This window comes from Lygodium microphyllum, chromosome 15, assembly GCF_053477565.2.
Source record: "Lygodium microphyllum isolate KBCC chromosome 15, Lygodium_microphyllum_v1.1.10, whole genome shotgun sequence".
NCBI classification, from domain to species: Eukaryota; Viridiplantae; Streptophyta; class Polypodiopsida; order Schizaeales; family Lygodiaceae; genus Lygodium; species Lygodium microphyllum.
In genome coordinates this window covers 89,232,387-89,304,475 of record NC_141149.1, presented here as the reverse complement: position 1 = coordinate 89,304,475, position 72,089 = coordinate 89,232,387, and the positions used below count along the sequence as shown (strand labels likewise).

The window sequence follows — 72,089 nt, the reverse complement described above, 5'->3', positions numbered from 1 at the left end:
ACTTGGTTCAAGGAGAATGGGAAACGAGAGGGATGCAAGGCTCAACCTCTCTGCCATAAGGCATAGTCCCATTCCGTTCCCCTAAAACAGTGTAAATTGGGTAAGACGTAACTCTAGGTCATCGCTCTCGTTATTCGTTTTGATGATGATGATCATCCCGTTGTTCTTCGAGATTTTTGAGAAAAGTTCCTAGCTAACTGGGACCACCCAACCGTAGGACAGACCCATGGCCCATCCTCCGCACTTTCCTCGGTTTGTTTTAATTATGTAATTATCTAACACATTAATTTGACATATAACAATCAGATTCTTTAATTAATCCTGTTACGCATTGGTTCCTTCACGTAATCTTATCACGTGACATAGAAAAACAATATCAAGCAAGTTCTTTTTTAACATTTCATCATTTTATCTTTGAAATACAAGGAGTTCCGCCCGTAGGCTCCATAATCCGCCCGAAGGCTATCCAGTAATCCGCAGGGATCACTATTCCAATCTTTCGCCCATAAACTAGTATGCGGGCCTCGAGATCCAATCCCGAGTCACATTAGCCTCTTGTGCAGGACCCGAAAGGCGAGGGATCTACGGCTAGAGCCCCCCTGGTACCCAAACGTCCTCCTGCTCCAAGTAGAGCTCAACGGAAAGACCTCTCGCGGCAGGTTCCGGCGCGATCAACAACCCCCTTGGTTAGGGTTAGGCAGGCAGTCGGGGGTAACTGAAATTGCCACTGCCTTCAACCCTTCATCCTGAATTATAGGTATTCATTTAATTTGTAATTCATAAATCAAACAGTGCTCTAAAATCTCTAGCAAGCACAAACATTTCCATTAATCGACCCTGTTGTTTGGCAAACTGCTAAGGAATTATTCTTTCCTTTTGAATATATCAACACTCGTTCCAAGGTGTCTTGCAACTTTGGCAAGATCCCTTATGTTCCGGGTTAGGGCGTACCTTATTAACCCAACTTGGTCAACCCTAAAGCTCATTGGATACTTTAGTTTTCGATTTGTAACTTTCCTTAGTTAAAAGGAAATCCAAGAATACATCCTTTTGCAAGATAACTTGCGTAAGGATCTGCCATCCTTATTGAGGTTTTTTACCATTTCTTCTTGTGAATCAATCACAAGACTACATGACTTCGTACTTGCTGTGCAAGTCCAGTGATAAAATAATCTGTTTTAGTTTCTTTAAGCTGAAGTTTGTCAGACCTAGGGTCTCTTTTTAAGAACCTCAGGGCCAAACCCTAGTTCTTTTACATTTTCGAATTTATTGACCCTACAATCAGGGAAGGTATTCAAGTGCTTAAGGCATAAACGTTTCTTTGGTCTTTAAATAATTTCCAAGGCATATTTGTGCAGCATGGTATTTCTAAGTTTATATTGGTTTGGTTATCTTTTGGAAGGTAATATTGATCACCTCGTCACGGTTTTTTTAAAACATTTTTTAAGATCCTTGTGACAATTGATTTTTCAGTCGGTAAAACTCAATTTAATCTTCCTTTTTCCTTGCAAACGAAACTCATGCCAAATAACAATCTTTTCCTTGCTAAGATATGCAATTAGCAATGATAACTTCCTAGTAATTTGAGCAATGAAAGAAACCTTCCATGAATTTAATCTTCTACAATGATTCGTTGCAAAAAGGAATAGGACTAATGGTGCAAGCTACGGTTTTTGTACCTTGAAGATTTAGTTGAAATATACTACTACAGTAGGCAAATAATCTTGCTTGTAATTTGTTTTAATGCATGATGCTATTCGAAGGAAACTATGTTCTATACATTATCATTTGTTCGATTTAAGTTAAACTCATTCATTGAAAATAACTTGGAAAAACATATCCTATCCCTAACAATTTATCTTTGCATGATTGGCTTAAAATCGATTCTAAAACCAAGAAGAAAAAAAACCTGGTTTTGGGGTGAGATATCCACATGGATACTAGGAGATGACCCTCCCGCAGCTACTCCTTGGACTTTCTTAGGCGGCATCGCAGTTGGAATGTGAAGACAGCTTTTATTCTTTCTTCTGGATTTCAGAAAAAAAAAACTCTAAATGGGGGGGATGACGACAATCGACAGGGAGTCAGGGGGAGATAAGGATGGCAGCAGCTCTGGCAGCTAGCCTGGCGACTGGTGTGGCGGCAGCTGGCAGCAGTTGGCGGCTTCGACCACACATGGCGCAGCGTCATCATTCCCTCCCTCACACACGGCGTGGCTGCCCCTGTGTGGAATGCCTCCACCAGCGATTGCCCTCTAGATTGTCATTGCGACCCTCCCGATTATCACCACAACCCTTCAGATTATCACCACGACCCTCTAGACTATCACCACGATCCTCTAGATTATTTCCACGACCCTTCCTCCTCTCACCCCTTAGAGAGGGTATTTATAGGAAGGGATAAGGCCTTCCCTTTCCCCCACTTGTTAGGTCGCATGTAGACTCTCCCCTCCACCTCATTCACTCTTCCATATTAGTACCATCCCCTTCCCTCAGCCAGGCTTTGGCTGGGGGAAAGAAAAAAAATTGCATTAATTCAATATTTATCCCTTATCCTCTTCCCAAGAGGAGGTTCCCATGAGAAATACGGTTTTTTTTTCTTTTGCTAAGCCATGTCTCGATTGGATTCGGTGGCGAGTGTATTAGATTAACCCGTCCCAATGTAACATTGTCACTTCCTTGAGTCTTCACCTGGCCTTTATAATATATATATTTTTAAAGCAAGAATATTACAAATATCGACGGCTAGTTCGAGTGGTCATAAAGTTAGTATCTATGATAGCTTCAGGCTCAATTATTTTAGTCTCTTCATCTAACAAAGGTGGGTTTTCATAGACAGAGTGTATAGGTAATTGGCCTCTAAAGGGTCGTAGTAAACTAATATGAAAGGTGTTGTGAATTTTCTAATGTGGTGGTAGTTCTAGTTTAAATTCATTGTCATTGATTTTGTGAATGATCTTGAATGGTCCATAGAATCTAGGTGTTAATTTCACAACTGGGTGTTTATCTACACTTTGTAATCTACGTTTTTCTATTCCTAACCAAACATAGTCATCAACTTTAAAATTCATAGCTTGTCTTTTCTTATTATCTTGTTTGTTTATGATTGCTCGGCTTTGGCAATCATATCTTTAACTTCATCAAAAATAGTAGCGTGCATGTTAGCAATATCATCAGTAGTCTAAATTTTATTTGATAATGATGCAACAGGTGTAGACAATCTATAACCATAAATAACTTCAAATGGTGCTTTCTTTATAGCTATGTTGTGTAGTGTATTGTTATATGCAAATTGAAGTAAATGTAGATATGTATCCCATGTGTGTGGTTTTGAAATAGTGTAAGCACGTAAAAGATCTAAAATAGTATTGTTAGTAGCTTCTGTTTGACCATTAGTTTTAGGAAGAAATGGAGATGAAAAAATCAATCTTTGTTCCTAAGTTAGCAAACAAAGTAATCCAAAAATTATTACAGAATCTAGAATCATGATCAAAATTTATAACTTTTGGTAAACCATGATTAGTAAACACAGTTTTCAAAAACAATTGAGCTGCTTGAGATGCAGTTAAAGTTTTCTTGCATGGAATGAAATATGCTTGTTTGCTAAACTTGTTTACAACAATCCAAATCATATCATAGTTAGCTTTAGTGTTAGGTAAACCAGTAATAAAGTCCATAGAAATTTGTTCCCATGGTCGTGATAGAATAAATAAGGACATCAATAAACCATACTGTTTACCATGATGTCTTTTAACTCGTTGACAAACTAAACATTCAGAAACAAAGTTAGATACATCAGTGTCCATATGTGGCCAATAAAAATCTTCAGTCAATGTACGCAAAGTAGATATAATACCTCTATGACCTTGATATGGAGGACAATGAATCTCATCCAAAACAAAAGATCTAAATGGAACTGTCACACAAAATCTCTTTTCATAAAACATGAATCCATTATTGTAAGACAATGAATCAATAGGAATCCAATTATTTGCAACTAATTTATTCCAATCAGCATGAAAAGTAGGATATTGATGATAAGTATCTTTCATAGGGATAAGGGAATCAAATGATATCACAGAAATATTATGAATTGTCGGTCTTCTACTTAAAGCATCGGCTACAACATTCTCTTTCCCTGGTTGATATTGTATAAGGGGATGAAAACTTTGAATGAAAGCTGCCCATATAATATGTCGATTAGATATTTGGGGTTGACTAAGGAGATGTCTAATGCTTTTTTGGTCAGTTTTAATCATAAATTCAGAACCCATTAAGTATTGTTTCCATTGACATAAGGCTTGTACTACAGCTAGCAATTCTTTATCATATGTAGAATATTTAAGTTTGGATGGTTTCAGTTTACAACTAGAGTAGGCTATGGGATGATTATCTTGCATAAGTATGGCTCCTATTCCACATCCACTAGCATCAGTAACTACTAAAAAGAATGGTCTATTGAAATCGGGTAGTTGTAATATAGGAGCATGGATTAATGCATGTTTCAATAAATCAAAAGGTTTTTTTTGGTTATCAGACAACTTACAAACAATACATTTCTTTAAAAGTTTAGTCAAATGTAATGTAAGTAATGAGAAATTTTGCACAAACTTTCTGTAAAAACTAGCAATATGACAAGGCATTTCTAAAATAATATCACTAGACTACAAAGGTACAACTAGAAAATTTCTTCGTTCAGTGTATTCACCAATTTTAATTTCTAAGTTATGCACCTCTTGTGTTCCATTATATCTTGTGCCTAGAAATGGTGCTTTAATGCGATAATGTGTAGAAACAGTTTGTAAATTCAATTCTTTCACTAACTTTGTAGAAATAAAATCATGTGTGTTATCATCATCATGTAAAATAATCTTTTCTTTACCATGCACTAAACATTTCATTGTCAACAAAGAATGTGGAGTTGGCATACCTAGCAAAATATCCGAAGGAGTGTTAATGTCGTCATCATCTTCCGTAAAGTCAGGCATTTCCTCACGTTCTTCTTCTTCCATTGCTCCAAGATAATTAATATTAATAGGTGGCTTTTTTGATTGGCAATTGGCTGCTAGATGTCCAAGATAATGGCATTTGTAATAAACTATTGGTTTGGCTTTAGATACATTGTTGGTAATGGCAGGAAGTCTAGGAATATTGGGATTTGGTTGTGATGATGGCTTAGGGTTTTGATTAGTATTTGATGGCAAAGCAGGTGGTTATGTCCAAGACTTATGGAATGAAGATGGAAAAAAACGACTTTGATTGAATCTTCCAAAATTTGAATTGAATTACTTGGAACCATAGTTACCATTAGCTTGAAATTGTTGTGGACGCTTGTCTCTTCCTTGAATCTTGTCTTCAGTGTCATGAGCCAAGGAAATTGCATCTTCAAGGGTTGTTGGCTTGAACATATTGACTTCCGCATAGTAATGTCCAAGTAAGCCAGACATAAACTTGCGTTTGTGAGTCACTTCAAGTACATCTTTGAGCATGTGTAATTGCAAGAGGGCATTCCAAAAACATTCAGTCTATTAGGAAATAGGTTCGCGATCTCTTTGCTGTAGAAGATCCCATTGCTTTATGGCTTTTTCATGGAACTATGGACGAAGGAAATTCTGCAAAAACTTCTTTTGGAAACTCTCCTAGGTAGTGGGACAATCAATGCTCTTGCGAACCACAATCCACCATAGAGATGCTCGATCGACTAAATGGTTAGTGACACATTTAATTTTGTCTTTTCTAGCATATGTCTCTCGATGAAAGTAATCATCAAATTGACTGATAAATGCAAGTACAGTCTTTCCATCTCGAGATCAATTGAAAGTACGAAATTTGAAGTTTCTTTTACTTATCTTTGTTTCTTTGCGGATGGATTGAGCTTCGAGCGTCGCATCGATGGTACGTTGAATAAAATCTTCGGTTTGCAGTCCATCTTTGTCCAATTGAACTTGCAAAGCTTGTCGGGCTCTTTGTTCTTCATCAAGTTGCATCATGCTATTAGCATCGCTATCCCCCTCCTCGCTATGCTCCACATCCGGGTTCGCCTACACACACAAAAGATCAAGGATGCTTACATAGACATGGTAAAGAAAAAGTTATAATTGGCTATACTTTTAATAGAAAAGTAAGAAAAACATACCTCCTTTGGCTATCGAGTCCTCATGGCCCGGTTGTATTGGTCCTCAGTGATGAGACCCTCCTCATAGAAGTGAAGCCATGTGGCTACGCGGTTATGGCCTCGATGGTAACCTACCTCTCTAGGAGTAGGTATCCTACCAACGATAGTAGTCTGCAAAACAATTATGATATATACAAACAATTATGAGTCACAATATATTAGAATAAATTATATAAAGAATTGAAAGAAATATAAATGTTAAAAAACTAGAAATCAAAATATACTTACAAACTCTGCCTTCCACGACTCTCTGCCGCCCGATCCGTAATGTGACGATCCCATGGTTTCCATTTGGATCCGTCGCGCCTCTGCATACTGGCGACTCTTCACTTTCTCTGCTGCTTTCTTCTTGGCTTTCTTCCACTCTATGCGGTTGCATATAGATGGTTGGCTATAGGCTCCACACCCCTCCTCCTGCCTCCGCAGTGAGTCCCTGGCCCGTGTCATGAGGTGGGATCTTTTGTTGTGAAGCATATCCCTCACTTTTGTGCATCCCCAATCATCCGAGAATCGCTGACCCTCAAGATTTGGGTACCTCCTATGGACTGCCCTCAACACCTCCTGCCACAAGCTCCTTTTCTGATTTTTGAAGGCAATGAAACAATCTTTATACGTCGCATGCACGGCGCTCCTCATGTACGCCATTACGTCCCTTCCTTCATCATCATGAAAGATGCCACCAGCATCTGTAACTCTATAGTTATGGCGTACAACCTCCTCTACGTGATCTACTGGTGAGGGTGATCGCTCGGCACCTCCTAGGCAACCCCCACACAAGCCTCGTCCTCCCCCTCGACTCTCCCTCCTCCCTCTCTGTCGACTACCCTCTGCCTCGTTGGATGCATGAGCTTCTGCAGATGCTTATGCTTCAGTCGATGCACGTACTGGTGCTGCACCTGGAATACCTGCATATGGAGTACCTACATATGGAGTACTTGCATGTGGAGTTTGGGAAGTAGTGCCAGGCAAAGACGTCAGAGGCGTTCCAGACATGATACTAAACACCTCGTCCACTGTGGGAGAGTAGCCAAGGTGTCTAGTCATCTCTCCGATGAAGTCTTCCCTATTAGGAAAACCTCCAAAAAATGCATTGATCCCCCTGCCAAATGAGATGAATGTATCATTCATGCGATCCAAATTCGGGTCATTGCTAGATGAACCAGGATACGACATCTGCAAAAAAAACACAGGAAAAAGATAAATTTATTTGCATACAAAAAATCATATATTACCTACATTTTCAAAGAGCTTTCTTTAGACATTGAGTATAAAACTTAAGTGCTAATGCTTCTCATAAACAAGAAAACTGATAAACACAAACATAGGATTGGTCACATTCATCATTGCAAAAATATATTGTTTACTATCAGAGCTGGGAGACCTGGCGCGTGTATCCCCGCGTCTAAATTGCAGGTTAGACGCACCCTTAGACGCACTCCCAAAGTCAACCTTCTGTCCTGTGCATCTATTTTTGCATCTAAGATGCAACACAAACACGCTGTCACACACAAATTCTAGGTCAATCTGCGTGTGCGTGTATCCTCGCGTGTAGATTGACCTGCACACGTGCTCTAAGATGCGCCCTTAGACACTATGAGAGGAAACATTTCTTGTGTCTATATTTGTGTCTACACTGAAATGTAGACGCGCTGTCAGACGCGCTCGGTCGGCTGATTTAAGCCCGATGACCGCCATTGATGATTTACAAAATGCAATACATAATGAGATCACAAAATCCTAAATACACAGACAGAGCAGAGAGAGAAAGAGAGAAACAAAGAGAGAGAGAGAGAGAGAGAGAGAGAGAGAGAGAGAGAGAGAGACACCTTGGGTGTTTGGTGTGGCGGGTGGTGGCGCTTCTTCCTTCTCCTTTTTCCTCTCCTTGGTAAGTTGCCCTCCCTTGATGCTTGCTTGCTTGCTTGCTGCTTCTTCTTGTTCTCCTCTCTCTTGTTCTCTTTTTCTTCCTCTCCTTGGCTTTCCTGTTTCTCTTCTTGTGTGTTTAAAATGAAAGAAGAGGTGAGTTATGAGGAGGTGAGGCATGAAGAGACTGCATGTCGGCTAAACTCAAGCTTCAAAACCGCAAAAAACGCAGGAAAGGAAAGGCGCAGTTTGAAAAGAAATGATTTAAGTATGGTTTGAATTTTGACGTGTGCGTCTATTTTTGCGTGTATATGCGCGTCTATTGTTCAGGTAGATGCGAGTATAGATGCGAACATAGACGCGAAAATAGACGCCAATATAGACGCGCATGTATTCACGGATATAGACACGCATTTAGGATTTATCATAATTTTTTGTTTTTAAGATAAGTTTTGATAGTGAATTCTTATCATAAGTTTTAATGTATTTATGATGATTTTTGTGTATTTAAAATTGAGATCTTAGAATAATTAATATGCTAGCTTTAAGTTTTTATGTAAACATATGAATGACAAATATTTTGATGTTGTCATGAATTAGGTTTAATCATGTCGTCATCATCACCTAGTGCGGTGTATGCTGATGAGTCAATGAACACATCCTCAAGTGAGGATGAAACATTGCGTCTTCATAATCGAGATGTAGGGCTACAACGAAAAATTAAATGCATGTGTGATCGTTGTCGAGGGTGTATTTTTTGAGCACGTCAAATTGCAATGTCACACCTCAGCTTGTATGGAGAATGGGACCGAGAAAAATCACCGGTATTCATTGTTTTTTCTTACCACTAAGATTACTAGTCTATGTTACGGGAATTATATATCAACGTACATGAAACTCCCTTTTGTGGTTGAGCAGGATGTTGTGCCACATCCTCAGATGCTCCCTCCCAGGCGTTGAGAGGCTGCAAAACATGGACGCGAGGAGGCAGAGTCTTCAAGAAGAGTAGAGACTGACGACCATGATAGTAGCCCTCATGAAATGCTCCATCAAGTCGTAGAGGATGAGATTTTGGAAAACATGGTACACCATGTATTTTCGCAACTGGTTCAGGGAGAAGGTCACTTTATGAAGCCAGATGATCCACTATATGTAGCATCATCTACTCCGTTGTATGAAGGTTGTACATACTCTATTCTTCGTGCGTCCCTCGAGATACTTAACTTGCAAACAATTTATGGATGGAGTAATGTCAGTTTGGATGCGTTATTGAAGTAGGTATCAATTCAGTTTGGCTTATGAATCATAATATTAATTGTTCTATTTTGAAATCAGACAGAAACATATGACGTTGATGGTTTTTTAACTCACTTTTAAAAATATATATAGGTTATTATCACAAATGCTTCCAAAAGGAAACAAATTGCCAACTAAGAGAGAGCAAGCAAGACATTACTTGACATCTCTAGGAGGCCTCGATTATGTCAAGATCCATGTATGTGTCAATGATTGTGTCTTATTTCATGGGATTCATGAGTTCGCATGAGAGTGTCCTGTTTGTGGCGAATCAACTATGTGTAAACTTTGAGGTATGATGACTTTTTCCTCAACTAATCATTTGATCTATGAATATTGTTTACATTCAGTGCGTACTTCCTGCTAGCATATCCCATTGTGTATCCAAAGATGTACGTGATATCATTATAATATGGGAGAGCTTGTGAGGTGTGTATACATTGTATTTTTTTCATTATATATCTTTGAATTTCTACACAAAAATAAACAATTCTCAAATACATCTTGACAGATATGTGAGCTTGAAGGAAATTGATCCAAACACATTGCAAGATGCTCGAGTATTATCTATTGAGGTGGTTTGTTTGGTGGAGGAAAATTTTCCTTGATCCATTTTGACTACTCAATTACATTTACTCATACATTTGATTGATGAGATCACACTTTTTGGGGCGGTTCATGTAAGGTGGATGTTTTTTCTCGAGCGCTTCATGAAAACCTTGAAAGATTTTGTGAGGCAAAAAGCACGGCTTGAGGGAAGCATGGCTGAGGGTTGGTTAGTGCAATCATCCCTTGTTTATATCTCTGAATATCTTGCTAAAGTGGATCCCTCTCAACCACGACTATGGAAAGATAATGAAGACTTGAGGATGACCTCTATAGTACCTCAAGGAAAAGGAATGAGTAAAGTGCTAATAAAAGAAGAACTTCATAAGTTAAATAGTTTTTGTGTGCTCAATAGTGATGTAATGAGCAAATGGGTGACACTATATAATGAAGCAAGGGCAAGAAGAAAAAGCAAAAGACAAGAATTTTGCACTAGATATGGACGCAATGTCTCATTTCGAGATCATCTAAATGTGCTCCCACATCATATCGATATAGATTGGTTACATGAGAAAATGGAGAGAATGGAAAAAGAGGAGAAAATTAATATATCTCAAGAAGAGTGGGAATACGCACGAGATCACTTATCAAAGGTGAGACATACTATCAATTAATTTGTTTCTATAAGTTTTATTTTATATAAATAATTGACATGTTTGATCTTTTATCTTTTACTACTAGTGCACATTATTCAATGCACTTTGGTGTGAGGGTAAACATCTTCGAACTCAACGTATAGATGAAAAGAGAAATACCCAAGATTATGGTGTCCTTGCTCACTTTGAGAATGCCAATGGTACCATGGAAGGTTATTGTGGCTTGATCCAAGATATTCTGAAGCTTGACTTCAGACGATTCTTTATATATGTACTGGATGTGAAGTGTTTCAAAGAAGTGGTAACAAATGGTGAGCATTGCACAATCAGACGTCATCTAAGTGGTTTTGTAATCATTGACTCTACAAAATTTCACCAAAACAAGAATGAGACATTAGTACTACCTCAACAATGCAAGCAGGTATATATGCAAAGGCTAATTTTTATATATGTATACATGTGATACACAATATAATAAGTACTTACGTTTCTTACTTTTATTTTTCAAATACAGGTTGTGTATCATTCAATGGTAAACAATAACCGATGGTGGTATATCATCCCTATATCCAATCGTGCAAAACCAATATATGGTAATATTACCGACATGGAGATAGCAGATGACAATCCAACAATTAATGATGATGTGCATGATGGCACCATAATGGATTATATGCGTGATATAGTACAAGATGAACCTCGCGAGGATGTTCAAGGAAACACAGAAGAAGACAATAATGTGATTTCCGATGATATTGATGAAGTTATTGAGCAATATAGCAACACATCTGATAGTGGGATAGACTTATTTGTTTCGTTACCTCTTGGTAACATAGACCTAGAAGTAGATAGTTTAGCAAGGGCTGATCTCATTGAAGATGAGATGGATCATTCACTGTAATATACTTAATTTGCTAAATGATTCAATGTATATTCCTAATTCTATAGTTTTTATCATACACACACGTACATACTCAAGAATCAATAGTCAAGTTTAAAGCTAAATTGAATTTTTCATAATAAAAGGGAAGTATTTTTTATCATCTTCAAGTAGAGAAATTACGAGATACATATTGCAATGCTTGCTACTAATTGTAAGGTTTTTGTCACTTGCCGCTAATTACTTATATCAGGCTTGTCAACTGGAGGAACTGCCATTCATTAGAGAGCAATGAAAAAGTAATTATTAACTCTATTTTTTTAATTGAATGATTCAATGTGTATTCTTAATTCTATGGTTTTTATCATGCGCACACGTGCATGCTCAAGAATCAATTTCAGGTGGTTAAATAATTATTAACTTTGGTTTTTTAATTATGTGAATTGCAATTTTAGGTGGTTAAATAATTGTGTGTCTGCTAGCACGTCTATTTGTGTGGATATATAGACGCAAAATTCGCGTCTATTTACACGCACGTTTACACGCACTTATAAACGCAATGATAGACGCGCCCGACTTTGTGCATCTATGCCTCATTTCTGTTCTAGTGCCCGAGAAGAAAGAAAGGGATATGGTTTGCCAATGAAGCAAGAAAATTTTAGGGTAAGCAGTTATGAGGATAGCACTAGCAATTATGTAATTGTTGTTCAAAGAAAGCTTATCTTTTCCAAGAAAATGTGGGAGATATGGTTTCTTTTTTTATGAAAAATGTAGCAAGATTTTTCAAAAATTAAAGGCGTTTTTACATCTTCAGGCATTTTTTCACACTTCTACAAGTTGCAAATATCACGTCATCTTTGCATAAGACACATACTGCAGTCATGTTGTTTGAAGGAGGACATTTTGAAGTTCTTATTATTGACGAATTTGATCTCTTCAAAAGTTTTCAATGTTGTGGATTCAAGGCAGATCGTTGAGGTTTCATCTTCCAATTTAAAGTTATTGCTTCTAATTCAAGTTGAAATTTTCAAATCTGTTATCATTTTGAGAGTTTCAAGATGAAACCATCATATCAGGATTTTAGGATGGCATATTCATAAAGAAAGGTGGTCATGAAGTTCAAAGACAAGCAATATCTAATCTGCAAATTTTAGGACAGCATATTGTTGTGAACAATTGTGTTGTGTACTATATGTCTATATGTCATTCCTGAAATTCAAGTGTTGTTTGTGGCTGATCTTAATTTAAGAAATAAAGGGGCTCTAATATTCAGGATAATGTGTTTTTTCCAATCAATTATGTTGTCTATAGCAAGTCTATATGGTATTCCTAAAAATTATATGCAATCTATGGTTGTTCTTTAATTCTAGAAGAAGTAGTATGATGTATTATGGGCATTTTAAGAGCTCCTCAAACTCAAAATTGCTAGTTCAAGAATAGAGAAATCTCCAACTTGAGTGGGCAAGGAAAATGTCATGCAAATGACCTGGAAATAATCTCTAACTTGAGTGGGCAGGGAAAATATCATGCAAATGACCTGGCAATAATCTCTCTATCCTCATTCTCTTCATGAATTACCATCCTTTGAAGAAGATGATAAAGAAGGATAAGGTCAATGTTCACTTGGACAAGGAATGAAAGGCAAGATGCAAAAATAAATGGTAACTTGAACTGCATGAAGTTTAAGAAATAGCGTGAATTGAAGGAATTTGAGGCAGTTACCTGAACTGCAGGGATTCCATGCTAGTTACTTTAATTGTAGGATGGAAATTACAGGTATAACTTGAATTGTAGGAAAGATGGGAGTAAACTTGATCAAACTGAGAGGTCTAGGCAACAAAGGATTTTTCATGCATAACTTGAATATCATAGACTTAAGATCTACTACTCCATCATTGTAGAAGTTAGAAGGTTGGCTCAAAGAAAAATAGGTTTTTTTCAAACTTTAGATATGCTTCATTGTAGGTAAATCCAAGAAGAAGGAAAAGAGATTCAAAGTATGCTTCGAGCATGGACATACTTCAAATTTTTGTCCATATGTTCATGAGTCCTATGAAAGAGGGAAGTCTTGTAAGTTTTTTTGCATGGTTGATCTACTTAAGAAGTTTATTAGTATCTGCAAGAAGTTCTCCTCAACAACAAAGAAAGGTTCAGGTTCAAGACTTGATAGAGTATGGGAAAAGATTACTTCTTTTGAGATTATACTTGATGATGCTTATGAATGGAATTATGATCATGAAGGCCAGAAGGTTAAGTCTTGCTCAAGTTTGAAGCAGGTTCAGAGATTGCTTAAAGCAGTTGAGAAGCTCAAGGAGAAGTATTATGATGTTTTGGATTCGGATTAAGATTCAAGTTCAAGTGATGATAATGATTTTTACCTTTACCTATGGTTTTGCCAAAGATTGAGGTTGAGGGAGTGAGAGAGGACCAGAGCCAAAGCAGGCAAGAATCCTTGAGTACCCCAAACCCAACACAGAAGCTTACCAATGAGAGACTGGAGCATCACACACTTTATATTGACATTCTGAATATTTTTTCCATACTTTCGAGTCTTGCCAACTATTATAATCAATCTCAAATCCGTTTTAATGAAGAAGAAATAAGTGATGCAATTATCATCAAGGAAGTTGATCAGTTCGGTGATGAGTCTAGTGATCAAGAAGATCAATTGCATATTCAAGAAGACGATGTTGTCATGGACGACAAGCATGAGGATTGTGGTTTTGTTAATGAAGATACTGTTATGGATGATTTTCTTAGTTCTCTTATTGGTTTTGAGGAAGATTATACAGCAAGGGAGTCGAATTTCACTAAAGAGTACTTGAAATGCCATTAACTATAGTGCGAAAGAAAATACATGTTTTATCAGTTTGGATTGATGCAAAGCAATATTTTTCATGTGATATAGTGCAGATTGAAGCTATGGATGATTATGATGTAGATGTATATGCAAATTTTTAGTGTTTTCTTTTACAGGTTCTCTTGGATTATCTCGCATATTTCTTTGGAGATGTAGTTTCATATTTGAGATTTAAGTGGTATGGTATATTGCCATATATATCTTATTATGTAGATGCTGGAGTGTCATCCACATATTTCCTTATCAAGGTTTCTACTCCTTGAGGGCTACTCCTTGGAGTAGTGATTTATTGATTCGGTCATGGTTCTATATATTTGTTCTCTAGGATATAGTATGGATGTCATTGTACTTGATCGGTTTCTAGTACTGGCGTGTTTCCTTGAAATGGTTGTAGTGTATTTCACTTTGCATTAAGGGATCAATTACTATTTTCACTTTACTAACACTTAATGCCGCTAGTTATGCAATTGCAGTAGAGAGATTTGAGTATCTTAGAGGGACTCTACTCACTACTACTCAGTGTGGGTTGTCAAGAGGTGCAAGTCCTCTAGCAATATATAAATATGTTCTTTGGGTTAGTTTACATATCATTTAGTTGCATGTGTGTGGGTTTGAGTCATGACTATCCCAATCATCCACCAGACTATGCGAGGTGTTAGGGCTTGGATTCTGTCATCTATTTAGTACTATTTTATACCTTAGTACTTGTATGAATTTAGGTTTATGGGATTAGCATGTGTGAAGTGACATTCGCTTTCATATGATGTTTCACCTAAAAGACAGGTGCAAGTCAAAAACATGAGGAAGTTCTAATCGTTGAGATCATGTATATCATGAATGAGAGATTCTTCATGCAAATCGGTGAATATGATATGTGTTTCATGTTTGAGTATCTTTCCCAAATATTATGTGCGTATAATGACTGTAAATTCATTCAAGAAGTTTCTTGTAGTATTAGGGCTATTTCATGCAGACCGGTGTGTCCTATGTTTTTGTTGTGGACTTGAGAGGCCAAAACATTGATCAAAATTTTTTTATAGGCATAATGTCATGTAGCCTTACAAATTCATTATGGATAATGAAATGCAAATAGCTAAGATGAGCAAGTGAGCTGAGGGGATGAGCATAGTGATGATGGTCGGTGGTGTATCTAGTGGGTGAGTGTGTCTACTCCAAGATCACGGCATCACCAGAGTCACCATGGAATACAAATATCTAATCGCCATCATGCCCCAAGAGTGGCAGAAAAGGAGAGAGAGTGTGTGTGTTTTTGCAAGCACAATGGTCAAATACTATGATCAAGCAAAAATCAACAAGAAATCATTAATGCAAATCATAGACAATCTACTTCCCATGGAGCTTGATGCTACACACAATCACGAAGAATAACACCCACGAAAGGACACTGGAAATATGATAGCAAACTGAGGTGCTTGTCTCGTACTCATGATGAATATCTTATATCCCAATATGAGTAAGAAATACAATAGAGCATAAGAAATGACGAATATGTTTAAAACAAAAAAATCATAACTGAAGAGAAGTTGGAACGTCGATCACCACCAAAGTTGTAAAAATACTGCATTTCCAATTACTATGGACTTGTGCCTTTCAAAGATCCTTCATTAACCAATATATGTTTTAGACATTCTATTCATCGAATGAATCATGAGATACATATCATGTGTTTCTTTCTTTCTATTACACTTTTTAACCATTATAAGAGACATTATGACTGCATCCACCATAACCCCTCCATGGAGCACATGAAGCTTTGGACTCTTTTGAAATTGTAGAATATTTCATACCTAAGGGGACACATCTTATGGTCAAGGCATGGTGATCAGAGCATGATGAAAGTGTTTTGGAGAGACTTTTGGATTTTATTCCTAAGAGTCTTACAAAAAAGCATTGATTTTGATGGACACAACTTTGAGCTAGTTCCATTTGGAGGAGGAAGTTGCATATGTTAGCTATATATAGTCTGTCTATATATAGCGCCACAGGTCCCCTCTATATATTCCTATCATGTGTGCTCCATTGACACACTTTTGAGGTTCCAATTCCGGTGTCTCATGTCTCTCTTGTCCTCTCTCTTCCTTCGTTCCTCGTCTCCCTCACACACTCTTCAACATGGTATGAGAGCGAGGTTTCCTCTCTCTTCTCTCTCATGCCGGGAGCATCCTATGCTGGAGTAGTGTTGCTTCCTCTCTCTCTCTCTATCATCATCCATCCTCTTTCTCCTCTTTCCTCTCCTTCTCGCCCTCAGTGCCGGCATTGCCTTCTAACCCATCCACAACAATGCATGTGCCTATGGCTCTGCTTCTGACATTGGTCTGCTGCCTGCTGTCAGCGCAGCTGGGTCTACGAGTACACCCATGGATTTTCACCAGGGTGGAAAACGTTGAGGGCGATGCACCGCCCTCAACCATGCGCCCGCCACGTTTTGTCTAGCCTGTGGGGTGCAGTTCTCTGCGAGCCAGATGGGCACCCTGCGGGCGGAGACAGAGGCATCAGCGACTCAGCCAGAAGGTACTTCAAAAAACCATGAATCAGAAACTGTACTCGGGATAGCCTTCCAAGGGCGGGGATAGAGGCATCAGCGGCTCAGCTAGAAGGTACTTCAAAAAAAAACCATGAATCAGAAACTGTGCTCGGGATAGCCTTCCAAGGTAAGGGGAAGGGGAGCGTCGTCAGCCTTGGTTCTCGTGAGCCAAATCACTATCTTTTTGGAATGGTTGTAGACCCAACGAACCCACGCTTCCACAGTTTTGAGACATCCCTCCAAGGCAAGGCGCAACAGGCTCTTCCCATACGAAGGGAGCAGAGATGTGATCGGACATCCCTCCAAGGCAAGGCGCAACAAGCTCTTCCCATACGAAGGGAGCAGAGATGTGATCGGCTTGATGAAGATGATGATCTGCATGGCCATGGATGTCTTTTGCCGTGGCGCCTTATCCGCTGCAAGTACCGTGCCAAGCAGCAGCTCATCCTACGCAAGCGCCCCGGATCATCCTCCAACAGGCACAGCGATTTTTATGTCGGAGGATGCAGCCAGTAACAGGCACAGTGAATTTTATGTCGGAGGATGCTGACAGAGAGAGGAACCATGGCTGTTTCTACCAGGAGGGGGAGGTGGGGGGAGTAGCTCCAGCAGCAGCGGAAGCAGCGGCTATGCGGTGCAAAGAGCCTCCTCTTCCTGCTGACCGCTCCCACACTTGAGGAGCTTTTGGAATTGCATCCTCCTCTTCCTACTGACCGCTCCCACACTTGAGGAGCTTTTGGAATCGCATCCTCCTCTTCTTGCTGAAAAAGATGCGGAAGGTGGCACAGGAAAGGAGATTTCTAGCCCTATTGTATCGCCAAAAAATCTATTAGCTCCAAGCAGGCCCTTGCAGCCTGGGTATGCAAGACGGAGAATACCTGTTCGTGCAAATCATTTGACGGTAACCTTTCATCCCGATGACAACATCTACCAGTATGATGTTGAGATTACACCAAAAATTCCTTGAAAGAGCATTGCACGGATACTTGAAAGGCAGCTCATAGATGTGTATCAATTGGAGTTCAATGGAAAGCTCCCTGTGTATGATGGAAGCAAGAGTATGTACACCCATGGGCCTCTGCCATTTGAGCAGCGGGATTTCTCTATCATCCTGTCTGAAGAGAAAGGAGTGTCCGGTCGAGAATGGAGGTTTACCTTTGCCATTCGCCATGTCTCTACTCTAAACAGGAATAATCTACAAGACTTTCTTGCAGGGAAGCACGTACCTACTCCTCAAGCATCTTCAAGCATTAGATGTTCTTTTGAGAGAGCACCCTGCTCTACATTTCATTCCTGTTAGCAGGTCATTTTTCAAGAGTGACCTAGGGCTTATGGCCCTGGAAGGAGGACTTGTTGCAATAAATGGATTTTATCAAAGCCTTCGGCCTACAAAGGAAGTTTGCAGCTTAACCTTGACTTGTCAACAACAGCTTTTCATGCTAGCATCCCAGTTATTCATTTTCTGCATGAACAGTTTAGGAATTTCAACCCCATTGTACAACTATCAGATTTGATGCGTCTAACGGTTAGGAAAACTTTGGCCCGATTGAAGGTACAGGTGATTCACAGGCAAACGCCATGTAGGTACAGGATATTTGGACTCTCTTCCTCCCCAACAAAGGATCTCAAGTTCCCCTTGGAAGGGGGGAAGGAAATGTCTGTGGTGGATTATTTCAAGGTTACATACAATTATGCTATTGAGTTCCCTGAACTACCGTGCTTACAGGTTCAAGCAAACAAGCTGAGTTTCCTTCCAATGGAAGTATGTGTTATTTGCGATGGACAAAAGTATGGTGGCAAGCTTAATGACAAGCAAACCACTAACTTGAGGAAATTGGTTTGTGTTCTGTCAAGAGCTTCTATATTCTAGATGATGATACATTTTTTCGTTTATATTCTTTCCAGCTGATGAGGGTCTATATTCCAGATGATGACACATTATTTCATTTATATTCTTTCCAGCTGATGACACAAGAAACTCTAAACCACTTACTATATAGGTAAAAAAAGAGAATTTTCTAGTTAGATTTCCACATAACTAGAAAGAGTCTAATATAGGAAAAATCAAACTTTACTAGATTGCCAATCTAGAAAGATAGGTTCCAATATAGAAAGATTTTTCTAGTTAATTTACTATATAGAAAGCTTTTTTTGGTTAGCTTACTATATAGGAAGTTGATTATCATAACTATCTATATAGTAACTTTCTAAAAAAATTACTATATAGTAACTTCATAAATAGAAATAATCTATATAGTAACTTCATCGAAAAAGTTACCATATAAGAAATTATAACATATAACATCTATGTAGTAACTTTATCATACAACTTAGCATATAGGAGACATATAATGATATAACAAAATCTCATAGAATGATATTTTTATATCTTTGATATAAATAATAATAATAAAATACTTTATTTTAAAAGTGATATTAATAAAGTAAAAGTGAATAATAGATTTTTTTGCCAATGTCCACAATACAAAAGCGGCATACTATAATGTGAAATCTAAATTGTTCCTATTCTACTACATTAACATCATCTAGGCTTAAACTTCCAATGATTGTATCTTTGATTATAACTCGTTTTTGAACCACCAGCCATTGTACTATAGCCTTTCTTATGGTATCCACATTATGCTCTGTACGATTTGTAGTGAAAGTGGGATCTCTCTTAATGATGTTAAAAGTGGATTTTAATGATGTATATAGCTCATCCACCGTAGCAATATCCAAGTATTTTAACAAGATCCTTTCTTCATCCACCTCACTCAACATACTCTGTGTTACAACTATATATATCATCTCTCACTTGACTTGGGTCTCACCTATATATACTAACTCTATATCAATATGAATCATTCTTTGGAAGCATGTCTTGTGTATCTCTCTCGTACTCTCTCTCTCTCTCAACATGGTATCAGAGCTATGGATGCGTAGCAACAAGATAAGTTGTTTCATTGTTTATACTTGATTGAATTCTTTGCACAAGTGATGATTTGATACATGAACTTATTTAAATTAGAAGTATCAGTTAATTTTGTCTTTAAAAACAAAACCTCGTCGTGCTCTTGAATCCTGTCAAAACCGCTTGTCAATTGGAGTTCTGGATCAAAAGTTATGATAGTTCAGGATTCAAGACAGCAATTCTGCTCGAATCTGCGATTCTTTATTTAAAACTGTATTTCTAATTACCGTTCGTTAATCCCCAATTACAGTTTATTAATTGCTCGTTTTCGTTAATGACATTGATTACAATAAGCAAACATCTTGCTATTTTTAGCGATGTTTTATTATCGTTCACGTTCTTTGCTCGCCCGAAATAGCACTTTTCTTATATGCATCATCTCGTCTTGCACGTTACGCCTCTCTATTTCGGGTTTTCTTTTTAGTCACTCAATACTTTTCGTCGTTCTTACGTGCATATCCCTATTTTGATTGTCATGCGTCTCAACTACGCTCGACTTGATTATGGTTTGCAGATTCTGCGATCTCATCTTCTTTGTTTTCTCTCGACATACAGGCATGGCCAATTGCGTAATTGTTAACAGATATCCGTCTGGCCAACATTCGGTTCAATTCTTCCAAGGGCAAGGCTTTCCTGGGTGGAAAGCAAAGATGATGCTAATTCTTGAAGGTGACGAATTATTTGATATTGTTTTAGGCGACCTGTCTTGCCCAGTTCAACCTATTGATGTGATGAATAACAATTCTGTGATTACTGATGGTCCATTATTTGAACAATGAAAAATTGATCATACTGATTGGATTCGTCGTGACAAAACGGATCGTCGTTATATATTGTCTGCACTTCCTGACTCACTTATGTTGGATGTCTTTCATCTGGAAACCTCTCATGCTATTTGGGAGTATCTTATCTCAACATTTGAGAAGAAATCGGTCACCGAAATTTATATCTCCAAACTTGTTTAAAGAATCTTCAATATAAGGTTGGTACTTCTATGCACTCTCATATCGAGGCTTTTAAAGACATTATCAATTAGCTTGGTGATGTTGGCGCTCCTGTTGCTAAAAATCAGATTGTTACTCAACTTCTTCATACCATCAAAAATCCTTTATATGACAATATCATCACTATTTTGTTAAACAAGGATGATATCCACTTTGACAAAGCATGTATATCTCTTATTGAATATTCTCAACGTCATGAGCATCATTTGGAAAAATCTGATGTTGTTTTGGTCACACGCAAACAAAGGGATTTTGATGCTGCTTTTGTTGCTCGCAAGCGTCCTACTTCATGTTTTCAGCAGGGTGGACGCCCTAATCCAGGTAGTAGATCTTCTTGTCTTGCTTATCCTAACAAACATTGTTCTTATTGTGATAAGAAAGGTCATGTGGCTTCTGATTGCTAGGCACGTCAATATGATGAGGAGCATGGAGTTACTACAAAGCAACCTCACTCGTCCAAAATTTTTCCTCCTTGTGATTATTGTGCACATACAGATCATCCATCTCGCCATTGTTATAAACGTAGATATGATGAAGAACATTCTCAAGCTTATATTGTTCAACAAACTATAACTGATGATGATCATACTCATCAGGAGCTCAATTTCGTCCATTATGATATCTCTCCAGAAAAGGTACTTCATGTTCATGATGGTTCTCTATTTATCGTTGATTCAGGTGCCACTGGAAACATGACATACCAATCGCAGTGGTTTCACAATTATCATTCTCTTCCTGTCAAGAAGTTTGTTTACCTTGCGGATGATACGACTTGTCAAGTCAAAGGAGTGGGTGATTTATATCTAGAGACTGTTTCATCCACTAGAATATTAAGAGGAGTTCTTCATGTTCCAGATTTGCAAAGAAATCTTCTTTCTGTTGCTCGTCTAGTCGATCTTGGTTTGTTTGTTGGCTTTGATCATAATCAATGTCGTATAGAGAAAGATGGGCATACTATAGCAATGGCTCCTCGACATGGTAATCTATTTGAGCTATCATTGAATGATACAGTTGCAAATGTTGTTACTGCCCCTAGAGATGCAGATTGCAAATTATGGCATCAACGATTTGCACACTCCGATTTTGCCAAAATTCTTGATCTTCATCGTCATGGTCTTGTGCAAGGTATGGATCTTAAATCTCATCCACGTATGGGAATATATGAGTATCGTGCACTTGGAAAACACCATCGTTCGCCTTTCCACACTTCTACTTCATCACATTCCTGTGCTCTCTTGGATTTGGTTCATATCGATATTTGCGGTCCTTTTCCTGCCTCAAAGTCTCAATATCGATATTTTATAACTTTCATTGATGATTTCTCACGGTACACACATGTCTATCTTCTTCGACATAAGTCTGAGGCTTTACCTATATTTAAACAATACAAGATAAGTGTGGAGCTTCAAACTGGATTCTCTATAAAGACGCTTCGTAGTGACAATGGCGGTGAATATGTATCCAATCTATTTGATGACTTCTGTAAGGATCAAGGTATTCATCATGAGTTTACAGTTCCTTATTCTCCTCAGCAAAATGGTGTTGCTGAGTGCAAAAATCACACGATTCTTAATGCTGTATGTTGCATGAGTATACACTCTGGTTTGTCTCGAAAGTTTTAGACTGAAGCACTTCTAGCAGCTGTTTTTATTCAAAATCATCTTCCAACTACTACACCTGCTGGTAAAATTCCTATAACAATTTGGACAGGGAAGACACCTTCAGTCTCTAACTTTCGTACATTTGGCTGCATTGCTTATATTCATGTGCCCAAGGACACTCGACATAAGTTGGATCCTCCAGGTTTGAAGGTTATTTTTCTTGGTTATTCAGATCATTCCAAAGGTTACAAATTTTATGATCCTTCTTCTCAAAAGGTTATCATTAGTCGTGATGCTATATTTGATGAGAAGACTATGGGTGGCACATGGTCCTCAAATGTTTCAGATGACACACAGTCTTTGCTTAGTGCATTTCCTTACTTGCTTTGTGATTCTACTAATTCTGATGATCATAAACCTCCTTCACCTCCAAAGAAGATTGATGAAAATTTGGAGATCTATGTCGATCTTCCTATTGAGATAGAGCATGGATTCTATTCTATTGAATATGATGTCTTTGATGATGCTATGTCTATCCAAGAGGATCCAATATCGTATATGGAAGCTATCAATTCGTCTCAAAGGGATCAATGGCAAGAAGCTATGCAAGCAGAGTACGATTCTTTAATCTCCAAAGGTACATGGATTCTTACTGAACTCCCCCCAAATCGTGTTCCTATCAAATGTAAATGGGTTTATAAAACCAAGACCAAAGCTGATGGCTTGTTTGATAAGTTCAAAGCACGACTTGTTGCAAAAGGTTACTCACAGGTTGCAGGAGTAGATTATCAAGAAAAATTTTCTCCCGTTGTGCGCTCCACAACTGTTCGTATGATTTTGGCTTTTGCAACACTATTTGATCTAGAAATTCACCAAATGGATGTTAAAACGACTTTTCTCAATGGAGATCTTGAAGAAGAAATCTATATGGAGCAACCTGAAGGTTTTATGATTGCAGGAAAGGAGCATCTTGTATGCCAGCTTCATCGTGCATATGGATTGAAGCAAGCCTCTCGTGCTTGGTATATTAAGATTGATCAGTTCCTCACATCTAAAGGTTTTGTTGCATGTTTTGCTAACCCAAATCTTTACATCAAAAGGGAGGACAAATATTTTATTATTCTTGCTCTATACGTTGATGATACTATTCTTGTGTCAAATAATATTGCTTTTTTGGATGCTATGAAGAAGCTTTTATCGACTGCATTTGAAATGGTGGATCTTGGTGAGATACATTCTTGTTTGGGTATTCAAGTTCAACGACATTGACAACAAGGCATTCTTCTTCTTCGCCAAACAAAGTTTATTAATGATATTGTTAAGAAGTTTGGATTGACAAATGCGCGCTCTGCCAACACTCCCATTCTTTCAAGCTCTACCAAGGGTACATCTACAACACGCAATGAAGAATCAACCATTCATCAACCTTTTGCTAATCTTGTTGGTTGTCTTCAATTTATTGGTTTAAATACAAGACCAGATATTTTATTTGCAGCTAATTTTTTGGGACAATATATTTCTTCCCCTTCCACTATTCATTGGAGTGCTATAAAACGTATTCTTAAGTACCTCAAGGGTACTAAGGAATTTGATCTTATTTATCGTCGTCGAGAGGATTCTTCTTTATCTTCTTCAACTTCTCTTGACCTTATTGGATATACAGACGCTGATTGGGCAAGTTCACACTTATCCATGCGATCTACAAGTGGGAATTGTTTCTTTGTAAATGGATGTTTGGTTTCTTGGTCCAACAAGAAACAACGATGTGTTGCGGTTTCTACAACTGTAGCCAAATATGTTGCTGCATCATTAGCAGCTCACGAGCTAGTTTAGCTTCGGCATCTACTTCCATATTTGGGACATCCTTCATCATCTAGTACACCTCTTCGATGCGATAACCAAAGTGCTATTAGTCTTACCAAAGACTATATACAACATAGTAAAGCAAAGAATATTGCTATTCATTATCATTATGTTCGACATGAAGTCAAGAAAGGTTCCATTATGGTGGAGCATTGTCCCACTGATCAAATGGTTGTAGACATCTTCACAAAAGCTCTTAGTGAAGCTCGCTTTAGCTCATTAAGACATGCACTTGGTATTGTTCCACGTTCTTGTCTCACTAATTGAGGCATGTATCATTGTATTCAAGAAAAATTTATAGTAAATCATTTTTGTATCGTAGGTATGTGTAGGGGCTCGGGTTTTTCCCTTGTTCTCACCAAGGGTTTTTTCACTCACAGCCAGAGAACTTTGTTTGAGTGGGGATGTTACAACTATATATATCATCTCTCACTTGACTTGGGTCTCACCTATATATACTAGCTCTACATCAATATGAATCATTCTTTGGGAGCATGTCTTGTGTATCTCTCTCGTACTCTCTCTCTCTCTCAACACTCTGCAATTCCAAAAAAACAATTTTAGTAAAAACAATTTATATTTACATATTTAGCAATACACACATATACTAAATAAACACAACACAAATAACTTGAGAGGATTGGCATTTATCAAGTGTCTTAGCATGGCTCCTAGCTAGCCGCACATTGGAGTTTTCAATCCCCTATTAAGCATCATAAAAGGGTTAAATTACCAAAAGAAAGACATCCATGTTTATCTTAAGATATACTCAAAATACCTTGGATTTATTATGATTCTCTATATCCCTTGAAGCTTTTTTCTTCATTTCCTTCATGTTATCTTTCATCTTTTCACTCCACTATGAGATAAAAAGAAATTGATTAAACAAAGATAATATTTAATACAAACTATAGAGATAAAAAGAAAGAGAAATATCTTAGTAGCTTTGGGATTCGCTTGCTTTTTTGATTTAGAACTATAACATTATTTGCCAACATAGTGTTCTCCTCAATCTATAATTTTTGAAAAATAATATTATTAAATTATAATATGATATATATTAATATTTAATTTTTACAAAGCATTGAAAATAACTGACCTGTGTAGCATGTACAAGAAGGTCGGTAAAGGATTTATAATTCTTGAGCATGTCATCCTTAAAAGAAAATGAAACATGTTAGTAAAATTATCCAAAGTTTTTATTAAAAATAATTACAAATATCATGCTCATCGTATCAAAATTCTCGTCATTTTTAGTGTGATTTGAATCATCTTGTGTATGTGAAGGTAGTTCTGGACTATAAACATCCTCTATCTCCATCTTGTTTGAAAGAAAACTCAGTATTCAAATAAAATAAATAAATATTTCAAAAAGTAATGATCAATGAGGTGCATATCATAGTTTTATTGACAAACCTCTATTGTGCCACATGCATTATGATCCAAACCCTCATTTTCTTCATTGTTAAAAGCTTGGGATTGCTGCAATGTTTTTTTTAAATATAACAAAAAAATGCAATTTATGTCAGTACATTTATGTAAACCAAATCATAATTTAAAAAAACATCACTCTAAAATGAAAATAATTTTTCTGAAATAAACCTGTTGAACTTCTTGATCATCTTTAGCATCCTCTCCAACTATAGAAGTAGTCGATTTCTGTAAAAGACATTGAATTGTAAGGAGTATAAAAAGTAAAGTAAGTTCTAATACATGTAAAAGAGTGTACCATAGAGGAGCTCTCTGATAAGTGTCTCATTTTTTGTTTTTTGAATTTTCTATTTGTTTGCATATTTCGAAGGAAATATAGGTAGATGTCTTCTTTTCTCCAAATATAAGTTGCCCCTGGAAACTCAAGTGGCTTAATCTCATGATGTTTGGACTTGATGTAATATTTTATCTCTTGTTGCAAGTCAAGCTTATGTCGCAGATCTTTATACTTTTCTTCCACATATTTCACCCAACGTCTTACAGTAGCTTGATTTGCACAATAAATTTGGTTTTGTGTACTACGACAATATGCTATGATATATTTTCTTCCATATTTCTTATTAGGATTGCGATTGTTTGATGGCGGAGGCAAAAATATCAGCTCATATGTTGGTGTATCTACAGTCATGACTTCATTAGACGCCATCGTAAAATATAACCTGAAAAAAAAACATACAAGTCAAATAAACATAATATTTAAGATAGTAATCATTCATAAAATGGTAAATATTAGTTTTAGAGATATATGAAACTTGGATTGATCTAATAAAATAAACGTTATAAAAAATACTTACATTTATAAGCATGTATATAGTCTATATATACATGTCTTTTTTGCATAAATTTAGGATATCCATGACATTGAAAAATCACATAATTCTCCAAAGGGTAATATTGCTCTCCTCCTTTTCCTTATCAACCATCCATGTATTATTGTGATACAACAATTCCAGTCCCTCGTGCAGTTATCCTCCATAGAAACTTTCCATAAGTTATTTTGATTGTGATATTTCTCCAACCATGCTAATTTGCATTCTTTTTTTTCTCTATCCACTTCACGTACCACCGCATGTTTGGTTAAATTGTTATTCATATCCATATATGCCAACACAATATCATTCTTCTCTAGCCATGGACGAATACATCCAACTTCACCTACTTGAAGCAGTCTTGTCCTGGGTGAGAGATCTTTTATTTCATAAGCAATAAGCTTATTAGTGAAAGGGAGAAGCATACACTTGTGCAATAATGAGCTTACAGGCCTTACACAATCCCAGTCAAATGGAAGACGTTCTCTTTGTAACACACTCATTCCTGTAGTTGGTTCGATAAGTAAGAACTCTTTATTATCTTTTACTGTGATACATTGTTTATAATACTCTGCCCCAAAGAAAAGCATGATCTCTCTATTCCATTGAACTGAAAAAAATGATGTAATACGAGCCTTCCAATGACCCATGCTTTCAACAGTAGTGTTAGGCTCATCAACTTTAACTACTACATCATCCCCAAGCTTATAAACATCCCCATTGAACACTAACTTTTTATACATTGTCACATGTTGGGATTGTAGAGAATTCTCTTCAAGAGACCAATAGTGCTCTACATACTTTTCTTCCTCCTGAATAAGTGGTCTAATTATTGCTCTCTTTTGTTGTATTGCTATACCTTTTTGTTTTATCATTCTCCAACATGCAATATCTTGATTTATTATTTCAAGCTCCCTCCATAGCTCCTTCACCCTCTTGACTGACGAAACCTCCAAGATTCCTTGTTCATGTGTTGCGTGGCATGATGTGCTATCATGACTTCTCATCTCAAAAAAAGAAGGAAGTGACAAACACATATGAACACTTTTTAATGTCCTCTCATGTGGCAAAATGCTATCCCTGTCTTGCTGTAATATTGAGAAAACCTTTGTAGATAGTATTCTTCTATAATAATGAATGTACGATATCTCCATGTCTTTTTTATTGGTCTTGATACCAATATATGTTAGTACCTTACGTTCAAATTCATAACACCCATAGATATCATGCATTCCATGCCTGAAAACATCATCAAGTATTTCTCCAAACCCTGTAAATAAAATAAGTTAGTAGACATTATTAGAGGCTATGAGAAATTGATATATTGAATTAGTAAAGATTCATACCTGCAACATGCTCAAGCGGAGAAGAAATTTCCCCCATAGACTCTTCCTTTCTTACTCTCCATGAAAGAAGCAAGGAACACATCATTTCTATGCTTTCCTTTGACCAGCCTTTGTCGCGACTGTAATTATAAAACCCATGGGATATATCTACTAGAAGAATCCCCAAGTCATAGATTTCTCTATGTAAGTCAGAAATTCTCAGTAAAATATATGGTAAACACCACTAGATGAACTTTTGATTCTCCTCTGCCTTAAAAATATCATGGTATTTGCTTGGAGTGGATGGCCAACGACCATTTCGAATGGATTGTGGAGCGAGGGAAAATACCTTTCCAACACAAGCATCTATTTCTCTCTTTATCTCATTGGATGTAGCTTGCATAAGAGCACTTATATATTTTTTGAATACATTAAATGCAAAAATATGCATTGAATCATAGACTAAATCCAATGATAAATTGAAACCATATAGATCATGCAATCTCCACATTATAGACTCTCTTGATAATCCTACTTCCTTGAGTATACATTCTCGTTCAATCTGTGTGAATGCTTTTTTGGATTGTAAAAGTATTTCTTTCATTCCTTCTATGGTACATTTTTCTGGAGGATACTGAGCTTGATATCTATTTCCATCATAAATATAGCGACCTTGAAATGATGAGTTATTACTATCCAAGGTAGCCTGAGCTTTATCCCTTCGACAAAAGGATTTTCCTCCATCTTTAAACATTCCAAGTTTGCATTGGGCTGGATGATCACCTGTGACCATCATTAACATTGCATGTATCTTGCAAAGTTGTGTTTGTTGAGTGGAATGATCAAAAATACATTCAATTGGATAATTATAAAACACATTTACTCCCTCAATGAATAACTCCTCAAGCTCTTTTATTAATGGTCTCAAAAGGATCCCGAATGCAAAGCTTGAATTGCGAATCAATTTCTTGCTACTTAGTGGCAAAAATAATACAGGAAGAATCCCAACCCTAGACCTTTTGCCACTATTTAAAATCATAATTTCTACTGCTCCACAATCCTTTTGAGTTGTTCGAGAAGCTTGGAATCCATCCCAATGTAGAAGTAGAGTGAAGTTTTGAGGCTCTCCCTACATAAAAAATTAATTTATTACAAATACGCATAGAGCAATAACTAGTATGATTCTATGTGTTCACAACTAGATTTGGTATACATATTTTGAGGAGATAACTAGTGAAATATGTACCTTGCATAATTGCTGATGGTGTTTATTCAAAGTACGACACTTATTGCATATAAATATATACTCCTTGGTAGATTCGCTTCATCCATGCTGAAGTGTTTTCGATTTTCTTGGAAAGGTGGAAAACACAGTATTACACCTTGAGTTTTGGCAAATGATAGGTAGCTCGTACTCAGCATTTGGATTCCAAAATTCTTGGACCTCATGACATTTTGATCCATCCCAAAATTCAAAGGCTGAGTTTGGATGCATAGAAACTCCTTGTCCAAGTCATCTCTCCTTGTGGCGCCACATTTGTAAAAATCCATGGCAAAAGCTTTGACTTTTTACTAAAAGTTGTAGCTAATTCTTAATAGGTAAATAGTCAAATGAAAGCATATCCTTTCGTGTCTCTTGACACCTTGGACACTTGGAAGAACAAATCAAGCAATCATGTTTCAAGATGCTTTGTCTTCTATTTCCTGGACAAGAACACTTTTCAACATTTCCCACATACAGATCTTCTCTACTAGGCTCAAAAAGCTCTATCTCATGAGGATTATCACGTGTACCTCCACAAATCTTATAGCGTTGAGATTGAATCATTCCAAGTCCATTGTACATTGTAATCAATTGATCCCAACATGCAGGAATCCTTACTCCATCCAAGGTCCCATCCCATGTCTCAGGCAATTGAACTAAGAGCTTACTCAAGCTTGGTTTCAAAGGCTCATTATCTCGTTTTCCAACTCTTTGGCCACCCATATTACCAAACAAAAGTTGAAGCATTTCATCCTGAGCTGTGATAGATATTCTATGTTTATCCCAAAGAGCTTGTAACTCAATTACTTTCTCAAGTATCTGGATGCATAGTAAAGACTCTGTACCATCCACATTTGCACTACTTGGATCAATGTCTTCATGCATATCCATATGTTCATCATGTTCTTCCAAGTGCTCAACATTGTTAGCATTATCCTCACAATGTTGATCTGGGTCACTATATGCATGATCTCCATGATCATGAACATCACTTATTATGTCATCATTGCATTGTGGCCTTAATCCTATCTCGAGTCCCAAGTCTCGATATTTCAACCTCAATTGTTGATGAATAGCAAAGGTAGAAGGAACAACATATCTTCCACCATGACAATATAAAATGCAATCGCACCAAACCTGTCTCCTCTCTATGGGCCCATCTATAGTTTCAGTTAATTGTTCCTCATCTTCCACCATCGTCAAGTTTGGATTTTGTAAACCAACTCTCCTATGCATATTATCAAGCAAATCTTGGCGGCTATGATGGTAGAATGTACTTCGACTAACCATTTGCCATCCTTGATTAGTTTTTGAACACTTGTATAAGCATGAGCATCTTCTCATATCACTTGAGGAACTTGCCATCTGTGCCACAAGAATACCATTCAATTAAAACTTTATATAATCTCTTAACAATTTTAGTTTTCAAGCTTACTTTTCCAAGCATGGTTAAACATCTCTTCAAACAAGTGATACTTGGAGCTTACTATAATAAACTTATGCTTGAGAACATGAGGCACACATTTGGCATAGTTTAATTTCTTTGAAGAACATGAGGTCTACTCGTAAGCATGTACGTGTTAAATGTTTATCCACTATATTAAACAATTGCCCTTCATTTCATCAACTATTCCCTATTTTGAGTGTAAGAAAATGTGGTGACACGTTTAATGAATCTATGGATAGGAAGATCGTGTCCCTACGGCCAAAAAGGCCCATCACAATAGTTATCCTTTCCCAAAGCATGATTAGACATCTCCTCAAACAAGCAAAGGAGATGTTCTATAAAAATTTCTCCAAACACAATATGTACAAGTGATACTAGGAGCTTGCTATAACAAACTTATACTCAAGAAAACCTAGCATAAAAAGTAAACATGAGAACCATAACCCCTGTTTGGATAGGAAGATCGTGTCCCTAGGGCCAAAAAGGCCCACCACAACAGTTATCCTTTTGCAAAACATGGTTAGACATCTCCTCAAACAAGCAAAGGATATAAACCCTAAACCCTACTTTGATAGGAAGATCGTGTCCCTTGGGCCAAAAAGACCCATCACATCACTTGGATACGAAGTAGAAAACGACTTAGGCACTAGTAGGGAAGCACATAAAAAACACTCTAATCCACATTTACAAACCCACATAGCACCGATGTGGAACACTCTTGAATCTTAGAAGGAACATGGTTGTAGGCTGAAAGGGTGGTCCTAGTAGAGGTGTTTCTACAAAAAAGAGTTTTAAAAAAATATCCAGGACACACATTGGTGGGCTCATTTCCCAAGAAAGGACATACATTGATGATTAGAAATCTCCTCAAACAAGTGATACTAGGAGCCTACTATAACAAACTTATACTCAAGAAAACCTAGCGTAAAAAGTAAACATGAGAACCATAACCCCTATTTGGATAGGAAGATTGTGTCCCTAGGGCCAAAAAGGCCCATCACAACAGTTATCCTTTCGCAAAACATGGTTAGACATCTCCTCAAACAAATCATTGTAGGATGCTTACTATAATGAAATCATGAGTATTCCTCGTTCCAAAATATCATAGAATTTCATGCAATATAGAAGAGTTAGTGGTAGATCCATTCTTACTTTTAGCTTTTGAAGGCGTAATCCATTTAAGTAGAGTGCATTAATATTCCATGAACATACCCTTAAACATGCTAAATAATCATATTAATATTCCATGAAGACGAATAACTATGTTCATGCTAAACATTAATATCCCTTATTAGGCCTCAAGTTGATGCACACAAAGTAAATGAGCTAGAAAAACCTTATTAGTCCGTGAAGTGGAGCAGGGCTTTGAGGCGAAAGAATTCTGCGGGCACGCTGCCGTTGAAAGGTGACCCTCGATATATGCACAACAGAAATGGAAGTGGAAAGGCTGCTCACGGAGCTATCAAGGGCGGGCAACGACTAATTAGAAGAGGCACTGCACACGCTGAGAAACATTGCGGCTACACAAATACAATGACAGTAGCGTCGATGATACCCCCCAACGCTGAGGCAGCAGGTGCCCAAAGGAGAATCGAATACAGGCCGGTGTGAGGAGCTGGAGGCCGTGCGGCAAGTACCCCAGCAAGGCGCGCGCGTGTGAGGAGGAGGCCGTGTTGAGATAAGTTATACCCAGCAAAGGCACGCACGTGATGACATGACTGGGCCCCTTCAACTGTATGGCGCAACTAGCTGCCCATGCAGTACAGTACGATGATCAAGGCCACGGACAGGCCAAGGCACAATGTCTAGGCCCGCGCGCGCTGCCGCATTCGATGATGATCAAGGCCATTGCCAGTCGATCAGCGCCCCGCGTGCAGCTCAATGCTGATACTGTAGTACTGCGGCGCTATGATCTGATCGACGTGCACGTATGCTAGATCAGCGCCAGATCAGCGCCCCGCCTGCAGTGCCAGATCAGCGCCGGCCCGCCTGTAGCGCCGGTACTGTACTGCGCTATATTGATCTGATCGATGCGTGCAGGTCTTCGAAGACAACGTCCCAAGCGCAAACGGCCACAGCTACAGTACGTCAACGTAGGTGATCATTGTATAACTGTCCCTCTGCCCCCCACCCCCGACGTATGTTCGCCTAGAAGCGTCGGATATTTTCACTATGGCGGATGCAGGTTGTCCAGGTGTAGATATGGCGACGAGCAAAGTGCAAGAATATTATAATGGTACAAAAGAAGGATGAAACGATGTTGAACGAAAGAATGGAGACTATATAAAAGAGAGGGAAGTATCCGTTGGCGGGAATTAAGGGGTAGGTAGAGTTATTTCCCTTCTACCAACCCTTGACTAAAGTTTTTTCTTCCCTTCTACCCTTGACTAAAATTGGCAAGGATAGATTATTTACTTACCATCTCAAAATATGTTATATCATTCATAATGCGTCCATATAATATCCCAATTAGTGATTTTCATTAATCTCTTATACAAAACATATTTTGTACAATGTATTATTCAAAATAAATATTTATCTATTTCAAGTTTATTTGATATTATAATTACATAACATTGAAGTATTATCAAATTGACTTATATTTCAATATTATAAAGTATATATATATATATATATATATATATATATATATATATATATATATATATATATATATATATATATATATATATAATCTACTATCAACTAAAGACTACTTTTTAAATTATTGATTGTATGACTAACTTATTATTTGTGGCTTTGGATTGTTAGATTGAGAAGCTCAAATCTCTTAAGCTTATACCAATGAGACAAGCCACATTTTCATTTGTGTTATGGCTCATCTAAAGGTGTTATTTATACATTATATTTCTTTGATGTTATAGAATTCTTTTGTACTAAATATTTTCTAATTCTAAAGAATTATTTCTATTATACGAAAGATTAGCTATGAATTGAATATGGTAACCTACGTATTTGATGATGTCTTAACATGTTATACCCGTCATTTATAAGGGGTATGATATAATAGTCCTATATTTTTCATACTATATAAATCTTGCTTTGGTATTAATAAAACCTAGCATATCAAATGCATGTAGCCACATTGGTTGTGCTCTCCTTGTGCTACATAATAGCACTTTCATTATCTTACCTTCTAAGTACTTAGAGCATAGTGAAAAGTGGAGGCAATGGACTTTGATCCTCTTTAATTTCTCCTTCTTTCTCCTTTATTATAGTATTCAATATCTCAATCTTTATAATTTTTTTATTTGTTTTTCTTCATTGTCCAAGCTATAAAGAAGAAGACTAGACTTCTTGGTAGCAAAAGCCTTTTGCCTTGGAAATTTAAAATCTCCAAGAGGAGACAAAGTGAAAGAAGAATATTGAGAGAAAGAGCTAAGACAATAACAAAGAAGGCCCCAATGTCATTTGAGCTACACAAAGAGGTTGTAATACATTAGGGGTCAAAGTAAGAGTTTTCTTCCCATAGCAAGCAACACCCCAATCAAAATCGCAATTTGTTAAAAAAATTGTTAATAATATTTTATGTTTTAAGTTTTTCTACTAGATGTACTCTTTTTTAGCTATTGTTGTGATATGCAATTGGTACTAATGGCTAAAATTTTATGGCAATCCATATATCAAAAAGTTTAACCCATGTGGTAGAAGTGAACTTTGTAGAGTTACTTAGATCCCATCATATCCATGAGGGTGACAAGGCCCGGGTGGGTAGAGAGAGAGAGAGAGATGGATTATAAGGTTGGTTACGAACCAAATGACGGATTCACAACCTCTACCTAGAGTGTGGACATGCAATTTTGAAAACTGGGCCTATTGGCTGCTATGTAAATCAGATAAAAGTCCTCATATTTGTCCCATTTGATTTCACAAGCTTCAACTACCTTATTAAGATTTAAAGCTAAATAATGTACAATAGGGTTTTGTGAGAGGAAAGTCAAGAAGAGGATGATCTTTACCATTTTTTCTTATCCTATATAACAATAAAAATATGTAGGCTGCATTCAAACTTAGAGGAATTACTAGCAAGAGACCTCAAAGTATAGTACATTAACAAAATCCATTTACACAAAAATAAATACATAAAAAATTCATACATAACATGTTTTGATACCCTTTCATACATCACATTTTTTCAAGGCCAATGATGCTTACATGCACAACTTCAAACCACCCAACTAATCCCATTCTTCACAGTTCTCCTCACCTGTTGCAACCTCTAAACATAGGGGAATGGCCACCTCTATATCATCTGCAAGAGCCTTCTCTTTTACATCAGCCTTCTTTGATTATGGAGCCCCCCTTCTACAAGTCAATCTACTGTACCTGCATGAAACTAGCCCTTCTTACAACATCTAGCCACTAAATATGAGCTCTTTACTGTAATCCCTCACCTAAGCAACTGACTTTCTCCACAATCAAAGTAAAAGAGCTTATTTCAAATGAAAAGAAAAACATAACAAGTGTACAATGCAAATTTGAAGTAACCTTGTAAGACAAACACCCTTGGGCACCAAGATGAAGGTTCCTAAACCTAGCCATTGAAATAATGTTCTTTTTAACACTTATTTTTTGAGGGGCTAAGAAAGATATGTCTTTTCTGCAAAGGTATGTTATGCTTTTGAGGGGCCTTCTAGATCTCATAGATCAATATCATCCTCCAACTTTGCCTCTTCTATGCCATGAAGCAAGTAAGGTAACATAGTATTTTTAAAAAAGCAACATCTAGGGCTTTTTACATCTCTTAGATCATCATCATCCTCCAAGTTTTCCTCTTCTATGTCATGAAGGAAGCAAGTATATACATGGAAGGAGATTAAAGAAGTATGTGTGTGTGTGTGTGTGTGTGTGAAATATTGTGCTATGTTTTCTCAAGTAGCAAATAGAAGATACTCATGAGATTTCTCAAGTTTTTTTCATTGTAGAAGACATATGTGGTGACAACATATTAAAAGGAAAATGTAAGGTTGTTGTTGGAAGCTACTTGCTTTAGCTGCAAAAGGGATGAGTTGATTCTATATAAGTTGATGCCTTACCCATACAAGTTGATGGCTAAGCCAATGGGTTTAAGAATCCAGTATATCTCACCCAAGGTACTCAACAAGGCTTAGTGTGGCCTTATTTATTCTAGTAAAATCCATGATGGTATCCTCAATATTGTTATTAGGATAGAACAATGTAGATTATTAGGGGCTATTGTGTAATAAACATGAATTTAGATAAAGGGTATGATAGGATCACTTGGGAGTTCCCCTTACTACTAAATGGCCATATATTTGCATCATTCATTATAATTCCAATGCTGTAGCAAGTGAAAGCTCAAATCTTTAGACAGTTGGGTGCTCCCATTAGCTTGGCTTATTCGTTGCCGTCTCACACACACACAGAAAATAGTTTACTATAGGAATATTTTGCCACCAGATTGGAACCTTGCAAGTATGAAAATCTAGTGGCAATTGACAAAGATAGGGACAACCAATAAAACTTGCAATGTAAAGGTAGCTTCTTGTCACCATTAGGAGTTAACCTTGCAAGTAAGAAAAGAGAGTGATAATTGACAATGGGTTCACCACACCTAGGTCAGCCCATTGGTGCATTGAGACCATAGAAATTAGGGTTTCCACCATTGTCTACCAAGCATTGCCGCACAAGGAAACAAGTGCCCAAAGAACCCTAGACTCAAACTTAGTATCAAGACTACTAGAGTGGGAAAGAGGTGACTCTTTGCCAACTTTGAAATTGAGGCAAGCACCATAAGACAAAAATGAGTTACAAGAAAAATACAAGGACATACACTGATGGACTCATATTAAGGTTGGTCAACTCGAGACCTTGAAGGGTCTCTAGTTGCACTTGCAGCCTTAAAAACCTTGTGTGTCATTTCAACTCAAGGCTAGGTCACCAAAAGTATTAAGTACACATGAATTAGGTATAGATTACACCAAGTAAGTAGTGCACACACACACACACACACCCCTCACCAAGAGCACTTTATAGCTATAATCACTATCCTTTAGAAAGTAAAGAAGCATAGGACATCATCATAACACCATTGAACATGAAAGTCCCATATTGAGACATTTTGTCGCTTATTAAGGAACTAGGTGTAGCACAATAGATACACGTTCTCATAAGTTCTACATCCCGAGGACATTTTCTTTAAGTCCCATGTGGGATTCAGACAAGATCTTATTTCACCTCAGGAGTCTTAGGACTTGCCTACCTAGAGGATAGAAATCACAATCAGTTTGTGGATTCTTGTGAGTTGTCTCATGTAATAAACCTAGAGAAGTCCTCTAGTATTCAACAAAAATTTATCTCCAAGCACATCACTGCCCAATTTTCCCTCAAGAAACCTCAAACTTAGCTGAGCATGAGAATCTCGATTCTACTTCATAGGCAAGTCACCCCTAATAGCAACATAATGCGCTTGCCTAAGAAATATCACTTTGTAATCAATCATAGGTGAGACTAGAGAAAATATTGCACTTGGTTCAAAGAGAGTGAGAAGTGAAAGAGAATAAAATGTTGATTCCCTTGCCGATAAGGCATCATCTCACATTAGCCCCCCAAAAATGAAGTTGAGCCTCATATATATCCTATTGAATTTGGAGGATCATATATTAATAGCTCCATCTAATGTTTAAAAAAGCTACCCAAATTATTAGGTCCATCTAGCCATAGATGATTGGTCTTTGGGATTGAGGTATTCTCACGTTCCTTGATGGGATCTATTTTACTTATCTAATTGGCAAATGCACCATACTATTACAACATAAAAAAGCAACTTTCTTTTATTATCATGTTACATAGGGTCCATTAACACAACATCTAGCACATGACAAACACTTTGGAAAACAACATTTTATTGCATAAAAGATAATATATAAAAACACCATTCCATGAAGTAGTATAAAGTCCATCTCCCTACGGAGAAAACAATTGTCTAGCCTAGGATATGAGCTTCCAACCCCATAAGATTGGGTTGTATATGATTACACTACTTCTGTCAACAACACACAGTATTAACTTAGAGCCATGATAAGCTTCCCTCAGCATTAAAGGCATCCTATATAATAGGGTCACTTGGCCCTTTGCCTTCTCAAGCACTCATGTTATCAAAAACACCTATCTCCTAAAAGATCACGGGATCCCAACCCACTAGTGAGTATTTTGGCATCTTATAGGATGTTAAGGCATATTGGGATGGAGATGCCAATGGCTTGAACTACAATTATAAAAATTTTGTCAGATTTTTCCATGAGAAACAATAATTTTAAAATATTTTTTATAATTAGAAAAAATGATAATTTCGTAGAGTAATTTTAAAATATTCGTAATAATGTTTTTTGGGGCCATAAATATAGTCTTTGGGATTTGATCTTCACAAGTATATATGAATGGTCTTGCTAAAAAATCATGTGTCTATTATTTCTAAGGGTAGAGCAGGGATACGATAGTGCTCATGAATTTTCTTGAGTTGTTCCAAGATTTTTGGGAGCTTTGAATTACCTCTAAGGCTTGACTTAGAGGGTAGAACAAGTTAGGAGGGATTGAAGGGTAGCATCAATAGACTTGTCATGGATGTTACACTTGATGTTTGTTATGACCACGAGATGATACTAGCAAATAGGTGCCTATAGGAGACGTTGCTACACAAGATTGCACACATCATAATTTTTGAATTGTCAAATGCTTAGCATGATTGAAATCCTCACGGAGAGTACATTAAGATCCTCTAGGGGTTCAGCCTCTCTTGTAGAGATTCAAACCTATGGTTTTTTACCCACATGGAAGGTTTAAGATGTCTAGGATAGAATAGCCCAACATGCTTTCCTCCCCTCCTTGCTTTTTATAGTACTCTATTTTAATATTGGCCTTGTTGAGCATGTTCTTAACCCAAAAAGCATGCCTTTCTTTTAGCTCTCTTATTTTTTTCTCAAAAGATAAAATTAAAATTTTTCCAATATTAATTTGCTCTTCTTTTCCTCTTGTGTTTTCCTTTTATTATGATGCACTTTCAACGTTCCATTGAGAATTTGCAAGAGTTTCTACATTGTTTGAATTATTTCACCAACCTTTGAGATTGGTGAGAATTTGATATGCTCCCATTGATACTTTTCTATGGAATTGCTCAACTTCAAACCCTAATAAAATGAGAATATCCAATGAGGATTTCTTCGTTTTGGAGCACTAGTTCTTTGTAAAGGTAATATACTTCCACCCTTGTAAGGCTATTTTAGGTGTAGCCTTCTTGTTATTCAAGTCACCTCATTGTGAACCTTGAAGTAGCTTTCCATCTATCATATTGCAAGCTTCCACATAGAGCTAGCTACAATAGTTGGCAATCACTAGAATCCTTGGTACTTATATTTTTGTGTTAAGACATGAAGTTTATAAGTTTAATGCTAGTTTGAAAGGTTATATTTTTTCATCATACAACTACCAATGTAGTTTGCTTTATTTTCTATAGCCACATGTTTTGGGCAATGCAATTTAGCTTTTTCTCAATATGGCTATGCGCTTTGCCTTGGTGGTTCTTTTTGTCCATGTGCACTTCCATGACCAATATGGTAATGCACTTGGTAATGTGCTTTCCTTTTTAATATGACTCTCTAATTTTCATGATGGGGTATATATGATTGTGGGGTTTGCTTGCCATGCACTTTGAATGTTCACTCTTGTTGCTCATTTGGATAGTAGGGAATATGATGTTAGTGTGTGGAGTTTCTATTTAATCCATTGGTGCAATATGCTTTTTTTTCACTAATATAATCATGAGCTTTGTACTTTGGTCAACATTGTAAGTGTTATTGTTGCTGAATGCAATGACTCTGTTGTTGGGGCCACACAGTTTGTGTTATTCATGTGTACTAAACATCTTTCTTTTAATTTTCTTTTTTGTTATTGTGATTACCTTTCAATAACTGTGGTCTTGCTTTTGTGTCAAACAAGTGTGAAAAGCTTAGCTGCGAGTAAGTATTATACAAATGTAAATTTCTAATCAATGAATATTTATTTACTAGTTATACCTAGAAAAATCATGAGTTCCAAGTTAACTTGATAGAATATCTATAATTCCCTAGTTAGAGGATAGTACTTGCTAGTTATGACTAGTAAAAACTAAAATTTTCTAGTTAGGTTGATATTATTACTAGTTATAAAATAACTTCCTAGATAATGTTGCTAGATAGGGCTTCAATTTTCTAGATACTATCTAGGAAAAGGATGTTACTAGTTAGAAGAGACTAGTGATGGCAAAATTATCCAATTATAACTAGAAAAATCTACATTCATCCTAGTTCTGTTAGTAATCTTCCTAGTTATAATGTGAACTTTCTATATAGTAAGTGGTTTAGAGTCTCTTGTGTGAGCGTCTATATTCCAGCTAATGACAAATTGTTTTATTTATATTCTGTTCATGGGGCCCACATGTGTTATGTTGTCTATAGAGCGGTGTCACGAACCGTCTCTATAGACCTTGTGTTGTTTTAATGTCACTGTAACGTTTTTCTTTAAGTTTTGATGTGACACTATAGAGCGGCGTCGCGAACCATCTCTATAGACCTTGTGTTATTCTAATGTCACTGTAACGTTTTTCTTTAAGTTTTTATTTGACAAATATACCACTTACATCCCAAGTTCAATTGAAGGAATTTCTTGGAGATTTTATCTTTTGCAGTGATGTCGCTTATCCTTATTTTACATGTTGTATATTTAGGAGTGATAAAGCTCTTTTGATACCTCTGAATAGGCTGTTGTAATTCAGGAGTGATGTAGCTCCTTGCTCCTTTGATGCCTATGAATAGACTCTTGTAAGTTCAAATTTGTAATTTTATATTTTGAATGTTAATAAACGGTAGGCCTATATAGAGCTGTGGGTTTTTCCCTTGAGCCCTCAAGGGCTTTTTCATCCATAGTAAGGGACCTTTATTTGAGCGGGGGTTGTTAGCTATATATAGTCTGTCTATATATAGCGCCCCAGGTCCCCTCTATATATTCCTATCATGTGTGCTCAGTTGACACACTTTTGGGGTTCCACTTCCGGTGTCTCGTGTCTCTCTTATCCTCTCTCTTCCTTCGTTCCTTGTCTCCCTCGCACACTGTTCAACAGCATATACATAGGAATACCTTTGGCATTGTGCAATGTACAATTTTCTCTTGCAAGCTTGATACATACACTTTGATTGATTCTTTGCACCTCATGAAACACTTCATTTTGATACATATACATAAAGTGCAAAGGTCTCTCCCAAACACTTTTTTCATGCCCACTAGCCATGCATTGACTATAAGATGTGTGCCCTTAGGTATGAAATATTCAAAGCTTTACTTGCCCTTTGGAGGGTGATGGCCGTGGATGGAGTTGCGATCTCTGTTTTACAATGGCTTGACTCGATTTGCCTTTAGGTATGAAATAGAGAGAGAGGGAGAGAGTGCGAGAGAGTACACGGTGTGTGTGTCTGTGGACACGTGCGTGTGAGCACGCATGGAGGATATATGTTTTTGACTTTCAAGATTTTCCAACTATGATAACATGCAGCGACAGTTACATATGCATTGGCGTGCACACCATACACCATTATTACGAAGCAGTTATAAACAGCGCTCGTCAATCATCGCCGATCATCATCACTCAAGGCCTCTTCAAATTCATAACGAGCAAGGCCAGTAGCGTCGCGATGGTCGTGAGGACCTACAGCGAGTGTCGGAAGCATCTCACGGACTTATGACACTCGTTGCACCATCGAGAGAAGGTCCTCACGACCATACCGATTCTGCTACCCTCACAAGGAACTTTCAATCATTCCCCACATAGGCAATTTGGTGAAATATAGGAAATTCTCCAATATTTCCTATGTAGACAAGTACGTATTCCCCATCTATAACTAGGAAATTGCATTCCCTACATTTTATAATAGGGAATATAGAACATTCCCTACATTCCTTTGAAAGTCCCTACGTTCCCTACATCTTATAATAGGGAATATAGAGCATTCCCCACATTCCTTTGAAAATCCCTACATAAAGAATTATAAGGATGTGATTCCTTACTTTTATGTAATAGGGAATTAAAGGTACAATGAGGATAAGATAAAGATGATGTTTATCACAATTCTCTATTTCTCAATTCAAGTTGATAATGATGGTTTCGAGAAGGTAAGGACAAAGGTCACAAGAAACTCTAAACCACTTACTATATAGAAAGTTCACATTATAACTAGGAAGATTACTAACCAAACTAGGAAGAATGTAGAATTTTCTAGTTATAACTAGATAATTTTGCCATCACTAGTCTCTTCTAACTAGTAACATCCTTTTCCTAGATAGTATCTAGAAAATTGAAGCCCTATTTAGCAACATTATCTAGCAAGTTATTGTATAACTAGTAATAATATCAACCTAATTAGAAAATTTTACTTTTTACTAGTCATAACTAGCAAGTACTATCCTCTAACTAGGGAATTATAGATATTCTATCAAGTTAACTTGGAACTCATGATTTTTCTAGGTATAATTAGTAAATAAATATTCATTGATTAGACATTTACATTTGTATATTACTTACTCACAGCTAGGCTTTTCACATTGACACAAAAGCAAGACCACAATTGTTGAAAGGTAATCACAATAACAAAAAAGAAAATTAAAAGAAAGATGTTTAGTACACATGAATAACACAAACTGTGTGGCCCCAACAATAAAGTCATTGCATTTAGCAACAATAACACTTACAAAATTGAGCAAAGTACATGGCCACATTGACCAAGCATATATCATGGCCATGACATCCATCTTATTGCAAAGCTCATGATTATATTAGTGAGAAAAAAGCATATTGCACCAATGGATTAAATAGAAACTCCACACACTAACATCATATTCCCTACTGTCCAAATGAGCAACAAGAGCAAACATTCAAAGTGCATGGCAAGAAAACCACACAATCATATATACCCTATCATGAAAATTAGATAGCCATATTAAAAAGGAAAGCACATTACCAAGTGCATGACCATATTGGTCATGGAAGTGCACATGGAAAAAAAGAACCACCAAGGTAAAGCGCGTAGCCATATTGAGAAAAAGCTAAATTGCATTGCCCAAAACATGTGGCTATAGAAAATAAAGCAAACTACATTGCTATATTATCACCTTTCAAACTAGCACTAAACTTATAAACTTCATGTCTTAACACAAAAATTTAAGTACCAAGGATTCTAGTGATTGCCAACTATTGTAGCTAGCTCTATGTGGAAGCTTGCAACATGATAGATGGAAAGCTACTTTAAGGTTCACTATTAGGTGACTTGAATACTACACCTAAATAGCCTTACAAGGGTGGAAGTATATTACCTTTACAAAGAACTAGTGCTCCAAAACAAAGAAATCCTCATTGGATATTCTCATTTTATTAGGGTTTGAAGTTGAGAAATTCTATAGAAAAGTATCGATGGGAGCATATCAAATTCTCACCAATCTCAAAGGCAGGTGAAATAATTCAAACAATGTAGAAACTCTTGCAAATTCTCAATGGAACATTGAAAGTGCATCATAATAAAAGGAAAACACAAGAGGAAAAGAAGATCAAATTAAGATTGGAAAATTTTTGAATTTATATTTTGAGAAAAAATAAGAGAGCTAAAAGAAAGGCATGCTTTTTGTGCTAAGAGCATGCTCAACAAGGCTAATATTAAAATAGAGTACTATAAAAAGCAAGGAGGGGAGGAAAGCGTGTTGGGCTATTCTCTCCTATACATCTTAAACCTTCCATGTTGGGTAAAAAAACATAGGTTTGAATCTCTACAAGAGAGGATGAACCCCTAGAGGATCTTAATGTACTCTCCGTGAGGATTTCAATCATGCTATGCATTTGGCAATTCAAAAATTATGATGTGTGCAATCTTGTGTAGCAACCTCTCCTATAGGCACCTATTTGGCTAGTATCATCTTGTGGTCATAACAAACATCAAGTGTAACATCCATGACAAGTCTATTTATGCTATCCTCTAATCCCTCCTAACTTGCTCTAGCCCTTATTCCTATAAGTCAAGACTTAGAGGTAATTCAAAGCTCCCAAAAATCTTGGAACAACTCAAGAAAATTCATGAGCACTATCATATCCCTTCTCTACTGTTAGAAATAATAGATACATGAATTTTTAGCAAGACCATTCATATATACTTGTGAAGATCATATCCCAACGACTATATTTATGGCCCCAAAAAACATTATTACGAATATTTTAAAATTACTCTATGAAATTATCATTTTGTCTAATTATAACAAATATTTTGAAATTATTCTCTACAATTATTATTTTTCATGGAACAATCTTACAAAATTTTATCATTGTAGTTCAAGCCATTGGCATTTCCATCCCAATATGCCTTAGCATCCTATAAGATGCCAAAATACTCACTAGTGGGTTGGGATCCCATGATCTTTTAGGAGATAGGTGTTTTTGATTACATGAGTGCTTATAGGATACCTTTAATGATGAGGGAAGCTTATCATGGCTCTAAGTTAATAAGTTCCCTACTGTGTGTTGTTGACAGAAGTAGTGTAATCACATACAACCCAATCTTATGGGGTTGGAAGCTCACATCCTAGGCTAGACAATTGTTTTCTCTATAGGGATATGGATTTTATACTACTTCATGGAATGGTGTTTTTATATATTATCTTTTGTGCAATAGAATGTTGTTTTCCAAAGTGTTTGTCATGTGCTAGATGTTGTGTTAATGGACCCTATGTAACATGATAATAAAAGGAAGTTGCTTTTTTATGTTGTAATAGTATGGTAGCTTTGCTAATTAGATAAGTAAAATAAATCCCATCAAGAAACGTGAGAATACCTCAATCTTGATGACCAATCATCTATGGCTAGATGGACCTAATAATTTGGGTAGCTTTTTTAAACATTACATGGAGTTATTAATACATGATCCTCCAAATTTAGTAGGACATATATGAGGCTCAACTTCATTTTTGGGGGGCTAATGTGAGATGATGCCTTATCCACAAGGGGATCAACATTTTATTCTCTTCCACTTCTCACTCTCTTTGAGCCAAGTGCCTGTTGGAAACTGCGAGGAAGACAAGAGATGAAAGGAAGAGAGGAGAGAAGAGAGATATGAGACACTAGAAGAGGAACCCCAGAAGTGTGTAAATTGAGCACACATGATAGGAATATATAGAGGGGACCTGGGGCGCTATATATAGACACGAAAGGAAGAGAGGAGAGAAGAGAGATATGAGATACTAGAAGTGGAACCCCAAAAGTGTGTAAACTGAGCACACATGATAGGAATATATAGAGGGGACCTGGGGCGCTATATATGTCATGTGTGCTCAGTTTACACACTTCTGGGGTTCCACTTCTAGTGTCTCATATCTCTCTTCTCTCCTCTCTTCCTTTCGTCTTTTGTCTTCCTCGCAGTTTCCAACATGGTATCAGAGCTGCTTACATCCGATGAGAAATAATCGTCTGATGACGAGGAGGTGGACTGGACAACAGGGCCGATTGGTCGCAATTGAGAGCTAAGCGAGCTTCCTCTCTCTGCGTGCCAGATGTCCGACCAGAAAACCCTACTTGTTGCTGCTTCTCAACCTACCTGGACCGAGTGTGCTGTGCTCCGGTAAACTGCTCCAACGATCCAGACCGTAGTTTTCTAGCCTCCCAAGCCTCAAGAGAGATGACAAATGCATCAAGCCCCTCTAAAAGCCCTAGGATGTTCAAAAGCCAATTGAGTTCCTCCTTGCTGTCCTGTCCATCAACTTTGAAGCTCCGCGAGTAGGCATGATTCAGTACGCGAAAACACGTCGAATCTGGCGTTCCATGAGAGGAGGGGGACAAATCCGAGGGGATTAAATCTGCATTTTTTATCGCATTGCTTCTCCCCACTTTTGGCTTGACGGGAGAAGATGGCTTTGACAAGAAAGCCATGGTTGGCACACTACCGCCAGGCTTGAACGCAGTCGTGAACGGGATCTCCCTCCTGGGGGCCTTCGTCGGGCAGCTTTTCTTCGGCTGGCTGGGCGACAAGCTAGGCCGCAAGAGGGTCTACGGCATCACCACCATGCTCATGATCTTCAGCTCCATCGCCTTGAGCCTCTCCTTGTTGCAGAAATGCAGGCAGCAGAACCTCTGTATGGCTCGACACTTACACGCCTGTATGCTTGCACGCTGTCGTATTGCTACACATTCGAGGTGTGAAAACCACCCAAAAGTTTTGTGTGGGATTTGATACTTTGTACATATTTAGTTGTTGTGTTTATACTTTTGTTCTATGTGGAAGAGGGTTTGGAGCAAGAGGAATTAATCAATAATGCTCTGGTTGACATGTATGCAAAATCTGGTGTGCCAAAAATCGGGGCAGGTCTGACAAATTTTGGCATAACATGCTTTCTCAACTCTGTGCTGCAATGCTTAACATATACAGCACCTCTTGTGGCATATCTTTAGAGTGGTCTACATAAAAGTACATCAGGATTTGTGCTATGTGTGCATTAGAAATTCATGTAAAGAAGGCATTGGCTACTTCAGGGAGCAGCTTCTCTCCAACTTACCTTGTCAAGAATCTCTGGTGCATTTCACAGTCATTTCGAATGTGGCGTCAAGAGGATGCTCATGAATATATGAGATATTTGATTGAGGCATTGCACAAATGCTGCCCTATCAAGAACCTTGGTGGTGGTTCTAAAACTTTTCAGGAAAGCCTCATCCAACAACTATTTGGTGGACGTCTTAGAAGCCAGGTGAAGTGTACTAAGTGCTCACATTGTTCAAATACTTATGATCCCTTCTTGGACTTAAGTCTTGAGGTTGCCAGAGCAGAATCTTTACAGAAAGCTTTAGCATATTTCACAGCTGTTGAGATTTTGGATGGAGACAACAAGTATCAATGTGGAAAATGCAACACAAAAGTCCAAGCTTTGAAGCGGTTCACAGTTGACAAACCACCTCATGTTCTGACCATACAACTCAAGAGCTTTGGCAGCTTAGGAGGTTAAGGGGGGAAAAGATAGATAAGAAGATTCAGTTCGGTACTACTCTGGACACTATTACTGTTTTGTTCGAAAAGCTAGGGGCTTGTGGCATGTTCTGGATGATAGCCAGGTTTGCCAAGTGAGTGAGAAAACTTTCCTTGAACAGAAGGCCTACATTCTCTTTTACTTACGTGACACAGACAAACCCCATGGAAATACAGTCAAGGCGACTGAGTATCTGCGAAATATCACTAATTAGTTGGCTATTTTTAGAGAGAGCTAATTTGGGGCTGCTTTATTAGTCGATTGGAAGGAAAGCTTTCTCTGGGGGCGTAGGGAAATTCTGCAATCGTGGCTAATGTAAGCTTTTCTCCGTCATCGAAAAGAGGAGCAATGGAGGGGAAAAAAAATGCAAATGTTGAGGAAGACCCACAACCAACTCTCTGGGAAGGAGCATCTGTCACGGTGATGCTTTGAAGGATGATTAGTCCCTGTTTTGTGGCAATCACAGAGACCTCCCTTGCAATGTGCCTCGTTCTTCTGTTAAGGGGGAACACATCTATTTTCTCTCTCCTCAAGGAATCGATGGAAGCGAGAGTGACCGTGCTGCAGATGTTGAAAAGGACTAGTGTCAGGATGAAGCTCAGCGGGTTGGGACTCATGGGAAGATCTGGGAAGGTATGACCAGAGAGGTGCGTGACGCATGGTCAAAAAGCACTGAGGTGTTGGAACTACTGGATGATGATCGGCACATTCTTGCATACCGAGTTCTTACCACTGATTCGTGCCTGAAAAATTACAGATCTACTCTCTCACTTCATCCAGAAGTTATTGATGGAAAGGAAGGTACAGGTGCAACAGAAAAGGGAACGAAGTTGTCTCTGATCTGGGAAATGTTCCTCATGTGTTGCGCTATGCATTGTTAGTGTGTTGCGCCCTGTGCGATGCCCTGTAGATCTTTGGCAAACTGCCCCATCACGATGTCTATTCCTGGACATCCCTCATCTCTGCCGCTGCAGAATGTGGAGAAGCGCCATGTCACAATGTGTACTCTTGGACTTCCCTTATTTTTTGCTATATCAATTATGAGGAAATAGAGTATGCTTTCCATCTGTACCAGAAAATGCATGTCACAATGTGTACTCCTGGACTTCCCTTATTTTCTGCTATATCAATTATGAGGAAACAGAGTATGCTTTCCATCTGTACCAGAAAATGCAAGAGGCTTGCATACAACCTAACAATTATACGTTTCTTGCCCTACTCAAAGCTCGTACTAAGCTACAAGACATGGAACGAAACAAAGGCATACATGTTGATATTGTTAAAAATGGACTGGAAAACATTGGTAACAGTCTGGTGGATATGTACACTAAAGGTGGCTCACTTCTCTGTTCTGATTCAGATAATCGATTTTGTTTCAAAAGTGGGATGAGGCTGGTTTCCTGATCCTGCGAAACTCCCATGAGATCAAGTGCAAGTAGTGGAGCTTCTTGTTGTGGACTTGAGAGTTTTGGAGCACTTGGTCCAGGAAGATAATGTTTTGTGGAACTCAGATGATACACTTCTTGCTGACCACGGAGATCCAGGAGGAGTATATTTCACCCAGGACGTCTTCGGTAAAAATTGTTTCAATACAACACATTCAGTAAGAGCACAGATTTGCTAAGCGCACCTTTGACTGTCTTGCCATGTTAAATGGATCTGATTCTACCCTGAGGTTACATGTGAGCATACCTTACAATGTTAACTGGTATGATTAGATGTGTTGTATGTCATTGTATAGGTTAGTGAAGGCATACATCTTTTCTGGGTTTGATTCAGATCATTGATGAGTTTCAAAAGTGTTGTTTGATTTGTTGCAAACTTCTCACAAAATCAAGTGCAAGTGGTGAACCTTCTTGTTGAAGGTGGGGACTTGGGGCGCAACTAGTAAATAGCTTGAGACATATGGTACCGAGGAAGCATGTAGTGTGTTTGGAAAGCTTCCTTTTCGGGATACAGTTTCTTGGAATTCTCTTATTTGAGGATATGTTGAACATGGCCTTGGTAAGGAAGCACTGGATTGTTTTGAACAGATGCAATTGGAAGATGCACCTCCAGATGTCATCACATTTGCCTGTAGCTTCAAGGCTTGTGCTGATATGCAATCCATTGAAGTAAGCCAATGACTAAGCACTGATGTTTTCAAAAAGGTTGTCACCAACACAATGGTTGGCGTGCTTGTCACCAACACAATGGTTGATATGTACGCCAAGTGTGGCCTACTTGCAGAAGCACAGGATGTGTTTGCTAAGCACCCGCAGAGTACAGTCTCAAATGAGGGCATTTGAGGCATTATGATTCCCAATCCTGAACAGAGCAGTTCCCCTTCCACTGTCCTTGAAAGAGATGTAAGTGCATGCCTTCAATCTCAGGCCTCTTCAGCTAGCAGTGGATTGTTAGAAAAGGATGCAAATGCATCTACACCACGTTCCCTAGGCTCTTCAGTTCACAATAGTAAGAAATGTAGAGCCAGAAGAAAAGGGGCTGGTAAGAGTCAGGAGATGTTTTTTTTTTCTTCTCGGTTTTTCTGCTCAGAGAGGCACTGTATGTGTTGTCTAGATCCTCCAACTTGGGTCCATGTCAACGGCACCCTCAGCCTCTCCACTTCGAACATCCCGGGCTCCTATTTCGACTCCAAGACCAGGGCACATGACTTCCACTTTGTGTGCGTCCCCACCGATATGTGAATTGGCATTTTATTTTTGGGAAAATAGATCGTCATTTTGGTATTACATTGACCAGAAAATAGCAGCAGTATTGTGAATTCAAACTGTCATTGTTTTATCTTGCTCTCATCTTCCGAGAAAGGAACAAAATATGATGTATCAGAGAATGTTTCCACAACTATTGTGGCCAAGCTAGAGACTGCAAGTTCTGAATTTCTCAAATTTACTTCAGATATCCAGTTTTACATAGTTCTATGGATGTTTTCTAGAGGTGCTGCAGTAGACTTTAGATCCTATTGTTGCAGTAAAATTAGCTGGAAAGCAATCGGCATCTTGGTTTTTTGATCCTGTGAAATCCAAGTTTGAAGTTGATAGAAATGGTGCTCTAATCAAAATCAATGAGTCCCCAGTAAATGATCAGATTCAGCTGGAGAATGTAGCTGATTTTGAAGCTTGGGAGGATGCCCATTTGAACAGTGTGAACTCAGAAGTGGAAGTGGAAGATGTGGGGATCCATAGGGATTTGGAGAATATCTTGTTTGAGTAGGAAAAGGCAGCCAAGGTCCTTCAAATCTGGTTCAAAAAATGTCAGAAAGAGAGAAGAACAACAGCCAAGGTCCTTCAAATATGGTTCAGAAAATGTCAGAAAGAGAGAAGAACACGCACACATGAAGAGTCTAAGTGGGAGAAGTTTTATAAAGAAGCTTACAAGGCCACCAGGTCCTGGCTTCTTTCTGCTGAGCCTTTGCAGGACGGTGTTGTAGAGCTTCTCTACAGAAAGAGGTTTGTGTCTTCTATCATTGTATGGTCTCCTCAATTTAGTTAAAGGACAAAGATTCAAATGCTAATGCAGGTTCCTAGGAATCAGTATCTAGTCTGTCCCATATACTTACTATCTTTAGTTACTGTCTTTAGTTAAAGGACAAAGATTCAAATGCTAATGCAGTTTCCTGGGAATCAGTATCTAGTCTGTCCCATATACTTACTGTCGTGTAAATCATTGTGCAACCATGTTCATTTCTGTTGATCATAATGTATGTTTATCTTGTTGGTGGTTCTTGTCCTTGTACACTGTTGATGGTTCTTGTTTGTCAATGCCTTGCATTCAGTTGTATTGGTCTTGCCAACTTGCAGTTGTTTTCACCATCTTGTATGATGTGCTTGGAGGATTGCATCTTTTGGCACCTGTACAGGGGACGAAGACCCCAAAGAGAGCCAAATGGATCCGCATGAAGCTGTGGGAGTGATCGCCTCAACCAGCCTTTTGATTAACTGGATATGTATATGGCTGGCTTGCCTTTCTCTCTACATTTCAACATCAACAAATAATTGTTCAACTTCTCCCTTGTGCACTGTTCAACAAATAATTGTTGCATCATTACTAGTTTGACAATTCTGATACGTTTCTCTCTCTGGTGAATTTCACAGATTGCAGGTCAGGAGACATTTGGTACACTTGGAGCCATAGTACAAAGTAGGACAGGGACTTGTCAGGTTGGGTTTCTAACAAATCGACATGTTGCGGTTGATTTGGACTACCCCAACCAGAAGATGTTCCATCCACTGCCTCCAAATGTTGGACCTGGTGTTTATTTGGGTGCAGTGAAAAGGGCAACGTCTTTTATTATAGATGAGCAGTGATATGGCATTTTTACTAGTGTGAATCCAGGTTTCCCTCTTTGCTACTTGTTTTTGAGCTATCTGCTGTTAAGGCATTCTTTATTGTCCATTTTATAAACTTCTCTGTGAGTTGAAAGAAGAATTTTGGTTTTCGTTTCTTGATATGACAATATTGATACTTGATGATGTTTGCTCATGGGGCAGAGACATTTGTGGGAGCTGATGGTGCTTTCATTCCATTCGGGGACAATTTTGATGTCTCCAAAGTCACAACTACTATCAAAGGGGTAGGTGAGATGGGAGATGTTATAACTATTGACTTGCAAGCAAGCATCAACAGCATTGTGGGGAGGAGGGTAATAAAAGTTGGCAGAAGCTCAGGGCTAATAGAAGGAAGCATCATGGCATATGCCTTTGAGTACAATGACGAGAAGGGCAATTACTTTTTCACAGATTTCCTGATTGTGGGCGAGAACCAATAGGCATTTGACATGCAGGCATTGCGGGTGAGAACCAGCAGGCATTTCACTGATTTCTTGATTGTGACGAGGATGATAGATTGGATGAGGAATCCAATGCAGCAGCTATTAGGAAATGCGCTGAAATTCAGCAAGCCATATCCATAGGAGCCACATCGTTTTTGCTGACAGAGTACAAGTATTTGGTTTATTTCATGGGCATATTTGCTGCTATCATTTTCTTGTTCATGGGATCTATGAAGGGGTTTAGTACTAAGACCCAGCCTTGCAGATACGATCCAAAGCAGGAATGTGCCCCAGCTCTCTTTACAACGATTTTCACTACAGTTGCATTTATATTGGGAGCTTTGATGTCCATAGTGTCGGGATTTTTGGGCATGATGATCGCAACATATGCGAATGCTCGCACAACTTTGGAAGCCAGAAAAGGGATAGGCAAAGTATTCAAAAACGCCTTTCAATCAGGTTCGATGATGGGTTTCTTACTTATTGCTAATGGCCTCATAGTTTTATACATCACTAGAAAACTGTTTCAGCTTTATTACAAGGATGATTGGGAAGGCCTTTTTGAGGCCATCACTGGCTATGGGCTTGGATGCTCATCCGTGGCTCTATTTGAAAGGGTTGGAGGTGGAATCTATACTAAAACTGCGGATGTTGGAGCAGATCTTGTTGGAAAAGTAGAAAGGAATATCCCAGAGGACGATCCGCAAAATCTAGCGATCATTGCTGATAATGTGGGTGATAATGTGGGAGATATTGCTGGAATGGGTTCAGATTTGTTTGGCTCCTTTGCTAAAGCTTCTTGCGCAGCTCTTCTTGTGGCTTCCATGTCATCATTTGGCACAAATCATGACTTCACTACTATGTGCTTCCCTCTGCTCATTAGCTCTATGGGCATTGTGGTGTGCCTCATCACAACCTTGTTCGCAACTGATGTGTTCGAGATCTCAAATCTAAGGGATATTGAATCTACACTAAAGAGAATGCTGATATCCACCATCTTAATGACATTCGATGCAGCTTTTGTTTGTTGGCTGGCACTACCGTCCATGTTTTACATATATGATCCTAACGGTGGTGCAAAGATGGTTCAAAACTGGAAACTATTTTATTGCGTTGGAGTAGGGCTTTGGGCAGGGTTGGTAATTGGCTACGTTATAGAGTATTTCACCAGCAATACATACAGACCAGTCCAGGATGTTGCTGATTCTTGCACGATAGGAGCTGCTACCAATGTCATCTTTGGTTTGGCACTTGGCTACAAGTCTGTAATTGTTCCAATATTTGCTATTGCTGTTGCCATCTATGTCAGCCATACCCTAGCAGCCATGTACGGGATCACAGTTGCAGCTCTTGGAATGCTTTGTACCATTGCCACTTGTCTAGCCATAGATGCATATGGTCCCATAAGTGATAATGCTGGTATCGCAACCGGTCTCAGGATGACCATGATACTTCTTACACATCTCTCCATAAGAAGCACAGCCGCAATATAGACTATGAGGCCGCGAAGGCTTTCAAGATGGATAGATTCGAATCCTCAACCATAGGACTTCTTCAAAGTCTAGCTTGCGGCATCAATAGCCCCCAGTTGATAGCACTTCGCTCTCCAAATTGGTCTCTGTGATCCGCACTTTGGGGGAGTGCTTTCTCAAATTAGAAGAGATGAAACTGCAAATGCAGAGAGAGTTTGAGCGATTTCGTGATGATCTGGAGGCCAGGCGTGCAAAGATGTTCCTAGAGTCCCAGAAGCAGATTGCTAAGATGTTTGCTTGGGCTCTGAGCAGCAGTAAGAAAACTAATGAGCTCTTGCTGATGATTGTTGGTATTTTGTTCACCATTTGATTATTCTAAATGTTTCTTTCTTCCAGCTGATTTTTTGCTCTTCATGCTATGTTTCATATCATTTCATCTATATTACAGCTAATGCGTTGAAATTTTATTCCATGCTTTGTTTATAAGAAATGTTTCGAGATGATGGGATGATATTTGATTTCATTTTTATTCCAGGTGTTGAAATGTTCCAACTGATGTTTCATTATTATTCCAGCTGTTGAGTTGTTCTAGTTGATGTTTCATTGTTTCCAGTTGTTTGTCTATTTTCAGTTGATTCGTCTGTTCAAGCTTATGTTTATTCTACTTGATGTTTTATCTATTCTAGCTAAGGAGCTGATGTTGCAGCTAATGTGTGCTCACTTGATGCACTTCTGGGGTTCCACTTCTGGTGTCTCGTGTCTCTCTTCTCTTCTCTCTTCCTCCGTTCCTCGTCTACCTCACGCACTGTTCAACAGGAAGTCTGTAAGATGCTTCAAATAAGAAGGAGAAGTTGGTGAGCCCATAAAAGTACGAACAATGAATTTCTTGTTTTCACCTGCTCAATTTACTATCAGATGGTGTAAAGAACAGGGCAAAAAGGGTATGTGTGTTTTGATGTTTTGATATTTTACAAATGTGTGTTTTGATGTTTTACAAATGTCTCTTATGTTTCTAAACTTTGGTTTATTATGTGTACATAAAGGTAACAAAATCACAAATGATCGTATAAGAGATAATGGAACAATGAAAGCTAAGGAGGTCATTGGCCCTAATGTCTCTTCAAATCACGATATAGGTATATGTCTTTATTTCTATTAAACTTTGAAAATTAAAATTTGTACATATTTTACATCTTGCTTTATTAGGTGATTCATTTTGAGATTAACTAGCTTTAATTAGTCTCTTTGTCTAATTTAAAATGTTCATAGTTATTCATATTTTTAAACTTTTGAGTAATTGTGTGTATATATATAAATATAGATTAAAGAACAACAAAAGGTGGGAAAAGAGGTAATGTAAGAAAGGGAGATCAGGAGGTTACTTGCAATAATGTTTCTTCAAGTCAAGATGCAGGTACCAACTTTAAGGATCAAAAACTTGTACAAATTTGGTGACTCAAATTGATACAAAATATCTAATTACTTTCTTTTGTGTTATTGAAATTTTTCATAACCTTGTATTATCGTGAGCTTTGGTTAACTCTATGTATATATAGGTAAACAAGTTACTAAAGATGACACAAGAGACAATGTAAGAAAGGAAGACATTGAGATTGCTTGCCTTAACACTTCTTCAAGCCAAGAATCAGGTATTACCATCTTTCTTATGTTGATAATGAGTTATTTTTTGAAATGGTTATACTAACTAATGATATTTGATCACTTGAGTATCAATAGGAGTGATACGCATACCATCATATGATGATATCTATCGGCCACCCATGTTGAAATTTAGAGAAGAGGGTAGACAAACATTTATTACTTTGCAACATATTGGAAATTTAAGGGATAAAACAATCAAGACATACATGTTGCTTAATTAGTTTTTAGTTCTATGCTCCTTTAAAATTATTTTTATTTTTATTTTGGTTGCTAGAAGTAGATCTTGATGTCTTAATTTGTTTAATCTATTTTGATCATTAGATGTATGTTATTGATCCTTACTTAGAAATGATAACATTCTCTATATAATTTTCTAGTTAAAATTTTATTGTGCAATTTCTTGTTTGATATTAGCATGTCTAAGAAGAAGGGCAAAGTAGATAAAGTGATAAGGAAAAAAGAGAATTTCCACGGAATTCCCTAGTTGAAAATACATATAAGTAGGGAATGTAAAAAATTGGAAAAATGAGAGATTTCTTAGTGAGAGTACCTAGGGAATCACCTCTAGAAAGTTTTTCCTATATATGAAATATTTCCTATATAGGAATTATTCCCTACATAGAAAATTTTGTATTTTCCTATGTAGGAAATATTTCCTACATAGGAAAGGTCTTATGTGATTCCCTACTTATTCTCACTAGGAAATGTCCCATTTTCCCTAGTTTTTACTTTCCCCACTTATATGTATTTTCAACTAGGGAATTCCATGGGAAATTCTCTTTTTTTCCTATATGGGGATCGACTCGCTCGTTATGAATTGGAAGACGACTTGCATTTTCATGACGACAACGACAACGATAAGTGCTAATTGACAAGGATTATTTATGACTGCTTGATTCTAAACATGATGCCTGGTGTGCATGCCAAGAATGTCTCTCTTGCACCTAATTATGTGTATAGGCATTGCGTCTTTTTCATCATGTCTTTCTTCTTGTTCTTGACTGATGTTTGTTTGTCACCGAACAACAGATAGAGACACTGCCTTTGTGTTTTTTGGTTCCCGTTATCGCAATTGATAAAGACAGGTAATAACAATTTATGGAAACGATATAGCTGCTATAGCCCTAAAGAAATTTTTAAACCAAAGGTCAGCCCAATATCTAGTACCTCTATGGTGATCTGGAGACACCTCTCCTCGCTAATAGAGGCTCTCTAACCCAAGCCTGCCACCTGCTATTTTTGCTTCAGTTGCCTGATCCCAGGCTATTGCCCAGATAGACTTCTTAGAGTGCCATAGCATCTTGAGATCTTTAGCTTGACTTTATCAAAAACCACTGGAAACTATCCTTTATAGAAACAATAGAGAGCATCCTTGCCTTACAGACCAATTGATCATGAAGGAACCTCCAATATGCCCATTTACAAATATGGCTGCAGTAGCATTGGTAAAGAAGGTTCATGGATACATCTCCCTTGCACAAACTTTGGTGCTTGGTGGGGGCTTTATATAGTTCTCCACATACAATAGTGAAGCTCCAAAAACAATAATCGACCAAAAAAGAATTAGGCACTTATGCATTGTATTTTCTTTGACTTTTGGCCTCCAAATTTCTTATTCCTATTACATCTTTTCGAGAGAGTGTCACTTCCATGACATTCACATCAAAGGTAGATGTGAAATGTTAGGACGATCTTATTGCAATAAGGATAACAAAAATATTCTTCAGTTTCCCTATCATCAGCTCCAAGGTAAGCTATGATATCTTGTGATGGGCTCATCATGTCTCAATTTGATTAATTTTCTTTCACTATTCATGCATAATCTGGACTTTAAGCATTGAAAGGTTCTCACTTGTGTGATTTGATGCTTATCATTTACTTGCACACTCAACATGACATACTTTTTCTCTTCCAACCCGAGTCACGTATCTTCCATGATTGGATGATTTGTCTCAAATTTATTTCTTTTGTGGGAAGGGGGGGGGGGGTTCAATTCCCTTCTGTACTTCTTGTTATTAAAATTTCTACATATAGTAAAGAGATGTTAATCTCATACATGTGGAGCACATGCTAGGCATTGAGAAAGCTAATTATTTAAGATAAACACTTGCAATTATGAGGGATAGTTGGACCGTGTAATACACGCCACTAGTCTTGATTTCCACTTAGGATGGAAGTTGGAAATGAGAACCCTCTTAAGCAAAGCATGAAGAAGGCTTCATGATGAATCATGCATGTTGGACACTTGCAACTTTGCTGAAAAATGGAAAGATGCGATGCTTGGTGTTGCTATTTCATTCTATTTTAGAAGAGATAACTCAGAGAGGCTGGAGAGCCACCCCATTGCCACACCTGAATTGCATCTTATGGAGGCTCATTGCTAAAAGGCTACCCACAAATGACAAATTTTCTATCTACAAAATAGTTTCACATGGTATTTTCTTTGCCAAAGTAGGGAGGAGAATATTGTTTATCTCCTTTGGTCCTATCTATAAAGAGACACTCCGGTAACAAAGACAAATACAAGTGTATGACAAAACACAACATAATAACAATACAAGTAAAGGTAAAGAGTAACTCAAATATAAAGAAGACACTCCAATAGCATTGAAGCATAGATAAAAATACAAGATGTGAATAGATGGGCATTAGTTGACGTATTTAAACATTGTGGATCTTAAACAAAAAAAGTACTTTTAAACATGTAACAAAATATGAAATAAAGGGACAATTTACACATATACATTTCCCAAATAAAAGCATAGTGATGTTAAACCTAGGAATTCCACAAAGTTAAAAAGAAAAAGCAACAACATCTAGGGCAAATAGAAAGTAAATGTTCCAATGCACACACATAGAGTCAAAGATGGTATGATGAATTAGAGCTCATATCTATGGCATGGGAGCTTTCTAGTGTGGAGAGAACCCTCTTTTTGAAATATCCAACTTTCATCTCACTTCTAATGTAATTTATGAATCTCAAAAATTTATTTTGCTTGTCTAGAGCTTCTTTGCTATTTTTTGTCCAAGGATCTTAATTTTTTGGTTCAATGACCATATAATTGTGTCTTGCTATGAGTTTGTGAGTGCCTGAGTCAACTTTTTGCTCAATTTTATTTGGAATTCCGGGGTTAATGGGTTTGTAAATGATTTTCTACTATCATGCATAAGCACACCAAGATCCCCGTGTAAACTTTTTAAGGGTTTCTTGATCCTACGAAAAGAGTGTTTAAACACTCTTTTTAATAGATAGTTTAACACTCTATTCAATGATGTGTTTAGTATTCAATTAAATACTATTAATGCATAGGGATTGCCCATTAAGGTTTAGAGTTTGTGCTCCCAAAATTGTTTTTTTTATAAGAGAGTGGCTTTTTGAACATGCATGAGCCTTCATTTCCAAGTGCTTAATTTAGATAAAGAAAATGACCTAATAGATCATTCTTTGAAAACATATGAAATGTGCGTTTACTAGGCTGTGAAGTTCTATCTGACTAATCTAAATTTTTATTGTTGACCATGAAATGCTAAGTAATCTAATAGACTTGGTTTCAATCAAAGGTATTTTTCTCTCCATAGGTGTCTTAATCCTCATATTCTTTGGAGTGGTTGATAAGAGTTGTCCCTCCTCCATGCTCTTACACAGGGAGAGAGAAACAAAGTAGGTAGACTTTGTCATTTAGCTTCTCTATACAAAGTCTATCATTCTTTATTTATTTGAGGTTTTTGACTTTCCATGAAATATAAAATCATACTTCGTTGCTATTGAAGATCTAGAGGAAGTTTTTGAATAAGGTGAAGAGAGTCTTGAAGTAAGGCTCGAATACTTGTTATATTTCATTATTATACCTAAGATAGGAATGTACTTAAATTTATAATGAAAAATTTTGACCTACAAAATATGGTGATCTTCCATCAGAGCTTTATCTTTGTCATCTCAAAGCATCATTTTGCAAGGGTTTGGTTAACTACATGACAAATAAACTTTTCAAAAAGTGTAGTTTGAGAATATGGTGAGCAGCATAGCTTTGATGAAAGATCACTACTTATCATAGGTTGGAACTATTTGATAGAAATTTAAGCAAAGTATCTTTAAGCACGGTTTCAAAATGTCACAACAATGAAATGTAACCAGAATTTGAGCCTTCATATGTATGACACTTCCTATACTTTAAAATTTGAATGGTGTAGAGCATCACTTCCTATGTTTCAATAATTGTCTAATTTAGATAATGTAATTTTATTAATTTTTTAAATTTTCTTGCAGATTTTGCAATAACCTAGGGATATACACCATTTTGTGAGAACTATGAGAGGTCATTTGGATAGGCACTCCAATGGCTTGTGTAGGAATTTCCAAGGAAGTGAGTATGAATCATTCATGCTCAAGGATCAAAGTTGATGATGTTGATTCAAGTATTACCAACAATAATGCTTTGGTAGATGAGTTTGTTATTCAAAAGAGCCTTGATATGAACAATAGTACAATTGTGCCACATCAAATCCTTGCAAGAGCGCCTCTCGCATTAGTTTTGAGTTACATATTATGGTTGTACACATTGGTTAGACTTTGCAAACTTCTATCTAAACACAAGGTCCTTCTTGAAAACCTTCTAATTCAATCCCTTGTTGTGTCTTTTTTGCAAAAAATATAAGAGAAACTATGAATTTTTTCTAACATTAATAAGCATTATGGACTTAACTCAAAGGTCATTAGGAAGGATCATAAGACCCTAAGGTCTTTAGGAAGGGTCTTACATTTTGATTGACCTTTGTAAATGGTACCATCTTCTTCTAGTAGATACAACTTAATACCATCAATGATAAGGTCATTACACAAGGAGGCAATCGTATATGCTTGTCATTTTGAGTATTTAGGATTCACTTGGATAATATTTCTATATGCTAGAGTATTGTGATCATGACTATAATCACTGTCACCAAGTTCTCATTAGCTTTGCTAGTAAGGGTACCTTAGAATGATGATGGATTGAATACACCACAAATTGAAATATTCAAAGTGAAAAGTATGGATAATAATGCAGAGAAGTCACCTGTAATTCACATAAATAAGGATAGACTTAGTGGAAGGGAAACCTTGCATTCATAGATGAGAGTCCTCCTAGAGTTTGGGTGCTGGCTTATGGCACTTAAACACTTTAATAATCTCCCATAAAGATTAGTACGTTTATTTTTAGGACTATTTCTAATCGTGATTAAGGTTTTAAGTTTCTATAAAAGTGGTGAAAGTGTTTTGAATTTTTTGTCTTTGAAAAAATATAAAATACAAAGTAATGATGTCCATACGGAAAAGAAGGATGTTTGGATCCAACATAAAATAATAGAAAGCTATTACAAGTACATATCCCAAGTGCCAATTATGAAGAAAGTATTGACGTACTCTATGCTACCATAGGGAGACAATACTACCATAGAGACTATCATGTAAGATGCGATGAATATGGTGGATCCAAGTTGACCACTCTTTGATAAACGAAAAGGGGTAAATATGCATAGATGCATGTTCATGAAAACATGATACCATTGCATGGGGCAATGCAAAGCACCATGCTCAAGCAAAATATTATGAAATGGTGCCACTTGGATAGTACACTCATGGACAAATTTTCACTTTTCCACGCACCCTTTTACAATCATGATCATCAAGGTGCAAACGAATTGTGATAGAATGTAGACATGTCACTAAAGGAATGCTGACCAAGATTTTGTAAGCATAAAGAGAAGAAGCTACACCTAGTCACCATTGGTTAGTGAAAGGGAAAGCTATGGAGACACCCCTCTTTCCATCATGTTGAAGTAGAAGGGGAGGGCGCATTCCTAGCGATCCATGGAAGCAAGTATTGAAGGATATGGCTTGAACATGATATCTGCAACATTATCTAATGATGGAATAAAATTTAGAGAAATGTTGCCTAGCTTTGTTAGAGCTATATATAGCTCACCCTATTTAGAATAGGTCTCACCTATATATATGTAGATTGTGATCAATATGAAATAGCCTTTGGGATTGTACATGGTGTGTCTCTTCTCTCCCTCTCATCTCTCTACATGTCTTCTCTCTCAACATCTCAACATGGTATGAGACTTATCACAATTGACTACAACCAATTCCTTGATATATATTTTTCATTAGCATATAAATGTTATGATTCATCTACTAGAGATATATTTTTGAGTAGAGAGATGCCATATTTGATGAAATGGCTTCATGGTATGCATCATCTACTATCGTGCCTACTGCTCTTGATATGCCTTCAAACTATGGTTCTCCTAATACTGTTCAATAGAATGCTTTTGAATCCAGGCCTACAGGTGGTGAATCCTCTACTGTATCTCTCTAACGTGGCTCATAGTATTATCCAGGACACGTCTTAGCAGTCCATCGGAAAGGATGTCTAGAAAGCTCCGCCCGGCACTCCCATGGAATGTTACGGGTTTTGCGATCTAGTTCTTCCCGCGTCTGCCACGTAGCGGAAGTATCCTAGCCGTTCCCACTTAGGATCGATCGGAATTAGGGTTTCCCTAATGGGTCATTAACTAACAGTAACTAGCGTCAGACCCGAACGAACTACTTTACGCAGAAACGCCAAGTCCGAAGCAGATTCACGTTGCACTTGGTTCAAGGAGAATGGGAAACGAGAGGGATGCAAAGCTCAACCTCTCTACCATAAGGCATAGTCCCATTCCCTTTCCCTAAAACAGCGTAAATCGGATAAGACGTAACTCTAGGTCATCGTTCTCGTTATTCTTTTTGATGATGATGATCATTCCGCTATTCCACGAGATTTTTTTTTTTGACAAAAGTTCCCGGCTAACCGGGACCACCCAATTGTAGGATGGACCCATGGCCCATCCTCCGCAGTTTCCTCGGTTTGTTTTAGTTATGTAATTATCTAACACATTAATTTGACATATAACAATCAGCTTCTTTAATTAATCTTGTTAAGCACTGGTTCCTTCACATAATCTTATCACGTGACATATAAAAACAACATCAAGCAAGTTCTTTTAACATCTCATCATTTTATCTTTGAAATACAAGAAGTTTCGCCCATAGGCTTGTCCATAATTTGCCCGAAGGCTAACCAGTAATCTCCAGGGATCACTATTCCAAGCTTCCGCTCGTCAACTAGTATGCGGGCCTCGAGATCCAATCCCGAGTCACGTTAGCCTCTTGTGCAGGACCCGAAAGGCGAGGGATTTACGGCCAGAGCCCCCCCTGGCACCCAAGCGTCCTCCTACTCCAAGTAGAGCTTAACGGAAAGATCTCTCGCAGCGGGTTCGGTCCACGTTCCCGGCGCAGTTAATAACCCCCCTGGTTAGGGTTAGGCAGGCAGTCGGGGGTAACTGAAGCTGCCTCTCTCTTCAGGCCTTTAACCTGAAGTATAGATCCTTTTTTTAATTTGTAATTCATAATTCAAACAGAGCCCTAAAATCTCTAGCAAGCACAAACATTTCCATTAATCAAGCCAGTTGTATGGCAAACTGCTAAGGAAGTGTTCTTTCCTTTTTTCCTTGTGAATCAATCACAAAATGATTTCATACATGTTGCGCAAGTCCTGCGATGGAATAATCTGTTTAGATTCTTTAAGCTGACGTATGTCAGGCCTAGGGTTTTTTCATTTAGGGACAAACCCTAGTTTCTTATCTTTATGAAATTATTGTCCTTACGGTAAGAAAAGTAGTCAAGTGTTAGGGTATGAGTGTTTCTATGTTTAGATTGGTTTGGTTAGCTTGTGGAAGGTAATCTTACTTGTCTTGTCACGGTTTTTCTATCCTTGTGACAATTAAATTTCCCAATCAATACAGTTTAATTTGGCATATAGCATAATGCCAAGATGATACAAAGGCGACAATACTCCTTGGGACAAAAGGCCTAGCTGAGAAATTAGTGTATACACACTTTATTAGTCCCAAGTTCTCAAATAGCAGGGGAAAAAGTGTTAATAGAGTGTCATCCAGCAATTCCCCATTACATTTTCTTTCCAAATGAGTTCGTATATCTAATTTTTATACTTGTTAATTCCTAACATTTAACTTCTGTTTTCTTTAAAGATGATCTCGTGCCAAATAACAACAGTTGTCTTGCTAAGATGTGCAACTAGCAAAGACAACTCCCTAGTAATTTAAGCATCAAAAGAAACCTTTCATGAATTTAGCCATTTTACCATGATTCATTGCGAAAAGAATAAGACTAATGGTCCAAGATATGATTTCTACACTTATAGTAAATGGTTAATCTTGCCTATAATTTTATAATGCTTGATGCTATTTGAAGAAAGCTAATTTGTATACATTGTCATTCATAAGCTAACTCCTTTGTTAAAAATAACTCGAACAAATATATCCTATCCTTAACAATTTTTCTTTGCATGATCGACTTAAAACGGAATTAACACCAAGAAGAAAAACCTGGCTTTGAGGTGAGATATCCACATGGATACCGGGAGATGACCCTCCCGCAGCTACACCTTGGACTTTCTTCGGCGGCATCGTAGTTCGAATGTGAGATAGCCTTTTCCTTTTTCTTCTTGGAATTCCACCATCTTCTCCTTCCTTTTCTTTTACCTTTTCCCCACTCTTGCTCCTTCACTCCCTCTTTTCACTCCCTCTACTTCCCTCCCTATCTTTCATCTCACGGCTATTTTTTCCTTACGGGATACCATACGAAGCCATGATGATGAATTGGATTTTTAGGACATGGGAGTGTGTGGACACCAGCTTGTTTGATAAGACTAAGAACACAAAGCTCAACTACGAGAGCACTTGCACAAAATCCAGATGGGGAAAAAACAAGGCTTAGGGGGGAGGATTATATCGGGAGGGGGGGGAACAAGGCCTTAGGGGGGGAATTAAAAACCCCGAGAGGGGGGTAATAAGGGCTTAGTGGGGATTAGTGGGAAGGGGGCTTAAGGAAGCCCCCTTAGAAGCTTCTTTAAAGAAGCTTCTAAGAAGCTTCGTGGAAGAGGGATGATGGTATGGCGGCGGTTGTCAACGCCACAGGCGATGGTGTCCTCTAGTCCAGTGGCTAATGGCTTCCCCAGCGGCATCTTCACCAGTGCGGCAACGTCTGCGGCTTCCTCCCTCACTCTTCATGCAGCACGGAAACCCCTCTCTCCTGTATAGCGCCCCCCCCCCCCCCCCCCCCCCCCCCCCCCCCCCGCCCCCCCCCAAGTTAAATAGTGGAAGGGAGGGGGATCTTTCCTCATGGCGTGTCAACACGCATGGTTCCCCTCCCTCCTAAGGCTCCACCAAGGAGCTTACATCTCCTTCTATTCCCCTCCCCCTCCAGCTCGTCAGTCGGCTGGGGGGATAAGGGGGGGAATAATTTTTTTTTCCAAAAGTCCGATTTATTTTCTCCACGCGGAATATTACAATCTCCATGGATGAGTAGACTAAGAAGTTATGCATCATCATCTACTAACACCACTATGTCAGTGAGGGGGAGAAACAAGGTAGAAAATGGAGGAAAAGAAAAAGTTACTGATGATATTTATGGTATGATGACTCCTAGTATGATGACTCATGGTTATGATTCAGGTGACAATCTTGATAGTAAACATGGTATTCCATCTGTTTTTACACCTAGTGCTCAGTAGAGCATGTATGTACTGCCTCATGAAAGAGGGATCAAATACTGAGTGGATAGACTCACATATAGTGGATGCTTTCCAAAACACTATGCATACATGACAAAGGTTATGCAGTATAAAGAACCTACTATGTTTGTGGAGGAAATAGTGGATAAGAATTGGTGTAGAGCCATGGATGAAGAAATGGCTCCATAGGCTGAAAATCAGACTTTGGATCTTGTTTTATTACGTGATGGTAAAAAGGCCATAGATTGCAAATGGGTGTATAAAATCAAATGCAAGTCTAATGCCAGCATAGAGAGATATAAAGCAAGGTTGGTTGCAAAAGAGTATGCTCAGCAATATGGCTTATATTATGAAGAAACTTTCAGCCCTGTGGCCAAGATGGCAACCATTAGAATTGTAATTGTTTTGGTTGCAGTAAAGGGTTTGAAATTGTAGTAGTTGGATGTAAAGAATACTTTTTTGAATGGTGACCTTGAAAAGGATGTATTCATGGATCAACCTGAAGCGTATGTACACCCACGGTTTGCTTATTATTTTTGCAAGTTGAAGAAAGCCATGTGTGGGTTGAAATAAGCACCAAGAGCGTGGCATGCATGAATAAGCAGTGACTTGCAAAGTCTTAGTTTTATGGTTGGAAGGGCTGATCATAGTTTTTTATGGGATACATTCCTTACACGCATCTCTCAAAATTCATGACTTCTAAAAAATAAGAGGAATCCAAATGTAGCCTCTAGATATATCCCTTACATGCATCTTTCAAAATTATTCACGATTTCTAAAAAATAACAAGAATTAAGAAGTAGCCAAGTCCAAATCATAAACAATTAGCGCATGGTGTACAATAGTTACATGATGTGCAGGCTATCCAATAGCTACATGATATACATAGCATAATGCGATTTGCTAACCAATCAGACTTATGGCAATTGACCGTGTAATACACGCCACTAGTCTTTGAGAGCTAGATTTTAGGACCCGATTTGGATCCATTCTTGGAACGTTGAAGCTCGTTTTGGGACGAGAAAGTGCCTAAGAGGCGTTAAAGAGCCAATTTTCATGAAAAATCAAATGGTGGCGGATGGTCGAGCTGGAGTTTTCCTAGATGCATTTCGACATTAGGAATCCAATGCAAGTCTTGGTTCGTCAATCGGAGGTCATTTGATCCCCTATTTAATCCTTGCAAGGTTTGGCATTACAAAGTAGCTACCGGATCGGGAAGCCGTAAAGTGCATTGGAGAGGCCAAGTTGATGGACTTCAAGGCCACGAAGCTGTTGTCCAGTCAGATTGCAAATCATAGTTCGTTTGGCCCCTCAAAATTTGAAAAGTCCACTTATGACATAGTGTGAACACAAAAAGGATGAACCCATTATTTTAATGTTTTAAACCTTAGGCTTAATAAAAGCATTGAAACTAATGCAAAAACTATCAAATAGAGGGAAGCCTCAATGCGCCTCCTCATTTTTGCTCGATGCATCTCCGATTCAAACCCCTTTGGAGAGAGAGATGGAGATTCTTAATCAGGGCAGGGAGAGGAACAAGATGGCTGCAAGCTTGCCCGTTTTAATGAAGTATTTAAAAATCTCATTTTTTAGTTTTTCTCTCTCCTCTCTCTCTCTCCCCTTAAGGGGCAGTTTATGCACATGAAGAAGAATGAAGATCCGTTGAAGGATGCTTTCCCCAGATTACTCTAAGATCAAGAGGAGACTGAGGGGGGATGTTCAGTATTGAAGATTTTTTATTGGTCGGTCCATTGGCAATCGAGAAAGACAATCAAAACATCTACAACACGCAAATAATCGGCATGCCTCATTTTTACAAAGGAAATTTACTTCTTTTTTATATTTTATGGTTGAAATGGAATTCATATGGAACAAAAAAAAAGGAGCTTGTTTGTATTATGATTGAGGGTTGTGCATAATAAAGTTGTAGTCGCAATAATTAAATTATAGCCCAAAAAGTGTATTTTTAGTATAAAAATAAGCATTTATTTGTTTCGGGTGGGGAAAAGAGATGTGCATGGGATAAAGCTATGAGACAAAGCATCTTTCAGCTTTCATAATCAGTCACTAATCATAAATTAGAAAATAATATTTTTATGTATAAATAAATAGAGAAAAATAGCTAAAAATGGAGAAAAATAAGATTTTCACGTTATAAAAATCTAGAAAATTATGATTCATGGTTGTGGCTATAAAAAAAAAGCTGAGACATGAATTTTGGCTTTGTTTATGTGTTCATGTTTTTTCCGTTTTATGCGAAAAATACATACAAAATAATACCCTACACCTATGCAATGCAACATAACCTAAACATTAGAGGGAAAGGGTGATGTTAAGAGATTAAGAGGGTTGAGAGAGTTTGAATCCTTGAAATATTTGATTGTGCATTTCATTTAGATTTGCAATAATTCAGTTTAAGGGGCTAGTAGCACGAGAAATCAGTGCTAGTCTCCATACATCAAAGCATACGTTTAGTGAAAATCATGAAAAGGTTGTTTTGTCCATATCACAAAATGCTAATTGGATAAATATTATTTGTGCACTAGGATCACATGCACTATGCATGACCCATGACATGGTATCAATCCTGGATTTCATAGCAATTGTCTTCCTAGGATACGACTTATACGCTGAGTGGAAAGGAGCCTTTGCTGTAGGTCAATTGTAAGCTTTCCTTGGGACTATTTGGTGAGGATTTATATATTCCTAGATCATACAAAACAAGAAAAGAGAGGATTTTATGTGTTATGTTTTATATGTTGGAGGGACACATCTTAGGGCCAATCCCCAAGGTATAGGAGAGTCGCAGTGGAACCACGACAATCAGTCGAGGGGAGCTTCCTGATGTTTATGTGACGAGGAACTTTGCCTATATGTTATGGGTTTTTCCTCTAACGAGAAGGGAAGGTAAACGTTGGACTATATATAAGCTTACAAATGCATAATTAAGTCTATCTAGTGTACATCGATGTATTACAAACACTCCTGGACCACGAGGCCGTGTGGTGGGGTTATCTCTTGTGTGCATGAAGTCCAGATAGTGCCATAGCTAGTGTCGGCCCATTTTAGGTCCCATTACTCTTGATTCCCACTCAGGATGAAAGTTGGAAATGAGAATCCTCTTAAGCAAGGCATCAAGAAGGCTTCATGATGAATCATGCATGTTGGAAACTTGCAACTTTGCTCAAATAGAAAGATGAGATGCTTGTTGCTATTATTTCATTCTATTTTAGAAGAGATAACTCACAAAGGCTAGAGAGCCATACCATTACCACACCTAAATCACATCTTATGGAGCTTCATTGCTAAAAGACTACCCACAAATGACAAACTTTCTATCTACAATATAGTTTTACATAGTATTTTCTTATGGAGCTACCTTTGTCACAAAGTGTGCAATGAATCTAATGTAATAGTCTACATGGCCAAGAAATCCCATCAATTTTTCAAGGTTAGTTGGGGTTGTCAAGGCAGGCAATCTTGTTAATCCTAACAGGATTTGTTGCTATCCCTTGTGCAAAGACAATGTGGCCTACAAGAACTCTTGAGGAGACGCCAAAGACACATTTGTTGCGGGGTTGAGAGAAATCATATACTCTCGACATCTGTCAAAACACTGCTCTAAGTGTCCCCAATGCTCACTGATTAGGCTATAGACACAAAAGTCATTGAGATACACCACAATGAAATCATGTAGATGGTTCTGGAAGGCAGCCATCGTCACTCATTGAAAAGTAGCACAAGCATTACAAAGCCCAAATAGCATCACTCTGTGCATGTGAAGGAGAGAAAGAGGGGAAGAAAAAACCTGGTGGTATGTGGGCACTTGCAAAGTCTGATACACAAAATCCTTCATCCACTCAATGCCAAGAAACTGAAAGATCCACGGGTGACAATAGCAAGGTGACTAGGGAATAGTCAACCTTGTGTCTAATACAAAAGAAACCAATACTAACACCACAGGGAAAAATAAAAAATAAAGAATAGAAAAGAAAAAAAAAGAAAAAATAAAATTTGGCCTTGGGGATAAATCATGTGTGTTTTGTTTTTCATGTGGGAGTTGTTTGTTTGTTTGTTTTTGTTTTGTTTTGGTTTTAATATGTTGGTGAGAAATTATCATGTGGATTTTGTGGATGTATTTAAATATCTATGTTTGAACTTTTATGTTGTTTTGGTTTTTGGTTTTTGGTTTTTGATTTGTTTGGTTTTTTGGGATTTATTTTGTTTTGTTTTGTTTTTTTATTTTGGGTCAAATTGGTATTTCTTCAAAGATAGAAAATATTAAAAAGAAGTCATTGAATTTTTTCTAGAATTTACAAGCCATTGTTCAAAAAAATTTGGTAAAATTTCAAGCCTTTTGGCATTTGAAAATAAATTTCAATGAATTAAAAATCATTAAGTGATGAATTAAGGAATTGAATATCCATTTATCATTCTTCAGCATGAGAAATGGTGTTGAGATTTTTCTATCGTTTTTTGGAATTAATTTTTTATTTTTATGAAAATTTTATGAATTTTGTTCATCTTTATATATATTCAAAAGGAATTTTTGAGTTTTTGAATTTTAAAAATTTACTTGCTAGCATTTCATCTTGGAAAAATATTTCAAAATATTTCCAATTCGACATAGAATTGATTTTTTATTTTTATGTAAATTTCTAGATTTTTAAATGAAAATTTAAGAATTTTTTATGTGTATTTGAAGGTTTTTGATAGTTTTATAATAAAAATGCGGGTATCCGATTACATGTGAGCTACTACATATGAACGAACGGGCACCCACCACCACACAGATAAGGCTGAACGCGCGTCCTCGTGCGTGAACACTTGCAAGCAGCTTCCAACATGGCACAACGACTCCCACGCGCCCGCACGAACACTGGCAAGCACTGGAAAACGTTGTTGGGAGACATTAAAGCAATGGATGGAAAAGCAGGAACCGGAGGAATGGGGGCGAGGGTAAGGGTGGGGGGTTTAGTGGAAAGGGGGACTTAGTAATGAGGATGGGGAATAAGAGTAATGGGGGGAAGGGGGGCTAAGGAGCGGGGGTAGAGAATAAGATGGATGGGGGGAAAGGGGGGACTAAGTAGGGGGTTGGGGAAGAAGATTGATGGGGGGAAGGGGAGCTAAGTAGGGGGGACAGGGGGGTTTAGTGGGAAGGGGATGAGTGGGAAGGGGGGGTGGGGTCGGCGGGTGGGTGGGATTGGGGGGTGGCTGGGTGGGGCAAGGAGAGGAGGCGAGCGGCTGCACCAAACTCCACGACACGGGGGCTCCACGGTGTGGGAGCTCCACATCAGTGGGCGGTGCGTCCACAACAGTGGACGAGGCGATGGCAGCAAGCTCCACGGTGTGGGGGCTCCACAACGGTGGGTGGCATGTCCACAATGGTGAGCGGGGCAGCGACAACGGCCATGGAGAGAGCGGCCGTGGGCAGAGGAGGAGAAAGAAGGAGGAGGAGGAGGGGTGGGAAAGAAGAAGAAGAAAAAAAAGAAGAAGGGGGAGAAGTAGGAGGAGCGGGGAGAAGAAGAAGAGAGAGAGAGAGGGGGAGGTGAGAGAAACAGGGAAGGAGTAGGGAAGGGATGTCGGGGAGAGAAAAAGAGGGGAAGAGAGAGAAAGAGAGAGGGAGAGAAGAAAAAAGAAGAGGGAGGAGAGAGAGGAGGGAAGGGGTGGTTACGAATGGGAGAGGGGAGAATTTTTGTTTGTTTTTTTAAAATTATGTTTTGTGTGTTTTTTGTGTGTTTTTTTTTAAAGTTAAAAGGTAAAAAAAAGAAACCCCTCGTGTCCCGCTAAAAGGAAAGGTATCAGAAGACCCCTCTCTCTACTATACTGCCCACGCAGAACAAAACGCAAACACAATGACTAAGTATGTACAAAGTAACAAATGTCACACACACAACTTTTTGGTGGATTCCACACCTCCGATGTGCAGCAATACGACATCCACCCCCTTTGATCCTGCGCATCCTCCGGATGAGCCAAGTACCCATGATCATTGTCGTCAAGTTCCACGAACAAATCAATCTCTTCATTGTCTATTTCTGGTATATTAGCAAGATTATCTGTCATATCATCTGTCTCTTCTACTGGAGTTTCTTCTCGTTGCTCTTCTCTTGCAAATTCTTTCAATGCCTAATCCTCATTATCTCTTTTCTTGAAAATCTTGACTCTTTTTCCTATAATAGGCACTCTAAGCATTGTCCCATCCAATTCCGTCAGCTCATATGTTGCATTATCAAAGACTTGTCTCACAATGTATGGCCCAAACCATCTTTTCACCATATTTCGAAGTGCAGTATGTTGATTTTCAAGGCTGCTATCAAAGACCAATACCCAGTCTCCCTCTTCTATTGCTCTAGGCCGTAAGTGATGCCTACTATCAAACCTATCCTTATTTCTTAGTCTAGCAACCTTCAACCTGTCTATAGCTAGCTGAATATCCTCTGGTCTTCTCTCCAACTGCCGGATCTGAAGAGCTAAAAGCTCCTCTCTCGTTAAATCCTCCTGCCAAGGTAAAATTAACCAAGTCAAAGCACAAGTCTCAGTTCGGCATAACTGGTTTCTGACCATACATCAACTCTGCGAGCATATATACTGTGGTAACACTGTGAGTCATACGATCAGCCCACAAAGCAAATGGTAAAAGTCTCGGTCATTCTCCAATCCGTCCTCTGCATGCTTTGGCTAATGCTTTCACTATCTGCGGATGCCCTCTTTCACTCTTTCCATTTCCCTCTAGATTGTATGCTGTGGTTAGAGCCAAATTGATTCCTAGTTGAGAGAAAAACTCCCTATCTTCATGTGCATCCAATTCACCACGATCTGCAGTGATCTTACCCACACAACTATACCTGCAAAAAATTTCTTCCAATAAGAACTTACACACTGCACTAGTGGTCTTCTTTCTCAAAGGTCTACCCTCAACATGATTGGTAAGATCCTCTCTAGCCAATACAATATATCTCATCTGCCATAGACCCATCCGCATAATAACTAAGTCAACTACCCACTTATAATGAATGCATAGTGGATAGGTCAGATGAAGCTCATCTCGATGACGCACTATGGAATACATCTGACAATCTCTGCAAGTCTCTACAAAGCGAGAAACATCTTTGTATATGCCTTTCCACCAATATTTTTCCTTGATTTTCTCATAAGTAGCCCACACTCCTCCATGTACAGCCCAAGGACTCTCATGAAACTCTCTCATCACTTGTAAGTAGGTCTCTTTATTGCAGACAACCCGCAAGGGTAATCCTCCTCTTTTCTTCGAGTGCTTCCAAAGAAATCCATCCTTGAGGAAATAACCATAGGCTTTTCTTCTGATCTTGTTGAACTCTTCATCTGTCCATTCGTCTCTTTTTCTTAGTGTACTAAGGTACTTACCAATCTGCAACCAATCTCCAACATAGAGTTCTTCTATGAAAGCCACAATATCATAGACATGACAAACATGATCAACCATAGCGGCTGAAATTTTGCATCGTCCTCTTCTGCAAGTAGTGTCTCCTCATCATCATATCTGGCTCTAGACAACATATCTGCCACTGGATTATCCTTCCCTGCTATGTGTTTAAATTCTGGATTTAATGACTTGATGTATGTGATCCATCTCAGCATAGCTATATCCGGAGTAGAGCAACTCGTAATCATACCTATCAATGGCAAGCAATCTATCTCTACCACAACTAGGTCTCTAATAAAGTACTCCTTGTCACATTTGAGAGCTGTAATAATTCCCAGTAATTCCCTCTTGATTTGCGGATACCTCCTCTGTCTCTCATTTAGCACTTTTGCCCCAAACCAAATAGCATACATGTTTCCATCTACATCATCTTGATCCACAGCCCAACCTATGCCAATTGGACTAGTGTCAATTGTCAATACAATAGGCCTTCCGCAATTATAATCCA

The 72,089-nt window shown here is 38.0% G+C and overlaps 3 pseudogenes across 7 annotated transcripts; all 3 read left to right on the top strand.

The window, feature by feature from the left end:
* The first annotated feature begins 17,350 nt into the window (after positions 1-17,350).
* Positions 17,351-32,203, top strand: LOC148024749 (protein argonaute 1-like; annotated as a pseudogene).
* Positions 32,204-46,117: 13,914 nt separating this feature from the next.
* LOC148024748 (ubiquitin carboxyl-terminal hydrolase 23 pseudogene) lies at positions 46,118-46,630 on the top strand (annotated as a pseudogene).
* A 67-nt stretch (positions 46,631-46,697) lies between these two features.
* Positions 46,698-59,170, top strand: LOC148024747 (pyrophosphate-energized vacuolar membrane proton pump pseudogene; annotated as a pseudogene). 7 transcript variants are annotated; one of them, XR_015693349.1, is made up of 8 exons: positions 46,698-50,100; positions 50,452-50,597; positions 50,746-50,986; positions 51,142-53,835; positions 53,938-54,030; positions 54,216-54,308; positions 54,451-54,543; positions 58,824-59,170. The product of XR_015693349.1 is annotated as a pyrophosphate-energized vacuolar membrane proton pump pseudogene, transcript variant X2 (transcript). The 7 variants fall into 7 exon arrangements; XR_015693351.1 differs by adding an exon at positions 58,136-58,217 and having other exon boundaries at positions 50,746-53,835; XR_015693354.1 differs by having other exon boundaries at positions 46,703-50,100; positions 53,601-53,835.
* The last annotated feature ends 12,919 nt before the right edge of the window (positions 59,171-72,089 follow it).